This window comes from Gadus morhua, chromosome 10 (genome assembly GCF_902167405.1).
Source record: "Gadus morhua chromosome 10, gadMor3.0, whole genome shotgun sequence".
NCBI classification, from domain to species: Eukaryota; Metazoa; Chordata; class Actinopteri; order Gadiformes; family Gadidae; genus Gadus; species Gadus morhua.
In genome coordinates this window covers 11102368-11155332 of record NC_044057.1, presented here as the reverse complement: position 1 = coordinate 11155332, position 52965 = coordinate 11102368, and the positions used below count along the sequence as shown (strand labels likewise).

Genomic DNA, 52965 nt, shown 5'->3' with positions numbered 1-52965 from the left:
TTTCAGTCCACATATTGTGTGTTGGAGGGTCAGGCTTCAACCACCTTACTGTAATACATTTAATTGCTGTTGCTAGTAGTATCTGTAAGAGATATTTTTTGGCTCTTCCTTCCATGCCTCTTGGTAATAGACCTAGTAGGGCCACCATTGGGTCCATTGTAATATTTCCATCAAATATTTTATTAAGTGTTTCAAACACTTCCTTCCAGAATGCTTCCAGTTTTGGGCATAGCCAGAGTATATGGGTCTGATTACCAATGTGTGGCCCACAGTTTCTCCAGCATTTATTTGAGTGTGTTGTGCTAAATTTAGCTGTAATTTCAGGTGTCCGAAAGAATCTCATGACTACCTTCCATTTAAATTCTCTCCATACATTTGAATTAGTTACCATATGTACTTCAGTACAAATTTCTTCCCACATATCATGTGATATGTTGGAATTAATTTCAATTTCCCATCTCTCCTTAACCTGTGCAGTATTATTCAAATTCATGCTCAGGAATATTTGGTAACAATAGCTTATTATTTTCTTATCCCATTTTTTTGTTTGTACTTTAATCAATAACTCTTCAATTAGCGTTGGTTTAGTAACTTTGTCCCAGTCTTTGTGTTTTAATAAGAAATCCCTTAACTGTAAGTATCTGAAGAAATCTGTTCTTGGTATCTTAAATTCCTCCGACAGCTGTGTAAATGATTTAAAATTGCCAGCATTGTGGAGTTCATGTAAATTGGTGAGTCCATACTCAGACCATTTCCTGAAGCCTGTATCCAATTTAGAGGGCACAAAATCATTCATATATCCAATATTTGTAAGTGCTGAAATTGTTTTAGGTAGCCCGAATGTAGATATTATTGTCTTCCATATTTTTAATGTAATTTTGGTCCAGACACCCATACTTATTTTACTTGGATGGACATCTAAGAATGGCAAGGCCTGTATAGGTCTTTCACATAAACTCTTTTCAATATTGAGCCAGCGTGTGTATGATAAGTCCTGAAGCCATATTATTAGCGGTTTTAGTTGCGCAGCCCAAAAGTAGTATCTCAAATTAGGTAGTTTGAGCCCTCCCTTTGCTTTAGATAACTGTAACACTTTTAGTCTAATTCTTGGTCGCTTTCTCTGCCAGATAAATATTGAAATAAGTTTGTCCAATTTGTCAAATGTAGTTTTGGGGATGTCAATAGGTAACATTTGAAACAGATATAGTAATTTAGGCAGCACATTCATACGGACACTCTCAATGCGGCCCAGCAGAGATAGGGGCAATATTGACCATCGGTCTAAGTCCTTACTAATGTTATGAATTAAACTTTTGTAATTGAAATCGTATAGTCTTTCTAATGACAGTGGTATATGAATTCCTAAATATTTGATGCCATTTATTGGCCAATTGAACCCACTCTGCAATTTAGTTGTATCTGAGATGTTGCCGCCTATATCCATGGCCATTGTTTTGTCCACGTTTAATTTGTAGCCCGAGAAGTATCCATAAGTTAAAATGATGTCCTTTAAACATGGTATTGTTGTTACAGGTTTTGTAAGGTACAGCAATACATCGTCAGCATACATTGAGATTTTATGCTGTTCTCCGTTTATCGTAACTCCCCTAATATTATCATTATCCCTAATCAGCTGTGCTAATGGTTCAATACTGATATCAAATAACAGAGGAGATAGTGAACAACCTTGTCTACATCCACGTTCCAGAGTGAAACGGTCTGAGAGAAATCCATTCACCTTAACTGCGGATTGTGGATCCGAATACAAGGTTTGTATCCATTTGATGAAGTTCGGGCCAAATTGGAATCGTTTCAGAGTTTGAATAAGGTATTGCCAGGATACTCGGTCAAATGCTTTCATGGCATCTAGGGATAATATCATTGACTCCTCTTCTTTAACTTTTGGGTGTGTCATTAAATTGAATAACCTTCTGATGTTGTCTCCATAGTATCTCCCCTTTATAAACCCTGTCTGATCGGGATGGATAATTTCTGTAGTCATTTTATTGACACGTCTTGCCAGAATAGCAGTTAGGATTCGTAGATCTGTATTCAATAATGAGATAGGTCTGTATGATTGGCATTTGGTGGGATCTTTGCCATCTTTATGTATCACTACTATAGTAGCCTCTCTCCAAGAGGGGGCCATGGTTCCAGATTTTAATGCATGATGGTAAGCGTCTAGCAATAAAGGTGATATACTCTCTATGAAAACTTTATAAAATTCGTTAATATACCCATCCGGGCCAGGGCTTTTATTACTTTTCAGTGTGGAGATTATCTGACGTATTTCCAGGTCCTTAATTGGCTCATCCAGTTCTCTTGCCATAGATTCAGGTAACTCTTTCAATTTGATGTCTTTTAAAAATTGTGCCAATTCCTCATCATTTGTGCAGGTGTCTGTATTTTTGTATAGATTCTTGTAAAATTCTGCGAAGGACTTGGATATTTCATCCGGCTTTGTGAGAGTTGAATTATTTTCCTTTAATTTCTGTACTATGTTTGATGATTGTTGTTTTTTAAGTCTAAATGCTAATAGCCTACTTGCCCTATTGCCATTTTCGTAGTATTTTTGGTTAGTGAATCTTAAATTGCCCTCTATTTTTTCATTAATTAAGCTGTTTAGGTCTCTGCGTGCTTCTTTCAAATTATTTAATAAGCTTGAGGTTGAGTTTCTTTTGTGTTGCTGTTCAAGCTGCCTTATTTTGTCTTCTAGCTCTCGCTGTTTTTCTTCCCTTTTTCTTTTTCTGGCACTTGTAAAAGAAATGATTCGGCCTCTAATATATGCCTTTGCACAGTCCCATAGAGTAAGAGGTGATATTTCAGGTGAAGTATTAGTGTCAAGATAATTTTTTAGTTCAGTTTTTATAAATGCAATGAATTCTTTATCATTGAGGAGCGACGCATTTAATCGCCATTGTTTAGTTGCTGGCCTGTTACCAATGTTCCACGACAATACGAGAGGAGCGTGATCGGATAATGTAATTGGGAGGATCTTTATGTCAACTACTCTATAAGATTCTGCCTTGGGAGTAAAAAAGAGGTCTATTCTGGAGTATGAGGAGTGCCTATGCGAAAAAAAGGTAAAGTCTTTGCCTTTAGGGTGTTTGTTTCTCCAAATGTCCACCAGGCCAGATTCTGTCGATAAATGCCTAAGCATATTGCTCATCCTAGAAGTAGAAGTGCTAGACATAGGTTGTCTATCTAAATGTTGGGACATGACGCAATTAAAATCTCCTCCTAACAATAAAATACCAGAGCTATGCTGTAATATTATGGAGAAGATTGTACGAATAAAGCTAGGATCATCCTCGTTTGGAGCATATATATTCATAAGACAAACTTCCACTCCATCAATCAATCCATTTATCATTATAAATCTCCCTGTCGAGTCTTTATGAATTTTGGTTGATGTAAAATTGACCTGTCTGTGTATCAAAATAGCTACACCTCTTTTCCGACCAGATGGGTGTGATGAGTAAAATACCTTATCTGCCCAGGACTTCTTTAATTTTTCGTGTTCCTTATCTGAAAGGTGAGTTTCTTGCAGGAATGCAATCTGGCAACTATTTCTCTTTAACTGATTAATAATTTTCTTTCTCTTGATTGGGCTGTGGAGACCTTTAACATTGTAACTTATTACCTTAAGAGATCCCATATCTCAAAAGCAGGGTCAAATGTAATTGAAATAAAAGAAAGAGTAAAATAATATAAAATACACTGATAAAAAAGTTGTAGAAAATAAAATCAAGCAAATAATAAAGCGGGTGTACAAGTAAAGACTGGAGACTACATGAAAGATATCTAAGAATTACTAAGATAACAGCATTATATGTTTTGTAGCATTTCAACTTTGACAAATTATTCTTATCCTGAAAGAGTATGTGGATGGAAAAGTTCACTGTTGCTCTTCTTAGATCCCTGGGGAACATGGGAATCAACACAAACAGAGCTGAACATAGAACTACAATAGCCGAGAACACGGCTGACATAAGTGTCCGGTTGGTCCTGTGGGGCACAGTTTCAGGCTGCATCTCGAACTTGCAGCTGTGCGAACAGTCAGAGTTCGCTTTGGTTTGGGCAGAAGCCAAACTATAGGCTATTCAGTCAGTAGATGTGCACATCGAGCTGCCCCAGAACCTCATATAAAATAAAGACATCTTGAACTCAATAACTTAAATTTCAAATGTAACTGTAGTAATTACTTTAGCCAAAACGGCAGGCAGCCATGTACTTTTGAGTATGCTGATAATCTCTCACTTATTCGTTACTTACACAATGTGCAGGTGACAATCCCTCATTCAAACAGCTGGCGTAATAGATCGCATATTCATAATCAAATTGCCATAAAGGTCGCGGATTTAGCGTATCAGACTTTTTTTTTTTTTTTTCTCTTTTTCTCAAACCTGATGACAGTAAGGGATACTGTCGCTTAGTGCTCCGGTCCATCAGCTGGAAGGATGTGTTTCTTTATATAGTCCATTGCCTTAGTAGCATCCGCGAACTCCCGCTCATCGTTGTTGTTGGTGATGCGGAGCCTGGCCGGATACAGCAGGCCGTAGCGGACCCCAGGTTTCGACATTCGCGGTGTAGTCCGGGAATATAGCGATCGGGTTTCCCTTGTAGTTGAGTTGGCCGCCTCGGTCTCTGGCTTTCCTTAGAATATCCAAGGCATCTCCCTCGTTGTGTAGCTTCGCAATAATTACACGGGGCTTGTCTCCGGGTCTCCTTTGTGTCAGGCTGCGGTGTGAGCGTTGGATTAGTACCTCTCTGTCCAGGTGTAACACCTCTTTGAGAAGTTTGGAGACCGCGGTGGGAGAGCTCGACCCCGGTTCTTCAGTCACTCCCGTGATGCGAATGTTTCCCCTCCTCATCCTGCCCTCCATGTCCTCACATTTTTCTTTTAAATCTTCGACTTGCTTCTTGAGGTCCGATACCGTAGTTTGCACCGATACAACTTCATCCGACCACGCTGACAATCCATCCTCGACGGCCTTCACATTAGCTTGCGCCTGCTCAACCTCTGTGCGGATAGCTGCTGTGTTTTTAGCTATCTCAGTTTTCACATCAATCATTTCTTTCTTCAGCGATTCAAAATCATTCGCCAGCGCATTCTTCAATTCTTCTCTGATAACTGACGATATTTCTTTTCTCAATGAGGAAAGGATGTCGGCTTTGATTGTTGCGGTATTCATGCTTGTATTTACTCCAGGTACAGGTGGGGTCAAGGCGGATTTATCTGGACTTTTAGCCGAGGAGGTTTGGGGCCTTGTGTTGGCCCGTGCTTCGTAGTTGTATTTCCGGAGATTTGCTGCCATTGGCGTCGGTTCTTCTTCACTGATTTTGCCGGGTAGTGTTGATTATACAGTTACCACATTTAATTTGTATTTTCGAGCATAGATGTCAAATAATATATCTTTGTAATTGAGATTCTGGAGGAGCTCACAAAAGTGCGACTTACTCCATTGCGGCTCGCTAGCGCCCCCCCTGCATCCCTGGTTTTGACAAATGTTTAACACTGCCCTCATCTTCAACCTTCCCCTTTTGACTTTTTGTTTATAACGGAGTCTTGGCTCAGCAGTAATGGCGTCATTCCCCTTGGTGAACTCGGCCCTCCTCACTGCAGCTTCATAAATTCCCCTAGGGCTACTGGTTGTGTAGGTGGTCTGGTCACTGTTTACAATGACAACTTTAAATGTAGAATTGTACAAATTGATATGTTCTCCACTTTTGAAGTACAGCTTGTAAAGATAAATGCCACCCTCCTCTGTGCATTCGTTTACTGACCAGCGAATATTAATTGTAATTTCATTCAAGAATTTGCTGATCTATCTGTTATGGCCACTCGCTCTGACAATTTAGTGATTTTAGGGGATTTTAACATTCACATCTGTTGCCCATCAAAACCTTTGGTTAAGGAGTTTTTATGCCTTGTGGACTCTTTCAATCTTGTGCAATCTGTTATGGCCCCGACAAATCAGGAAGGCCACACATTAGACCTAGTATTGTCTTATGGCAACCTGGTCTCACAGGAATCCGTGAAATTACTACGGACGAATAACTCGAAATCCGTGGACACATCACGGAAACACGCCGATTTCCGTGATGTGGCCACGGAATTCGCTCGAATGCAAGTTAATGACGCTGATCCGTGGCTCACACACGGATCCCCGTTTCAACGAGCGAGTCGACCACGGGGGCTTAACTCAAAACCCGGGGTGGTCTCACTGAAACACTTAAATTGTCCTTGTTGTGTCCACGGAAGTTGCTCCAATGCAAGTAAATGACAATGATATTCCGTGGCACACACACCGATTCCCGTTTCAATCTGTGCTCCCGTTTCAATCTGTGTGTGTGCCACATTTGACCACAGTGGGGGCTTAACTCAAAATCCGTGGTGGTCTGACGGAATCACTTCAATTGTCCGTGATGTGGACACGGAATTTGCTCAAATGCAAGTAAATGACACTGTTATTCCGTGGCTCACACACGGATATCGGCGTGTTTCCGTGATGTGGCCACGGATTTCGAGTTAAGCGTCCGACCGTAGTAATTTCACGGATTCCTGTGAGACCATGTTGCTTATGGTTTCAGTGTTTCCAACATAGAAATTATGGATGTTGGTCTCTGATCATTTTTAGATTTTATTTGAATCTATTATGTTTTGTTCCCCTGTATCTCCCCCTAAGTCCTATTCCTCTGCCCGATCTCTTAATTCCACCACAGCCACAACATTCTCTAATACTTTCATACTCTCTCACTCACCTACTATCTCTGTTGCTATTTTCACCTGCTCTGACATTGAAGAATTAGTCACTCTTCAATGCATCCTGTCCTGAGACCTTAGACTGTTGCCCCACTAAAACAAAAGCGGGTCAAAACTATCACCACTCCATGGTTAAATGCCTGTTGAACTAAATGGATGTGGTAGGCTACACCACGGGATGCATCTGCAGATCACTGCCACATAAATAAAGGTAAGACGCGATATTTATTGCTTAAGATTTGCTGGTGCTGTGGCGAGGTCTTTTGTGTTTTTTGCACTCAAGTGGTCGGCTGTTTTATCTTGCAATTGATAGTCGGTGGAGTCAGTCTCTTGTTGACACAAAGTGACTTTTGGTCATTCTTGCTTTGCTTGAATTCTGGAATAATTGGGGGGAGTTCATGAGTTTTGGTCAGAATGCCTGATGTAGGCTAGTTTTGATGGAATGCGTGTTGTGAATTGAGAACAGCTAGCTCATGATGTGATACAGCGTTCAGCTGTGCAACAAATATTTTTTTCTTTTTCAATCTTGACGACTTTTGTAGTGCTGTGTGTAGCCACACCTTTGCCCCTTCTGAACTTAAAAATGCAGTTAAATTCCTTTCCTAGCTCCTCTTGTTTATGTTGTTAGCTTAGCCATATCATGTCACGTTGTCCGTCGACAAACTCAGACAGTCACAACATGTAAAAAACATATAAATACATGAAACATGTATATACAAGGCCATAGACTCACATCACAAACTCAGACAGTCACAACATGTAAAAAAACATATAAATACATGAAACATGTATATACAAGACCATGGACTCACATATATATTTTTTTATTTAACCTTTATTTAACCAGGAGAAAAAAGTATTGAGATTATCGGGGGGTATACAACGTCAATACATAGCATTGTCAACTGTCATACATAGCTAACCATAACTACGGAAGAGGATTAGGGCCACACACAGAATTCTGACTTTTTTCTCAGAATTCTGAGATTAAAGTCAGAATTCTGAGATTAATGTCAGAATTCTGACTTTTTTCTCAAAATCCTGAGATTAATGTCAGAATTCTGACTTTAATCTCAGAATTCTGAGAAAAAAGTCAGAATTCTGAGATTAAAGTCAGAATTCTGACTTTTTTTCTCTGAATTCTGAGATTAATGTCAGAATTCTGACTTTATTCTCAGAATTCTGAGATTAAAGTCAGAATTCTGACTTTTTTCTCGAATTCTGAGAATAAAGTCAGAACTTAATTTTTTTTTACATGTGTGGCCCTAATCCTCTTCCGTACATAACCCTGTCATACATAGCTAAACAAGCAAATGAAAATGAAATACCTACCAACGCAACTGAAATGTTAATATCAGACAATTTACAATATTATGAAAATTACGTAGGTCTCCCATAATCATTCAGGTCTAAAAAGCATTAAAATGTGCCTTTATTGCTGAAACTATGTTTTACATAATGTATAGCCTCACTGTGATAATTTAGTCTAGATTTGAAGAGTCTAGGTGTAGTGGTTTTCAATCAGGACCCGTTCTAATGCGGTCTGGACCCCTAAAAAGCATTAAAATGAGCCTGTATTGCATTTTCACAAATAGAAAAAATGTTTCACAAATCTGTAACTATGTTTATTATAATGTATAGCCTCACTGTGATAAGGACCGATTTAAAGTGGACCAGATGCTGAATCGGATGCTGCGAATCGGATGCCAACTTCAGCGTCGTTAATCAATACGTGCGTGCCTGTTCCAGCTATTTCAATGATATGTGTGTTATATATCCGTGTTCAACGCCATTCATGTCAAGTAAAGGACAAATCTCAGACTTTGGAAGTTAATGGAGTTAATGGAGGTTAATTCGGAATTTAATTTAATTCGGAAGTTAATGGAACCGTGCACTTCAAAATATGTCCATAGCATGTAGCCGTTTGTTTCAGTACGGCTCCTTTCAGCTGCGTACCCAACGTAAACTGCTAATAAAACGCTTGAGGAGGCGTTTTGAAAAGAAAACGGCTGATGGGCCTGATGCAACTGTGTTCGAAACCGCGTACTTGCTTACTACTCCTACTAACTATGACGTCAAATTGAGTATGCAGAACGTAGTAAGCGAGTTTTAGGTAAGCGAGTAGTATCCGAATGTCTTCTACTTCCGGAAAGATTTTGAGTAAGCATCGCCAGCTTACTAGACGTACTCAACTGCCCCAGAATGCACTGCGTCTATTCAAAAGAACAGTGGAAGCAATGGCGCTAAACAGGGAGCCGCAGCAGCAGTGCTTTTAATAATTGTTTAATAATTGTTTTTAACATATCACCGCAAATCCTTAGGTTGAAGATGTACTGTGACGTTAAATGTGATGTTTATATATTTATTTATAATATTTATTAACGGCGCCCGGCCGGTAGGTTATTGGCACGTCATTTGATTCACGTCATCTGAGGTGGTTAAGTAAGGACGGTCTTCTGAACGTCGATTACTCAAATGGATTACTCAATCACTATTTAAGGATTCGAGAAGTAAGCCAAATATTTAGTAGGTAGTAAGCAGTAAGCAAGTACGCGGTTTCGAACACACCGACTGACCAATCTCAGCGTGATGACGTAATACGTAGGATTGTGATTCCTCTCAGCGTGATGACGTACTACGTAGGATTGTGATTTCCTACTGAGATCGGGGAGTAATTTTCAAACGTAGCACAGAGACGGGAGCAGTTGTCTTGTTGAGCAACAACATCGTTAACTCTTCTGTTACGAAGCTGTTCCGTTTTTGTCAAAACCTACATTTATCTTTGCCATACAGCTACGCAGCCTGCCACACCATAGGTACACAAAATGGGGTTTCAATATTTCAGTTAACTTCTGTAAGTCCAGATATTGCCTGGTGTTTGTAGGCTACGGGAGGGAGTCAATTTACTGTAACAGTGGAGTTAAAAAGTTAGTGTAATATTTTGCTCATGGGCGGTGTCATTTACATGGTTCCCGCGGGTCCTTAAAAAGTCTTAAAAAGTCTTAATTTTTTTTGTGTAAAATTAAGGCCATAAATTGTCTTAAATTTACTGTAAATTTGCTCTAGGTATTAAATTTTGCAGAGGGTTTTTTAAGACTAGGGGAAATTGTCGCGCACAACAAATAACCTAGTGCGTCTTTTAATTACGGCATTTTCAGGAGTTTTACGTTACGTTAACGTTGACATCACTCATCGGGGGGCCGGTTGCATCTGCAGCCTGCAGCTGCGTCTGTAGGCTAACTTGCTGGCGCTACTTTTAGCTATTGACGGTTGACATCATTAGGCCAACTTGCGCTACTTTCAGGATGGGACAGTGCAAATTCAATGAGAAATGGTTTGAGGAGGATACGTTTCGGGGGTGGTTGGAGAAGGCAGGTGACTACGAGGCAAGGTGTCGTTTATCCCGAAAGGCATTCATACTAGGGACCAGGGTCCAGTTGCACCAGCAGAACGTAAGGTCCCACTTAGGCTACGTTGAACGTAAATCACCCAAACGTTCGACTTTACACTCTACTAAAAAAATAGCAGTTGCACCAAGCAGATAGTTTTAACGTAACATTAAGTTATAACTTATCTTTTACACCTCCCCTCTAGCTGGTGTAAGTTCCATACTAACGATAAAGAACCGTTAAAAGAAAAAAACGTAAAAAGATTTCAACACTAACGCAGGGTAAAGATGGCTATTCGTTTTGAGCAATGGGAAGAGGAGTTTCAATGCGATATGCGCCGGGAACGGATTGTCCGTGACCGTATCGATCCATTTCTTTATTATGATGATGTTGAATTATATGCGCGATTTCGGTTTTGCCGGGCGGAATATTATATTTATTTATTTATTTATTATAAAATCCGCCATCAAATAGCTTAACCTCACGCCTATACCGTCCAAGCAAATTTTAGAGAATAAATGACTGAAACTGTTTTGTTTGCCCTCTCATTTGGGTGCTAACGCGTCTTCACTCCGGTAAGGTGGAAACTTGCCGGTATTTCCTGTTTACATTGTTATCTGTCAATGATTGGCTTGAAATGATCTAAACGTCATTAAAAGCGACACTAGTACACTTTATGCACTACTAGTAACGTTACAACTTAAGTTATGGTGGTGCAACCAAAATTTAGAACACCTTTAGTTTGACACTAGCTACGTCGAGCGTAGGGTTAAGGCAGACTTTACACCCGAACTTATGATCGGCTTTACGTTCTGCTGGTGCAACCGACTGCATGGGAGCAAAAGCTCTTGAGTCCCACATGAGGTCGCAGAAATATATCCGATACTCCGTGGCAGCTAGCGGGACTACACCGATGCCCGTATTATTTGAAAGAAGTGGACTGAAAAGTTCAGCATCCGTGGCTAGTACTTCACATCAGACGGCGTTAACCGGCTTTGTGTCGCCACCAGAAACCCAGAAGGCGGAAGTATTGTGGGCAGACATAACTCATTAGTAACTTCTTGGCTGCTATGTTCCCAGATTCTGAGTTTGCGAAGTCGTTCACCTGCGGTGAAAACAAAACGGCCTATCTTGCCAAATACGGGATCGCATCTTTCATAAAAAGAGAGCTGGATTGGGCTTCGCGGGGTTTGTTTACCGGCGTTTCTATGGTTACCGGTCCTGCGTGTTCCGACGGTTTATTAGGTATCTAATAAATCGCTGTCTAATCAATACTTCATTCAATGCCTCTTCCGTGGTCATTACAATATTATGAGTAGACTGCGTCGGGTTCTCCGACGCTCTCCCTCTTGGCCTGCCTTAACAGGTTTGAATATTAAGGGCTGCCTAATATTCGTTTGAATTTTGATTTTTTTTTTGATATTCGCATTATATTTGAATAAGGAAGTTCGGCTTCAAAGCGTGTGTGTGTGTGTGTGTGTGTGTGTGTGTGTGTGTGTGTGTGTGTGTGTGTGTGTGTGTGTGTGTGTGTGTGTGTGTGTGTGATCACTGTCAGCCGTGTTTACATGGACACATCTGATCCGCATAGATGTGGAAGAACAGCTCAATCGGATTAGAAAAGGATCATATAATACGCCTCAATCGGAATACAATTATCTGTTCGTAATATAATTCTATTCGGCTACAGAAGAGGTGGTGTAGCCTGCTATAATCGACATGCATACACTTATTCCGATTAGTCTGGGGTTTAACTTAGGAAAGCTGCAGTAGTTTGCATTTGGTCCACTCCGCACACCAAACTTGACCGCTGTCAAGGACGGTGGATTTATTGCCTGATTCATGTCTTTGTTATCACTCCGTAGTAGTTACAGTAGTCCGGTAACATATCAACCCCAGCGTGTCCGGTTGTTAAGCGACGGGTCATGGGTGACTATCGCTTCCGAGATAACTTTGCAAGAGTACTACTACTGCTAGTACTACGGCTACGGTTGATGTGTATAAGTGACTCAATTGTACACACCTTTTCTATCAAATAATTTTTCAGACATTTTTTGGGTCTTAATTTATGTATGTGTTGGTCTTAAAAAGTCTTAAAAAGTCTTAAATTTGACTTTAAAAACGGTGCAAGAACCATGATTTAAATTCTGGCTCTTAATAACGGGCCTAGTAACGGGGACGCTGGCGAGTCTAACGCCGCTCTGTATGGCTTGTTTTTATTCAGTATTTCCAATATTTCTCACGATTGCATTGAACATTTTGTCGTTTTTTTTGGTCTTTAGTAGTTTAGCTAAGTTTACTAGTTATATATAGTCACTTTTCGCTATTGTCAGTGCGCCAGTTTTCTTTATTTTTACGTGTTTTATACGTGAGGTCGTACAGTTGGTGGACGCTGTTGCCTTTTGAACGCTGTTGCTGCTGCTGCTCACCGGAACGTCATTCTGAACATTATTTTTTCGCGATTTTCTTTTTCTTTCTAGTCTTTTAACTTTTTATCAGTTTTCTTTTGCTTACTTTCAACACCTTCTGTCTGAAACCCTTCTGGACCTCGGGTCGGACTACAAAGTTAAGTTAAGTAACTGCGTCAGTTTTCTTGATTTATTTATTTATTTCTGAACGTTAAACGTCTGCGTGTTTTGTTTTGTGTTTTGTGCGTGGAGTCGTGCAGCTGTTGGTGGATGACACCTGCTGGCCGGCTAGACTGCTGTTAACCCCCGGCACCGTCCAACTGGCTTCCCCGTCTCCAGCGTAGCTACAACCGGCTTGCTCCACTCCTCTGCCTCCGCTGTGCTGGCTCTGTGGCTTCACCATAATCGCCTGGATCTACCGCTGGCTTCTTCCGACTTCACAACCTGTGGATTTTAACCTGTTCCTCTGGATTGCGCTATGTTTGACTCTCACGTAACGAGCGCATCTCTGCCGCTCCGTTACTCGGTAACGGAGATGTTACGTCTACGGATCTTCTCAAGGACCCAACCACCTCAGCTTGCATCCCACCAGGACATTCTCAAACGACCAAAATACATCCACCGAGGCTCTGGACGGAATTTTCAGTACACTCACACCAGCAACAAAAACATCCGCTCCTTCTGGTCCACTGGGCCCCGCCCCCCTCCTCGCACAGCCCGTACGGTCAGTCCCGTCAATCACAGTGTCAGGCATGCAAACTAGTCACCTTTCGGCGAAATTCGCCGTTTTGAAGACAAAATTGACCACTTGTGTGATTCGTGGAGATCCGTTGAGAAAACTTTTGGGGGGGGGGGGGGGTCTGATGGCCAGCCATGGAGTCCTTGTAGCGCCTGCTAATACATTCTCAATGGAGAGGCGAGCGGACAGAGAGAATGCGCAGTATTCTGTCAGGCGGCACGACAAGTGGGCGCACTCCCGTGGAACTGTCGCTTCCGTGCTCGTCGAACGCATGCGCGCGCTCGTGAAGCCGCGCGGCCAACCGACAGCGCGAGCGGAAAGTCGCCTACCATCTGAAACGGCCAAGCGTGAGCCCAGCGGAGCCTTTAAATGCCTCGTTTCCACCGAGCGTTTCCACCGCCAACAGTACCCTCATGGTAGGCCGGATGTCGATCGCCGCGGCAGCTACGTAAACATCCCGAAGGTGAACGACGAGAACTGATTCCCAAAACAAAAATGGTCACGTAAATAAAATATACAAACGAACAAAGCTTCGTCTCCCCGCGACCTTATATTATCTAAAACGTTCTCATCGATTCAGCCAATGAGAGTGCAATCAGGCACCACCACACAAGTTAAGTAACGATCGCTGTAGGCTTCAATATCATGCAAGCACTTTATTTTTATTTTGTTCTACATCACAATTGCATGCTTTAATAAAGTATTGCCTTCTTTAATAGGTCCATGCTCCACCTCCTTGTTCGCCCAAGCTAACGTTTTACGCGACACGTCCGTTGTCCAGAATAATGCCTCGCGGTTTGTTTTTATCCCCATGTCACGCCCACCTTTGGCGGTGGAAACGCGAACCGTGCCGCAACTTTGCGAACCGAACCGAACGCACCCTCCGGTGGAAACGCGCCAAAAGAGAATTTTTCAGCGGGTCACCAGTTGTGTTGATACATACTAGTCGATATAGCCGAGAAGTCCCTGTTTTGCATGCTGCAAAACAGCGAAAGCGGGCCCTTGAGACACTGGTCCAGGCCAAGAAGAAAAATAAATAATGGCATACTCCTATTGCCCTGTCCTCCCACCTCTTTTTATTCTTCTCAATATTCTTTCTTAATTTTGTAATAAGTTATGTACCTATTGGGGCTGCCCTTGCACATAATCAATTAATGCTTTGTTCGTAATTGTGGGCAGTCCTGTAATTTTTTTTAGCTTGTGACTAACCCTAATACATTAAAAAATGTAAAAGAAAACTCCCCGGAGTATAAACCTGGAGGCTGGAACCCGATAGTGGGTCTGTGTTTTTCTCAGCTCACGCATCATTCTCACCTTTTTCACCCCGAGCCAGTTTGCATGCCTGAGTGTACTGTCCCCTCTGCTCAAAGCAACCTGCTACACTCCACTCACCTGTCTGAAACTCTGTCTGCTGAACACCAGATCCCTCAGTAATAAGGCCCTTTTGATAAATGACTTTATTGTTGACCAGAGCCTAGATATTCTCTGCCTCACTGAGACCTGGCAACAACCAAATGACTTCTCCCATCTAAATGAAGCTGTCCCACCAGGTTTTTCGTTTATTAGTAAACCCCGGGTTAATGGGAGGGGGGGGTGGCCTTGCTCTCCTCCATCGTGATAACATCAAAGTCACCACTGTCACAGTCCCCCTTCATTCCTCCTTTGAATGTCTAGCTGTAAAACTCTCAGGCCCCAAACCCACTATCATTGTCACCATTTATAGACCACCAAAACCCTCCGTCGTTTTCCTCAATGAATTCTCATCACTACTTACATCTGTATGTGCAATGTCCCCCACTGTTATCCTCCTTGGTGATTTCAACATCCACATTGACAACCCATCCTGTACTTTTGCTAATGACTTCACATCACTTCTGGACTGTATTGGCATCACACAACATGTCAACCTCCCAACCCATAACAAAGGTCACATTCTGGATTTAATCTGCTGCACTGACATCACTCCCACTAACCTTGATGTCATTGATTTCCCCATCTCCGACCACAAAGCTGTACTTTTTGACGTTCATACCCAACTACACAAAACCAAGGAACAACGGACCATCTCCTTCAGAAACATCAAACTTATCAACACCACAGACCTCTCCACCATGATCAGCTCCTACCCCAACCCTCCCCCCAGCTTCCTCCCTGACTGACCTGGTGACTCACTACAATAACTGCCTCTCCTCCTCCCTCACCACCCTGGCCCCCCTGAAAACCCGCTCAGTCTCATTCACCCACACTGCTCCCTGGTTCACTCCTCATCTGCGCCAGCTCAAAGCCACTGGTCGTCGACTGGAGCGACTCTACAGTAAGACTCAAATCACTGTACACCGCCAAATGTATTCGGACCACCTCCATCACTACAAGAATGCCCTCACCACTGCCAAAACCTCATACTACTCCAACCTCATCAACACTGGTACAGGCAACAGCAGAGTCCTCTTCTCAACAGTCAGCCACTTACTTCAGCCTCCTAAATCTCTCCCTCCAGACATTTCCACCACCCAATGCACTGCGTTCCTTGACTTCTTCAGCTCTAAAATCAACACCATTCACCAACAACTGGCCTCATCTCGCACCCCCTCTGATGACCCACCCTGGATGATCACCTCTGGCCAACCTCTCATCAGCTCCCTCTCTGACTTCACCCTAGTAACAGAACAGACCGTTTCAGAACTCATCCGCAAAGCCAAAACCACCACCTGTCAGCTCGATCCTCTTCCCACCTCCCTTGTCAAAGCATGTCTTCCGTCCATCTCCCCCATGATCACCAACATAATTAACTCCTCCCTCACTACTGGTACTGTACCCCCCACTCTCAAGCTGGCTGCCATCACTCCTATCCTAAAAAAACCTGGTGCTGACCCAACTGACCTTAACCATTACCGGCCCATCTCCAATCTCCCTTTCATCTCCAAAACACTTGAAAGGGTGGTTGCCGCACAACTACAGTCCCACCTCGACACTAACAATCTCCACGAACCGTTCCAATCTGGCTTCTGTCCAAAACACAGCACTGAAACAGCCCTAGTCAAAATCACCAACGACCTCCTCCTTGCAGCCGACTCTGGATTACTCACCATTCTCATCCTCCTCGATCTCAGCGCAGCATTCGACACCATCTCCCACCCTCTGCTCCTGGACCGCCTAGCTGGTATTGGGATCACTGGTGCTGCACTCTCCTGGTTTACATCCTACCTCACCGGCCGTCAACAATTTGTTCAACTAAGCAACCACAAGTCTGGGTGTTCAGGTGTCTCACTGGGCGTCCCCCAGGGGTCAGTCTTGGGTCCACTCCTCTTCACCACTTACCTCCTCCCGCTCCGTCACCATGGGGTCCATTTTCATTGCTACGCTGACGACACACAGGTCTACATCTCCACCAAACCCACCGCTGCCATCCCCCCCACCTCCCTCATCACGTGCCTGGAAGAGATCCGGAGCTGGTTGAGCAGGAACTTCCTGAAACTCAATGGAAACAAGACCGAGGCCCTGCTCATCGGATCCAAATCCACCCTCACTAAATCACAACACACCCCAGCTCCACTCATAATTATCGATGGATTCCCAGTACCCTTCTCCTCCAAAGTCAAGAGCCTCGGCGTCATCCTGGACAACACCCTCTCATTCGCACCCCATATTCACAACATCACCCGGACTGCATTCTTCCACCTCCGCTTCATCGCCAGACTCCGCCCATCACTGACCCAATCCAGCGCTGAAATCCTAGTTCACTCATTTGTCACATCACGCATAGACTACTGCAACGCCCTCCTCACCGGACTCCCCACCAAACTTATCAACAGACTGCAGATCATTCAGAACTCAGCCGCCCGGATCATCACCCGCACCAAATCATCTGACCACATCACCCCTGTCCTCATTCAACTTCACTGGCTCCCAGTACACTACCGCATCCAATACAAAACCCTACTCCTCACCTACAAAGCTCTCCACAACCTAGCCCCCAGTTATCTCTGCGACCTCCTCCAAGAATACACTCCCTCCCGCTCCCTCCGCTCAACCTCTGCTGGACTTCTATGTATCCCCACATCACGACTCACTTCAATGGGTGCCCGGTCATTCAGCTGTTCAGCACCCAGGCTCTGGAACTCCCTCCCCCCACACATAAAACAGTCAGACACCATTTCAACCTTCAAGACACAACTCAAAACTCACTTGTTCAAACTCGCACACAACGTCTAACTGATCACTGTTTTGATTGTTTTTTTATTTATTTCTTATTGCTTATGTTTATTTATTTATTTATTTATTTATTTTTTCCACAATGTCTTGCTTTTTAAAAAATGTATGATGACTATATGCTCTGTAAGGTGACCTTGGGTGTCTTGAAAGGCGCCTCTAAATTAAATGTATTATTTATTATTTAATATTCACAAAAATATTGATTGGAATTTACTCTGAAAATGTCAGGCTGACCAAAGAGTAATGAAGAGAAACCGAATTTGCATCAAATAGAATAGATTATGGCTCTGCACGAGGCTATGTGTGATGCCAGACGCCGTCGTGAATCAGACCAATCAGGGCCGACTAAATACACGCCATCCTTACAAGACACGCCTCCTCAAAATACACGCCCCTGTCTTGCAGGACGCAGTCGGACCCTACTCCCTTGGCGTGATGCCGGGTTGTGTCAGGATACAACGCCCCCCCCACCTGCCAAATGTCCCCTGCTATGACTACACGTCTGAAATTTCTACAGTCACATCCAGTGGCCTAACGATGTAACCCCAATAAATTTGAAGTGTCTCAGCCTTTGCAAACAAGAAATAGGAGGGGGGTGATGAATATAGCAGGCTAAATTGGCTGGATATTGAATATATCCAATATCCTTCACTCTCTCGAAGGCGAGGCTGTGCTCACTGAGTCTGTAGCCTGCATAGTAAAGGATTTCCTTAGTTTTGGATCAGTCACAGTTAAATGTGCTTTCCAGAGTAGGCTACCAAGAGGTTGTCAAAATTAATATGAGTAAATAACATAATGCATAAATGTATTACTTTTAACTATTACGTATTTAAGTGCTCTCGTAGTTCATTATCGTGAATGTTGTAGCGTACATGGGTCGTCGGAGGTTCCATTGCGATGTGTTCGTCTTCAAACTTACAATCTAAAATATGCCATCGCTTTCTGTGATAAGTTGCTCAACTTGTGATGTTGTGATAGAATATAAACACTAATTTAGACTAATATTGTCAGAAGGAAGAGCGCCTCGAACTAAATGAAAGTATGGGGCGTTGACAATAAGCGAATGCGCGTTCACGCGAAGGGGGGTCGTAATATGCGGGGGGTCGAAATTCGGCACAACACCGGCGCTGTCTCCCGTCTTGGTGAACGTGTGTTCGCCTTCTAAGGCCCCGTCCACACAAAGCCGATTTTTTGGTGAAACCGCATAAGTCTTGCCCGTTCGGCCGACCATCCAGATGGAGCCGGCGAATCACACACTTTCTGAAACCACCCTCGGAGGTGGTTTCAAATCTATCCGGACCTATGCGGTTCGTGTTATGATTCGTGTGGACGTCTGAAACTCTTGATGGCAATAGCCCCCCACCAGCTGGGGTCAGAGTTGCGTTGAATTTTTTATTTATTATTTTATTTGTATTCTTTTTGCAGCTTTAAATAAAGCCCCTTGATAAATATAATTACTAACTGTACATTAAAAAGTATTTCTGCTCAATTTAAAAGGTTGAATCTCCTCGTGACTGAATGTTTGGATACAGCGCGCAGGCTTGATGCGCTCCACTTTTTTCTGTGGAGAACCAGCGCCTTGAAAATTTACTACAGCGTTTCTACAGCTCGATGCGGTTTCGAAATGACTCCGTCTTTACGGAGATATCCCTGAACCGCATAAAACGAAATCAGATCGTTTTCACCAACTAATACTCTTCACTAGAAATATTGTGTGAAATGATTTTCAAGCAGTCTTGCGGTATCAGCTTGGTAGATGGAAAAGCGAGGTGTCCGATAGGCGGAGATCTAGATCAGCGGGAGTGGCCAGCAAAGCTGTGCATCGTGGTGCATGGTGGGAGTTGTTGTCTTCAATCCACAAGCGCCAAAAATTCACTTTCTGCCTTTTCTCGGTCAAGACGGCACCAAATTAGAGTTTTATTTCATTATTCGACTACATATAGGACCCAATTTCAAATCATATTCATGCCTCTGTCACGTTAAAATTGTACCGGGGGCGAAAATTGTACCGGCCTACGTCATCGTTTGTTTACATCCTGACAACCTGCCCGGCAACAGATGACGCGATGCAGAAAACATGTTTCCAAACGACGAAATAACATAATACAGATAGCGGATCGCTATCTGTATTATGATAGATAGCGATAACACTTGTTTTTACTTTATATTTGTACTGTATTTAATTGTTTAATCGAAACAATAAAAAAATTTGCCCGCGATACAGGCGATCGCGTCAAATGACAAATGTTTTGCCCGCAAAACGGGCGATCGCGTCAAATGACGTAGGAGGGTTCTTGAAACATAATACAGATAACGGATCGCTAGATAACACTTGTTTTTACTTTATATTTGTATTGTATTGAATTGTTTAATCGAATTTAGCTAGTAAACTGAGTGTTTTAAGCAGGTTTCATAGTCTAGAATGTTCAAGAACCTTCCTACGTGATTTGACGCGTCATTTGACGCGATCGCCCGTTTTGCGGGCAATTTTTTTTATTGTTTCGATTAAACAATTAAATACAATACAAATATAAAGTAAAAACAAGTGTTATCGCTATCTATCATAATACAGATAGCGATCCGCTATCTGTATTATGTTATTTCGTCGTTTGGAAACATGTTTTCTGCATCGCGTCGTCTGTTTTACGGGCAGGTTGTCAGGTTGTCAGGATGTAAACAAACGATGACGTAGGCCGGTACAATTTTCGCCCCCGGTACAATTTTAACGTGACACCTCCACCGGTGAAATGCTCCTTTAAGATGGGCACTGTGAGTCCAGTCCAGTCCTTAAAAAGATTTCCGTAGACACAACGTAGGTATGTGGAAATCCCCCCGCTTACCACTAGTACATCATTCACCAACTGACATAAAGTTACAATAAAATGTTTGCACTATTATATAAATAGGGTTAGGGGGGCTAACCCTTTCATATATAATATTACCAAAGAATACAGAATCCATACAAAGGTAAATTCATTGCGATTGCCTTCTATCCTACAGCTTTATGTCATTAGAGACGTTTTTTGGAGTTTTCTACTAAAATAAAGATCCACCTGTAGAAGTATTCTACTACCTTCCAGATGCTTCTAGGGTTAACTCAGTGTTTCTACGATGAATCACCAAAAAAATTAGTCATAGTCAGCCGGTTGAGAGGGAGGAGACATGTTTAATAACATAGCCAAGACGAGCTATGCTAGTGTAGTCTATCCTGTTTTTGCAAACAATAATAACACTCACGTTATAACCACCTCCCATCATGTGACATGTGATGACATGACTTCATGTGGAGGAAATTCCCCTTCTGAAAGTGCTTTGTCATTCTTCCTGCTCCGATTGGTCCAGCACTATTGGCCACGCCCATTTGTTTACATATCAGCGCTTGCGAGAACTCCCGCCCCCTAAAGTTTCTGCACTATAAATATTTCCCATCGCAAGGAAGGGATCATTGTGTGCCAACAGTAAAAGGGTATTTTTCATAGTGCGAAGTACAACAACAGCCGAGGCCCTTGTAATATTTCTACTGCGCAACAAGCGAGCAGAGACCGAGGTATCGCCATCATGTCAGTGACAATAAAAGCCTATCTACTGGGCAAAGACGACGTCCATAAAGAGATCCGTCGCTTTGCTGTTGATAAAGAGGATTCTACCAGTTTTAATTATCTGAGTAAGAAGGTCGTAGACGTCTTCTCCAATCTCCGCAACATCGGCTTCCAGATGTACTATCGAGGTGAGTTTCAAATGGGTCATTTAGGAAATATATATATATGTAAACATGCTGTAGGACATAGCCCAGCTAACGTTATAAAATATCAAATCGTGTTCATAAACTTGCCATGTAGCCAATATGGTGTTTGTCTATTTATTCTAAGCAGCTTAAAAGCTATTATGTGTCTTCTTTTTATTTTTTGGTCTCAGGATCCTTCGCTGCCTTATGTCGTCCAATAACATACGATTCAGTATTTCCTTGTTTTACAACCACGCATGTTGACCAGGCCGTCCTGCGTCCATTTAGTTTATTAATGAGGGTTGACGCTACTTCCTTGTTATACCAAACTCATTACTCCGTATAGAAGATCAAATAAGACTAACAGGCTGAATCACTGTGAATAGAAATTAAAACTTCAGAAATTATGTTATCACCCCCAAACCGTCTAATCCACATCTAGTCTCAAAACAGAGCTTTTGATGGGTTTCATGGGTGATGAGCTATGTGTTATGGCCTTTTAATGACATCTGATTGTTTGGATGTAGATGAAGACAGCGACATGATCGCCTTCTCCTCAGACGATGAGCTGAGAATGGCGCTCACCGTCCTGCAGGACAACACCTTCCGCCTGTTCATTAAAGGTCACACACACACACACACACACGCACACACACACACTTAACGCTGCTACTTCCTATTTTAATTTGTTAAATCATATATTCGTCTGCTCATGAAATTTTCTTTGATTCGTATTCCAGAGAAGAAGGAGCACAGGCGTGACTTCCCGCTCCACGCCTTCCCCGGTGGAATCCCAACCTTCACCTTTCCCCCTCCTCCCGGCCCAGGCATGCCTCATGCCCCGCCCCCTCCTCACCCTTGCACGCCCCCTCCTCACCCTGGCCCGCCCCCCGTGCATCCCAACGTCACATGCGACGGCTGCGAGGGCCCTGTGGCCGGCACACGCTTCAAGTGCACGGTGTGTCCTGACTACGACCTGTGCTCCACCTGCCAGGCCAAGGGGCTGCACCGCGAACACCCCCTCCTGCCCATCTGGCACCCCCTTGCCAACCTGATGGAGGTCAGCACCGCCCACCTGCAGCTGGCTTCTTTAGATGACTCCTTTCAATGGCTAGCTTCTTTAGATACCCTGTTTGTCTGGTTAGCTTTTTGCATAATCCAGTTGGAGAGTTAGCTTCTTTGATTACCTTTTATGTTAGTTAATTAAGCTGTTTAGAGCTTGTTTAGATCATCGGTTTAGCTCACTTATTTTGCTTCCAAGTACTCTGTGAAAATAACTGTCATTCGGATGTATTTCTGTCATGGCTCCAGTGGTTTCCTAGGGGCAAGTGGATGAGGAAGATGAGACATTGCATGTGGAACGGAGCTCAGCCCCCGACCAAGCCGGGGCCCACTGGGTTCACCTGTGGGACCCAGTCCACCGCCGCCCCTGGTACTTCGACCAGCCCGCCATCCTCCGACACCTCCAGCTCATCTGGTAAGTCTTAGGGAACATTAATTCAGGTCCAGCCCCCCAAAAAGAACTATACAACTTCAGCCTTAGTTGACTCCTTGGATAGGATAGGTTTAGTGCAGCCCTTGAAAAAAAAAAAATATTATTATTATTATTATTATTATTATTGTAAGCATTATTAACTGATGTTGTGGTTGATTACAAGGTCGATCAACAAGAATGGATAAACTGTTGGTTCTAATTGTAATTTGTGGCTTTACAGAAGGGGATACAGCCAGGGTTGTTCATCATCATAACTCAACTGAGAACATAACCCAATAATATTTCCCTCAGGAACAACCTAACATGAACTTTTATATGATTATAAAAGGGCTAAAGATACGAATAGAATGATTGTGGAGTAGACTAAGAGAGTTACTGTTAACCTGATAAAGTACTGATGTATGATTTCCGTCCTTTTTGTCGCCACCCGGAAGGATATTCTCAAGCCAACGCTGAATTCCTGAAGAACATTGGCGAGGGAGTGGCGGCCATGTTGAGCCCACTAGGTAAATAGACATGCCCTCTGGCTCTTTAAAGCACCTTCTCACAATTCTTAAAATACAAATATGTAAAGCTGTACTACGCGCACGCACGCACGCACGCACGCACGCACGCACGCACGCACGCACGCACGCACGCACGCACGCACGCACGCACACACACACACCTATCTAGTACCTGACGCTCCACAATATCATTTAAAACACTCCTGCTTTTCAAACCTGCAGTACTTTCTGGCTGTGCCCATGTCGGGAATCTCTAGATAAGCATTAGCTGTCATTCTAATTAAGACATCAACGGTTGCCCTTGTGTAGACGCTAAGGATAGGCATCTCTACCAGACACGTCATCATTAGCCTCTTGTTCTCTGGTCCAGGCATCGACGTGGACATCGACGTGGAGCACGACGGCCTCAGGACCAAGGTGACCTCCCCAGAAACCCCAGCCCAGTCGGGGGCCCCTGCACCTCCCATGGCCCAAGCTGATGGAGCCACAATGGGTCCAGAGGGAGCAGGGTCCGGGAGTGCTGAGGTGGATATCGACAAGCCAAACAGTCTCGGAGGCATTCACTCTGACCAAGTACTTTATTTTAAACAGACATATGTGCGCTTCATGTCATTTGTTGAATGTTTTTGACGAGCGATTTTTAATGCTTTATGGTTGATTAATGGCTCGATGCTTTTTCTCAGGGCACCAAGGAGACCGAAGAGGAAGAGTGGACCCACTTGACTCCAAAGGAAGTGGATCCATCCACTGGTGAGCTGCAGTCCCTGATAGGCACCCCCTCTGAGGGCCAGGAGGGCCCATCAGGGCTGCGTGAGGCTGCCCTCTACCCACACCTCCCAGAAGGTACCTGCAGCTTTTACACATCCAGCCTAGTTGAGCCTGGCTTAGGGCAGATTCACACTGAATCATGCATTGCGGAGAAAACTCCAGTTCAACCATTCATTTGATGGGGGAAAAGTATGTTTAGGCTGATCAGTGGCGCTGGCCCCACGAAGAAGAACCTTGTTTACCATCATGGTAAACAAGGTTCAACAGAATGGTACAATGCTTACGTTACATGGTAATGTAAGCATTGTACCATTCTTCTGTTTACCAAACCACTTTGAAGATGGAACAGACATTGGTCGCCGCTGTGTTGTCCTTTCCAACCCTGCCATTAAGGAGTTGTTTAAGTTAAAAACAAATACTTCCCATTCTGTTTCTCTAACTGCCATTTGTTAATTATGCCTTTTCGCTGACTCTTGGGGTCTTCAAGGGTCCAAGTGTCCAACTGAGAAGTCACCACTATTAGACACATTATAATTGTCAATGATCAAATCAAATAATGTTTACTTAAAGGACAGTTTCCTGTATTCTCATCAAGTAGAATAATGCATAAGGGGATTTCTGCTCCCTCGTGACTGGTTAACCCCAGGCACAAAGGTTCAGAGCTTACATTATGAACGGGAAACGACATATGGATTTTTCCATCACATCATGTGTGGAGCAGAGCTGTTCTCAGCATTCCTGAGACCTGTGCCAGTGTATAAGAAATCCTTGCTCTTGCCAATGCATTGGACTTCTCCTTGCGGAGAGACGCAGGGCGATCTCCCATCTGAGGCCTCGGATTATTGTGAGGCCGGACCGGATTTCAAGACGGATGCCATATGAGCCGTTTTATAATTTGCAAACAATACATTGCTTAAGTATACATACATTAGCTGTTCAACTTACTGTGTCAGACTAATCGTTGCTTGTTATTGTCAAAATAGTGTTGCGCTCAGCTCATCATGCCCTCATTTTCTTTGAGTGTCCTCAACTAGGCCGCTTAAGTTGAGTCCTGGGAGGAGGGGGTCGGGAAGCAGTATTAAACACTGTCAATGTTACATATTGTACCTTGAAGCCTGGTTTATACTCCACAGCCTGGTTAAGTATTTTGTGGTACAAAATATGGCTCAAGCTAAACTCAATTAGACATATACGTCCTATCCACATGCTTGCTTCCATGATTCACAGTATTGGATACATGGGCTATAGGAAGTTAATCGCTAATGTTTTGCAGAGGCAGACCCCAGACTGGTGGAGTCCCTGTCCCAGATGCTATCCATGGGCTTCAGCGACGAGGGAGGCTGGCTGACCCACCTCCTGCAGACCAAGGCCTGTGACATCGGAGCCGCGCTGGACACCATCCACTACTCCAAGCCCCCCAAGAAGTAGTCATGGCAACCACCTTCAAGAATTTAGCAAGAGCATCCCTTTAACTGTTTATTTTCTTTCTGTGTCGACTACTCCAGGCTGATGTCCATTTGGCCGACAAATTTTTCATATTGGACATGTTTATAAAATGAGCTCACTGTTGTTCATCAAAATGTGATGGACTAATATGGTTTTCAAATATTTGGTGTTGATTAATTCGAAATGAATGACATTTATTGATAATATTAACAAGACACTTAGTCGTTAATAAAAAGGTTCAATTAGGACTAGGATATGAACTCCTTGATTAATATTCACCTGTGAATTAAAAGTTGAATAGACATTTACTACGTACGCTATTGGAATAAGTGCACTTCTATTTGAAAGATATCTATTCTCATGCTATACTTTGTTAACCAGTATATAAACAATAAAACTCTTGCAAATGAATTCAAAAGATATATATTTTCTTTCATTTTCATTGCTCGACATTTCTTTACTTCCAAAACAATGAATTGATAGCTTTTCTTTTTAAAACATGTCAAAGTCGTCGCCGGTATTGAACAGGGAGTTGAAGGGGAGGGAGGGGCGTGGTTTGAGATGAGGGGTCAGGGTCTGTGAAGATACTGCCTTGGGGAGCTCTGATGGGTGGCCTGATTCTATCATGCTACCAACACAGGGAGTGGCTGAAGATTCCAACATATCAAGAGGCTTTCTCTCCATGTTGTTTGCCAGATGGCTGTCTTCTTCATCTTCCTCCTCTTTCTCCTGCTGATGAGGAACTGGGAGAAACTGGGCCCATTTTGAGATAGGGGCAGCTGCAGAAGACATGAATGAACAGGGTTGGTTGCTCACACGAAATCTGTCAGAGCCAGAGTTGCTGACATCAGGCTTGGTTTGGTTCACTTCTGGGTTGATGGTTCCTCTGGTAAAACCTGGATTAGCCTGGTTGTTTCGTTTGCTGGTATTTCTGGTAAAATCCTGCCTGGTTTGGTTGGAGCAGGTACTGATGGAGATGTGTGTATGCTGTACAGTGGAGGGCTTGCTGATGGGCATTGCTGGTAGCTGATGGAGCTGAAAAATATGTATATTGTGAGAGATTATAGATAACAATTTGTTGGCATAATAACAGAACAATCTCTCAATGACAGAAATAACCACCTTAATGATTTTGATAAAATCTCTCAATGACATAACCATCTTAATGACAGAACCAACTTTTAATGACAAAAGTTACCATTTTAACAATAACTACCTCTAAACGACAGAACTTAAGATAGAACTAATCTAAGGCAGCGGTTCTCAAACTTTTTATACCACATACCACCACAGACTTATTTGTCTCCCGAAGTACCACCATTATGACAGATGTTATAAAATATAACATACAGTAGCGTAGGCCTGCGTCCCTATTCAGCTACGCACATCTCATGCAGGAGGCACCTTTATTTTTAAAAATAATATTATTTATTGTTAGTTGTTGTCAGCTGTACAAAGTGGTAGCACTAGAACAGAGACACGGAGACACATACTGTGGCAACCCGGCCCGGGCCAATTAAGGACATGGAGAACACCTGTGGAACTCATTCGGGGCTCTCCCAGCCATGTGGCTCCTTACGGAGAGACTGGTCCTCGTGGGTGACGGGATTCCACGACGGATGGGACCGTTGATTCCTCCCAGGTTTTTACGTTATTTTGTGTTTTGAGAGACTTTGTATTATGTTTTGGATTAAACATGCCTTTTCTGTCTTTTCCCCTCAAAGTTGTGTCCTGTTTGGGAGGAGGTGGTTCGCTCACCGTAGCGGGTTGCCACATATGGTGGAGAATGCAGGCAACTTGACCGAGCTACCGGCCATTTTGGGATTGAACACCAACCTCAAGCAACCCCCAAACCAGACCATGACATAGCCGGAGACGAGAACGCGGGAGACGAGAACGCGGGAGACGAGGCCGCGGGAGACGAGGCCGCGGGAGGCGAGGCCGCGGGAGGCGAGGCCGCGGGAGACGACCCTCAAAACTTTGTATTATGTTTTGGATTAAACATGCCTTTTTTGGCTTTTCCCCACAAAGTTGTGTTCTGTTTGGGAGGAGGTGGTTCGCTCACCGTAGCGGGTTGCCACAATACACATACACACACAGTAAGTGAGAACATGATCTCATGGTAAATGTATTTCCCTTCGTACAGTGGCGGCTGGTTATTAAAGTGAGGGAGGAAGGACTGCGTGCTTGGTTGCCATTGGCCTGCCTGCATTGTTAGTGGCACGTATGATGGCCTAATTATGCGAGTTTCAGGGTGTTTTGGAGAACCACAAAATAGCAGGAAGGGATAATGTGAATTGATACAAATCCACCAGTGGCAGCATTGTACTTTGAAAGCTGGTGGGCAGCATGTCTTGGACTACAAGGGCAGAGAGGGAAAGGTTGCAAAGCCAATTAGTCAAATCATGCCTACTCTTGATTTGTAAAATTAAATAAAAAAAATCTGGGCCTATTTTTGCCCTCAATGACTGAAGCTATTGGTTGTAATTTGGCTATGTTTAGTTTCAGCTACAATTGTTAAAAGAAAAATGAAGACACAAGACCAAAAGTGAAAATGCATCATTTAAAATGCATCATGCTCTGAATTATTCACCAACATCCTTTCCACAATATCAAACAGAACGGTCAGAGTAACAAACAATTAAAAGAACAAGAACATTATTTCACAACTATTTGCATGGGCTGTAAGCCTAACATTGTTTGAGGCAAATGTGGATGTTAATGGATGTTTCAGAATGTTGTTCATGGTGTTAAGCCAATTAAGACTGAGGGACTTCATTTATAGATCAAGTCAATGCTCCGCAGCCCGGCCGCAGGCTCCGCAGCGGGCTTCAGAAACGCTAATATAAGCGAACAAAGCCGCACTGTACCGCGTGGCATACGACTGAGGGGGTTCGTTGGTTCTCGTAGCATAGACTTGAGGGGATAACCCCTCCCTCCAGGCTGCTCCACAGCAAGGGCTCCTGCTTATTGGTTCATAGCGCAGCCATGCGCTATGAACAGATGTAGGCGGGATCCAGATCCCTTAGCTAGTCACACCCACTCAGAGGAGGACTTTCCTACTCTCCCATTGAACCCCATGTTATTCACCGGCAGCCAACACTTTCGGTGAAATTAATGGGGGTCAATGGAGGCTGAGGGAGGAACGTCCTTCCTGAAGTAATTGTCAATAGACGATAGGAGGTGCTAATGTCCCTTTATTGAGGGAAACAAACATTACATATACAAAGGCATTAAAGTATAGTCATATTAATTCATTAGTAGTCTGGGCAATCTACATTTTTTATTCTCAACAATGTTAAGGAGGATCTTCCTCCCCCTCCTCACTGGAGAAGCCTCCACTGCATTCATACTAATTTTGATAGTATTGTTTTTAATCTAATGATTTTGCAGTATGTGTACCATAGTTTGAGAACCACTGATCTAAAGGACAGATCAAAGATAGGAAGATGTTGGCCTAACGACCAAACCATCTCTTGGCTTAATGAAAGAACTTAAATTATATAGCTCATGGTTCTTGCACCATTTTTAAAGTCAAATTTAAGACTTTTTAAGACTTTTTAAGACCAACACATACATAAATTAAGACCCAAAAAATGTCTGAAAAATTATTTGATAGAAAAGGTGTGTACAATTGAGTCACTTATACACATCAACCGTAGCCGTAGTACTAGCAGTAGTAGTACTCTTGCAAAGTTATCTCGGAAGCGCGCGGACACGACGATACGCGAACACATTAACCCACCCGTGTCACCCATAGTCACCCATGACCCGTCGCTTAACAACCGGACACGCTGGGGTTGATATGTTACCGGACTACTGTAACTACTATGGAGTGATAACAAAGACATGAATCAGGCAATAAATCCACCGTCCTTGACAGCGGTCAAGTTTGGTGTGCGGAGTGGACCAAATGCGAACTACTGCAGCTTTCCTAAGTTAAACCCCAGACTAATCGGAATAAGTGTATGCATGCCGATTATAGCAGACTACACCACCTCTTCTGTAGCCGAATAGAATTATATTACGAACAGATAATTGTATTCCGATTGAGGCGTATTATATGATCCTTTTCTATTCCGATTGAGCTGTTCTTCCACATCTATGCGGATCAGATGTGTCCATGTAAACACGGCTGACAGTGATCACACACACACACACACACACACACACACACACACACACACGCTTTGAAGCCGAACTTCCTTATTCAAATATAATGCGAATATCAAAAAAAAAATCAAAATTCAAACGAATATTAGGCAGCCCTTAATATTCAAACCTGTTAAGGCAGGCCAAGAGGGAGAGCGTCGGAAAACCCGACGCAGTCTACTCATAATATTGTAATGACCACGGAAGAGGCATTGAATGAAGTATTGATTAGACAGCGATTTATTAGATACCTAATAAACCGTCGGAACACGCAGGACCGGTAACCATAGCAACGCCGGTAAACAAACCCCGCAAAGCCCAATCCAGCTCTCTTTTTATGAAAGATGCGATCCCGTATTTGGCAAGATAGGCCGTTTTGTTTTCACCGCAGGTGAACGACTTCGCAAACTCAGAATCTGGGAACATAGCAGCCAAGAAGTTACTAATGACCTCGTTCGATTTGAAGGAATTATGTCTGCCCACAATACCTCCGCCTTCTGGGTTTCTGGTGGCGACACAAAGCCGGTTAACGCCGTCTGATGTGAAGTACTAGCCACGGATGCTGAACTTTTCAGTCCACTTCTTTCAAATAATACGGGCATCGGTGTAGTCCCGCTAGCTGCCACGGAGTATCGGATATATTTCTGCGACCTCATGTGGGACTCAAGAGCTTTTGCTCCCATGCAGTCGGTTGCACCAGCAGAACGTAAAGCCGATCATAAGTTCGGGTGTAAAGTCTGCCTTAACCCTACGCTCGACGTAGCTAGTGTCAAACTAAAGGTGTTCTAAATTTTGGTTGCACCACCATAACTTAAGTTGTAACGTTACTAGTAGTGCATAAAGTGTACTAGTGTCGCTTTTAATGACGTTTAGATCATTTCAAGCCAATCATTGACAGATAACAATGTAAACAGGAAATACCGGCAAGTTTCCACCTTACCGGAGTGAAGACGCGTTAGCACCCAAATGAGAGGGCAAACAAAACAGTTTCAGTCATTTATTCTCTAAAATTTGCTTGGACGGTATAGGCGTGAGGTTAAGCTATTTGATGGCGGATTTTATAATAAATAAATAAATATAATATTCCGCCCGGCAAAACCGAAATCGCGCATATAATTCAACATCATCATAATAAAGAAATGGATCGATACGGTCACGGACAATCCGTTCCCGGCGCATATCGCATTGAAACTCCTCTTCCCATTGCTCAAAACGAATAGCCATCTTTACCCTGCGTTAGTGTTGAAATCTTTTTACGTTTTTTTCTTTTAACGGTTCTTTATCGTTAGTATGGAACTTACACCAGCTAGAGGGGAGGTGTAAAAGATAAGTTATAACTTAATGTTACGTTAAAACTATCTGCTTGGTGCAACTGCTATTTTTTTAGTAGAGTGTAAAGTCGAACGTTTGGGTGATTTACGTTCAACGTAGCCTAAGTGGGACCTTACGTTCTGCTGGTGCAACTGGACCCTGGTCCCTAGTATGAATGCCTTTCGGGATAAACGACACCTTGCCTCGTAGTCACCTGCCTTCTCCAACCACCCCCGAAACGTATCCTCCTCAAACCATTTCTCATTGAATTTGCACTGTCCCATCCTGAAAGTAGCGCAAGTTGGCCTAATGATGTCAACCGTCAATAGCTAAAAGTAGCGCCAGCAAGTTAGCCTACAGACGCAGCTGCAGGCTGCAGATGCAACCGGCCCCCCGATGAGTGATGTCAACGTTAACGTAACGTAAAACTCCTGAAAATGCCGTAATTAAAAGACGCACTAGGTTATTTGTTGTGCGCGACAATTTCCCCTAGTCTTAAAAAACCCTCTGCAAAATTTAATACCTAGAGCAAATTTACAGTAAATTTAAGACAATTTATGGCCTTAATTTTACACAAAAAAAATTAAGACTTTTTAAGGACCCGCGGGAACCATGTAACTATTCGAAATTATATATATAACGTAAGGACAGCACTTTTACCTTTCCCCCTCTGCAGTGGTGGTGTATCTCTTCGTTTAACGAGCCTTCGTCCGCTCTGCCTACAGCTCTTTTCCTCTTCCTGTCGGTACAAAACGGAAACAAGGCTCAAGAACACAGCGTGTATGGGAGAGATTTACCATTGGTTTAAAATGACGTATAATCATTATCTTGCCAATACAAATGAAACATGCGTCTCAAAAAGCACCAAGTCAACAAAGGACTACATTCTCAGTGACATCCACGCCTGTTGTTACTTATTCAAACTTTCTGATGCCACTGAGATGAACCTTGTTTACTTAGCTGACTTCAAGGGGATCCCTAAAACTGTAAACCAACTTCGATCTGGTTCAACCCATCCTGACCCCCTGCATTATTTCCCTCACTTTACTTCTACCAACTTATATGTTAAGGTTAACTGGTTGATGTTAAAGTCAAATATTGTCTGCTTTATGAATGGATTCCACATACACATACGGTGGTATTGTCAATTGGTTAAAGGTATGCTTTATTGTCTGAGTAGAAGTGATTTTAGATTTTTCACTGTGCTCATTCATATCTCATCTCTAGTTTTAACTAATATATGTGGTATAGACATTTGTTTTCTTTGATTCGACTTTGTGTGGGCGACAATTGGATTACAATCAAATAGTACCTCACTGCTTTACATCTGATATAACTGATGTTTAAGATGTCAGTTCCAAGTATCCGTAGGAGGATAAACGTATGTTGTTCAGTTTATGGGGAACAATTTATAGAACCAATGCATAGGGTGTTGTGATTGGTCATTGCATGTAGGAGGAATCCAAACATTTTGGCAACATAACATAACACAGAGACATAAGATGTCTCTGTGTCCTCCTTCCTTTTGTTCCTACTCTTGTCTTGTTCTTTCTGGTGTGTTCTTTGCAGTATTTGATGCAATATCACGAGAGGGTTTGAGTAGGAAGGGAAAGATATTTAATGTATGACAAGAAAAACGAAGGCGTGTTTTATCATAAGCAAACACATTATTTAGGCACAGGTATTTACTATTTTGAAGCCTTATCCAAAACAGGAGTTCTTTGCAAACCCACTCAGGTTTGTTATTACTTTTTATAATAAAGGCTTTATCTTTCAAACTTTGGCTTTATCGACATGTGTTGTATTTATCCACGACACGTGATACATGCTTCATGGACCACTGCCAGCAGCACGTTAGTGTTAACCCAAAATCCAACATTAGACAATGCTTCAATAAAACACAAGGCCATCTTAAAAAGGTTGCCTGAAATTAGATTGACAGTTTCTGTAGATAAACATATCCATTAAATGCAATGGTTATGATTAGTATATGTTGAACATTAATGTTCAAGTGCTTTTCAGCTGGTTTCAGGTAGAGCTTGATTCTCTCTGGTGGAATGAGGCAAAAAAAGACCTGGCATTCCTGTAGTCATGGAGAGGGCTTGTGCTCAGGTAAACGGTGTCCTCAGGCTCCTCCCTTTCCTGTTGCCCGTTCAGCAGGTATTTGTCCCAAAGGCTCTCCTCTGCCTACAATACACAATAGCCAATCAGTGAACATCAACAATCTAACACAACCCCTAACCCTCCCTCCTTGTGTAACTGACGTATTGACAGATTCAAGACCCCCCCCCCCAACCCCCATTAAACTGACATAGCTCTGTGATACTAACCACCTCAGTGTTGCTCGGTCTCAAATCGTGGCCACTGACCGCCCAAGCTCCATCTCCAAACGATTGTCCAGCCTCCTCGTCCTTTTCCCTGTCATAACGAACCATCAGATCCAGGTTAACAGTCCCTGTGTACCAACAGGGACACGTCACCATGACAACCACTCAAAAGTGTGACAAGTAAAACTGATTGTTTTATGAGTTAAATGAGTTAATGAGTTAAAGTTAAGAGTTTTTCCTGTTGAGCGTGAGGTCAAGTTGTGGTTACCTTAGCGACCAGGTCACATGCTCCTGCTCCAGCTCTCCTCGCTTGGCGTTCAGCTTCTGAACGTGGCGTCGGCAGTCGGCCCCAGTGCCACGCCCAAACTCCTTGGAGAGAGACCGATCCACACAAGGGTCACAGATTCGACATAATTATGCCTAAAATGTAGGAATGATGAGAAAGGAAGAATAGGAAAAGTAGTCTTGCTACTTTATACTTAAAAATGTGCTGTAGGAAAGCTTGAGCAATTTGAGCGTAATATGTTGAAATGGCATAGTCAACCTCCGTCAGCTATTAGTGTAGTGGAGGTATTTTTCAGCATGTGAACCCATTTCTGTCTCTGAAAATATATGCGACCCAAATAACTTTTGTGCACTTGCTACCACGGCTTCCATTGCTATGATTCATTAGACAGTCAGTTCGTATACAGGACGTTTATAAGACCTAAAATGCTTTATCAGGTGGGAACCACTGTTTAAGTGCAATCCTGTGTGAGAAGATCTGTTTCCAGTTGATAGTGCCTGCCTCTTTAGAGTCAATTTAGATGTTAGGCTGCTCGGATAATCATTCCCCTGATTGGTTTGGGCAATCCATGTTGCCTGTCAATCAAGTGTGTTAATCCCTGCGATTAAACGCCTGGATTGTAGCCTACGGTGTCATTTTCTCAGTGGCGAAATGTTGTTCTCTTCGGCTCTCTCTCTCTCTTTCAGGGACGCAGGAAGTGGGGTGCTCCGGGTGCTGCCGCACCCCCTCTAGTGGACAACAGACGCAACAACAACACTTGAACTCAGGCAATGCCGCGGTTTTTTTTTTTTTTTTTCTTCGAATTATTCTAAAATAAAAACACAAAATATGAATGTTGGCTACTGTTTTTTCATACTTATAGGTAGTTTTAAATGTCATTTAAAATGTTGGTTTGAAATGAGTGGTACACTTTTAGACATCAACCAGACCGGAAAGAACAGTGGCGTAGAACAACGTTCTATTGACAGGGTTTGTTTAGCTTGTGTTAGCAAAGTAGCAGCCAGCAATATGAGCCAGAAAATAATTTCAGATTTTTTTAAAGATGGAGGGGGGCAAAAGGCCAAAGAAAAAAAGTCATCTAATGATGGAGGGCACGAAGAGGAAGAGGACGAGATGCCTTCATCATCAGGGCAGCTTTCTCCACAGCTAATGCTAACTGGCTGTGAGAGCATCAGTGAGGCTACCTCCCCAGTCACGGCCGAGGCAACAAGTGTACCCGACGATGGACCAGTTCAGCCATCAGCACACTCGTTCCCAGCCAGACGTTTCGGTAAGGAAACCTTCTCAAGGTCCTTTAACTCTGGCTGGTTTCAGCGATGGATGTGGATCCACTACGTTAAGGAGCATGACATCGCCCTGTGTTTTCATTGCTGCTCCGCGATCAAGAAGGGCCTAATCCATTCAGATGCAGCAATAAGTGGTGGCAGTTTTGTGAAGGGGGGCTTCCGAAACTGGAGAAAGGCAACCGAAAAGTGTAATAGTCACGAGAAGTCGCGCTGTCACATTGAAGCTGTACACAAACTAGCGGCATTAAAGAGTACCCCAATCAACGCATTGCTGTCAAACGCAATAGCAAAAAATCAGTTGACTGCCCAGACAGTGTTGGAGCTGGCCTTCAGATCCCTTAAATTCCTGGGACGCGAGGGGCTACCAATCAGAGGACAAGATCACCGTGATGGAGTGTTTTGGCAGCTGATGCTGGAGAGGACATACGCCGATCCAGCAGCACGCGACTGGCTCCTCAGGCGAGACAATTGGATGGGGTGCGAGTGCCAAAACGAGATTCTGGAGCTTCTGGCTCATGCTGTGCAGAGGAAGATAATGGCAGAGGCGCAAAGCTCCCCATACTATGGCTTGATTGCAGACGGAACAACAGACATCACATCGTGCGAACAGTTTTCCTGCCATTTGTTCTACACTGACCAACAGTTCACCCAGAAGTGCCAGTTTTTGGGATTTTACAACGCAGCTGACACTACATCTGAGACTTTGTTCCGGTGTATCAAGGATTTGTTTTTGCGCTTGAACCTACCTCTAAATAAGCTGCAGGGGTATTGTTTCGATGGGGCCAGCAACATGTCTGGGAAATTTTCGGGGGTTCAGGCGAGACTCGGGAAGGAATGTCCAGGATCATTGTTTGTGCATTGTGTCAACCACTCCCTTGACCTGGTGCTACAAGAGGTTGCACGAGAGGTACCGCTGATATCGGAAACACTCCAGTTTGTGCAGAGCGTATCAGTTGTCATTAGAGAATCCGCCAAGCGAAAGAGCCTGTTCGAGTTGTCGTTCGGTGAGGAAGAAGAAAGATGCAGCCTCCTTGGTTTGTGTCCCACAAGATGGAGCGTCAGAGCCACTGCCATATCCAGAGTGAAACGCTCGTTTGGCGCAGTTCTCCAAACACTCCAAACACTCCAGCAAGACCGCAACATTCGAGGGGACACTAGATCTAAGATCGGTGGAATTCTCAAACAAGCTCAAAAGGGGAAAACCATGTTCGGGCTGATCTGCTCAGAGTCGCTGTTCACTCCCTGTGAAGTTGTGGCCAAAGTGCTCCAAGCAGAACATTCCACCGTCGCTGGAGTGCTAGAGTGTGTACGGACCCTGGGGGAGCGCGTGCGAGCCTTGCGCACCGAAGACGCAGTGGATGAAATGCTGAGAAAAACAACCGCATCAGCAGCTGCACATGGCCTCAAGATGCCGGACCCAAATGTCCGCCTTGTAAAAACGCCATCAAGGTTCCGCGACACAGCCCAGGCTGAGGACATCGTCCCTTCAAAAGGAGTACCAGCTTGGAAGAGAGTTTTTTGAAGCGGTAGACCTTGTGAGCTGTGAACTGGACCGGCGGTTTGATCAGAGTGGGATGGCAACAGCTGCTCTGAGGGAGTCCGTGCTGCTCAATGCAGCCAAAGGATCGGTTGACACAGAGGCCCTGAAGACCCTGAAGTTGCCAGAAAACATCAAGGTGCCTGCTCTTGAGCTGCAGTTACAGATGCTGGGAGGGCTAACCAAACAGGAACGCTTTCAAAATCTCAACCACCTTGCAACGTACATGTCCAGCCTACACGTCCAAACCCGATCACTCTTCAAAGATGTGGAAGCACTCCTCCATCTCTGCCTGTTTCTTTGGCCTCATCCGAGAGGTCATTCTCGGCACTTCGCAGGCTGAAGACCTGGCTTCGCAACACCGTCACTCAGCGGAGATTGACCCACCTAGCCTTACTCCACTTGCACCAAGATATCTTGGATACAGTGGACATCCACGCCCTTATGAGGGAGTTCATCAGCGCCGCACCAGAGCGCAAGGCAACCTTTGGAGTTATTCCATCTGGTAAGCAATGCTTTTAATTAAGTTGGCGTTGGTTAAATTGTTCTCAGCTGTGTGGTTTTGCTGCATAATTAATTATTTTTCTAGTTTTCTTAATGTTATCAGGCTACTGTTTCAGAATAGCAGACTAGGCCTAATTGGTCCTGTGTATTTCTTTTTTTCATTACTTTGCTGTAGTTTATGTTACATGTTCGTAAATGTTGGAATGGTTATGGTTATCTTGTTTTTATTTACCAACTAAAAATGCACGACCTAATAGTTTATATGTGTGGTACCATGGACAGCTACGCGATCTGTTGCAGTGTCGCGTTCTGGCTGAGAATGCACTTCCTGTTTTTTTTTTTTCCCTAGCTTAATCAATAAATAAATACACTTATTATGATTGAATACGCGTGAGTGTCTCATTAAATATAAGCTCATAACATTGGTGATTGGTGATTGGTTATGGTTATCTTGTGTTTTTGCCAACTAAAAATGCACGACCTAGGCCTAACAGTTCAGTTTCGCGCTCTGGCCGAGAACGCACTTTGTATTTTTCCCCTAGCTAGCTTAATAAATTTTTTGTATGAAAAATGAAATGCACTTGGCTATAAGCTTATTGCCTTGTTGATAAATAAGCCTGACAGCTATTTCTCAGTTATTAGTTCAGTCTCATGAGTGTTTGGTGCCGCTACTGTAAGCGCATATCTGGTATGGAAGTGATATGTCGCGCTTGTTGAATAGATTAGGTGTGTTATAATAAACTGTTATGTAATAACACATCAATGATTGATCAATTAAAGATACATAGTCGTAGTAACATCAACCAACTGAGGAAATACTGAGAAAAACTCATTTTGGTCCTTTGGGCTAGATTTGGTGACGTCATCCGATTACATACAGCACCCCCCACTTCATATGACTTCCTGCGTCCCTGCTCTCTTTACAATTTATATCTTACCTACAGCACTCTTAAATTTACATTGAGAGACGCAGCTATATGAACGAGATTATGTATTAGAAAAATGGTTAATCCAATGGAATTACGTATATAATTAATTATAATATTTAAAGGCACCCAGTGCAACTTTATGTAAACATTCAATGAAAAATAAACATTCAATTTCTAATCTTTTTTACACGTAGTAAGTTTCAATAACTCCATACCATTACATATCGACATTCAAGGAGCAAAGATGAGACGTCGCTGTGTGGTGAGAACTGATAGAAAATCGTAAACAACAACAATCGCCGGTGGGGAGAAGCCATTTTTCCATTGACTGGAAGCCTGCTTTATTTATTGTAGGTTACAAAAAATAAAGAAAATGGCGGCATTGTTGTTGTTATCGATTTTCTATCAGTTCTCACCACGCAACGACGTCTCATCTTTGCTGCTTGAATGTCGGTATGGAGTTATTGAAACTTACTACGTGTAAAAAAGACTAGAAATTGAATGTTTATTTTTAAGCCTCGAAAGTTGCACTGGGTGCCTTTAAAGTGACTTCCCCCAAACATGCAAGATAAATAAAAAAGGCCTACCTTAAAAACGGACTGCTTCTCTCCGCACATTTTACAGCTCCATTTCTTTGCCTTTTTCACCTGTGACAAGTGAGTCTCAGATTAACGAGTCTCAGCAAAAGCCCGCTTGTCGCAATTTAAGAGATCTTCAGTAACGTCAGAGATTGAACGCTTCAGATTTATTGAAAGTGTTGCTCATGCTCATACATGACAAACCGATACTTGGCACACCGACACAAATAGGGTGACCCAAGCTGTCCGTAGAGATGCAATATAAAAAATTGTCGTCATTAAATACATATATATCTTTTGAGGGCACTCCATAGTCCTCCACCTAGGACTATGGACACCAGCTATCCAACAAGCACTAACGATAATGCAGTTGATGGCTTAAAAGACTGCTGTCAAGTTACCTGCTGTACTTGGTAGGTTTGGCAAGAATAGCATCTCAAGACATGGAATTGTTGTGCCATTGTTAATATGAGATAGTTAGTTAACCCACTAGAGCTGAGATCTTGGGTTTTTCCCCGGTAAAGTTTGAAGCATGGATGAAGTAAATGTCGCTAGACGCGGTCCAGAAATTGTCCACAGCGCCCTCTTAAGAATCGGCGGGGATCTGTTGCTATGTGAGTGGGAGCCGTTATTAACCGAGCGCCTCACCTGGTGCATAGACCCTGGTCAGTTCTTACTAAAGATATTTAGTCTTTTGTAGTTTGTGATTGGTGTTTTTTTATACAACTTTACTCCTATTATTTTAAATCGTTTTTTATTTACAATTGTCGCTTACATATGAGCTTACTTCTTTTCTTGTGTGTTTATGAAGATCATATGATGCAAACGTGCATCTGTGCTCAACTCCCTTGGATAAACAAGAGTAATAATAATATTTATCAGTAGCCTACAGTCCTACCGCAGGGAAGTGAAACCAGACCTCTGAAACCTCATGCAAATATCAAAAATTTTCAGATCCTGTAGAGTTGATCAGTGTTAGCAGAAGAGGAAATACTTCAAACTGTGTGTAATGAAAATATATAGCCGGATTTAACTGGACATGCATTTATTAAATTAGCAAAGTGTTCATCAATTACGAGATGAAAAGTGTAGTGAGTAGGGGTTAAACTCGCAAGCAAAACGTACTGGATTAGATCCCGAAGGACAGCTCAAGTTTTTGCTATTTCCACCTGGGTAGGCATCAGATTAAACATGCTAGCCAACAAGCACTAATGATTACGGTAATGCAGTAGACCAGGTTTTAACTTTTTACAATATTGAAGATTTAATTGAAGGGCCCTTGTATCATTTTTGGAAATACAGAGCTATTTTAGTATTTATTTGCATTTGCAAAAAAAGTGCACCTGTTCTCACTGCTCAGTTAACTACCCTTGGATAAACAATGGTGAAATAATAACATTGGTATGATCTATCAGTAGCATACAGTCAGTGGTCCTTCCCCAGTGAAGTTAAACCAACACCTCTTCAAACCTCTGAAACCACAGTCACCATTCACGAGGTCCTGTTGAGTTGATCACTGTTAGCAGAAGAGGACATTCTGTGGGAAAACTGTGAGTATAACAATCGAAATCAACTTCCATAATTTTAGTACTTTCATCATTTTCCAGGCGAAGAGTGTAGGGACTAGGAGTTCAACCCCTAAGGAAAACTACTGGGTTCAATCCCCAAGGTCGACAGCTGTAGGCAGCCTAGAGAAAAATGCTGATAAGTGAATAAAGTATCTGAATTCATTGCAATTCACAAGTGCAATGAATGGATAGTTAACAAATAAAAAGCAATAATAATAATGAATATTATTATAATTATAATAATGTTAACAATATTGATTAAGCTTTTTATTCATTAATCATTTATGTGTTTGTAGTGTGTATTGGACTTGTTACCATCCACTCTGCTCCACATCTACTACCAAACGGACCTGGCAGTGATCACTTTGAAGAAGACCATGTCGCTAGTGGGATGTTGCATTCTACAAAATGTAGCTGTCTTTCTTTTTTCCATGCTTTATCTTAATCCTTCAATTTCTTACTTGCTAAAAAACTGCACCATACCTTTCTCTGAGAATATGTCTAACTCAGCTTGTATTAACATTGACTGTTCTCAAAGAAAACTGTTAGTGGTACCAGATGGCATTCCCAGAGGTGTGACACGGTTATCCATTTATCTTAATCAAATCCAAGCAATTCACAAGAATGACTTCCGGTATTTGTCAAACCTTACAGTGTTAAACCTAGCCATGAATCAAATTGCTCATATTGAAGATGGATCTTTTATTGATTTGCTAGAGCTAAGGGAACTTAACATAGCTATGAACAAACTGACCAAACTCTCAAACAACCCCTTTGAAGGACTGTGGAAGCTCACAGTGCTGGACCTTAGTAGGAACAGAATCAGAGTCATTCCCCCCTCTGCATTTGGGTCAATGTCCAGCTTGCATTGGGTGAATTTGGATCAAAACCTGCTAACAGAAATGACTGACATTCAGTACATACTACCACTACCACACATTGATTATATCAGTATTAGTGATAACCCCTTCAGCTCTTTTGAGACTAAACATTTGCCCAGTAACATGTCCTCGAGTCTCAGAGGTTTCGAATTGTCTTCAACAGTGTTAACAATCTTCAGCATCACAACACCTGTCTTTCCCCATCTTGAGAAGTTAAGCTTTAATGGCCTTTGCCCAAATCCTGTTATGGAGGTGGACATACCCGAGCCTCGTTTCTTCAGGACTGTAACTCATCTTCAATCTTCAACTCATTGCATCTCTTTCAAAGACATGAGGAAGCTCCTAGAGAGTCTGGTCTCACTGACGCATCTTGAGCTTTTACACACTGAGAAATGGATCAACAGAGGTCTCTTAAAGACAGCCTGCAGCATCCCCTCTCTGAGGTCACTGGACCTCCATTATAACTCTGTTGTCAACATTGACCCGAAGCTGGCCAACTGTTCACAGATAACCAAGTTGGACCTATTCTCCAATCGCATCTCCAATCTCTCCAGTCATTCAATACAATCAATGAAGCAATTGAGATACTTGGATTTGGCAGGTAACTCTCTCTCCAGCGTGCCTCATGACCTTATCAGTCTCTCGTCTCTTGAAATCCTATATCTGTCAGCCAACCACATTGCTGAGGTAGGCTGCTTAGATTTCTTCAATTTAACAAGACTCAAAGAACTATATCTCGCATACAACTACATTGATAAACTAGATGGTTGTGTGTTTCAATATCAAAAGGATCTAAAGGTTTTGGATTTAAGCAATAACTTGTTGTTGGAATTGGACGATACTTTTAAGATCGGTCTAAAGAATCTAGAGTTCTTAGATTTGAGTACAAACCGAATTAAGCATTTTGGAACGGGAGATTTTATAAGTTTGGAATCGCTCAGTTGTTTAAAATTAAATATAATTGAAGATGTACACAGTAAGGATTTTGAACGATTGTACACTCCTAGTCTGTCTTTTTTACTACAGATGGACAATATTTTTAGCGGACTGCAGTTGTTAAGAAATCTCACTGTATATCTGAATATCCCAGAAGGCTACAAAGGGGTTGATCTAAACTCTTACCAAAACTTGATAAATTTACCTTCTTTGAGGTATCTGGACATAATATGTAGAGGTATGCATTGTTCAAAGCCTTTTCATGTTCCTATACATTTTCTTAAAACAATGAAGAATCTAGAGCACCTCACAGCTGAGAATTTCCAACTTGTAGAGCCAGATAAAGACACGTTTATATACACACCAAAGCTTAAGAGTCTCGCCATAACAGAAAGCAGCCTTTCAGACCTAAATCCTGAGCTATTTCAGCCAATCTCAAATCTAGAGGCTCTGGATCTTTCACGGAATACCCTCAAGAATTTAGATTTCCTGGCCCAAGCGAACCTGACTAGCCTCCGGTGTTTGAAACTCTGTGAGAACGACTTAACTGTTATTGATCACAATATCTTCCAGTTCCTCCCAGCCCTAACATATCTAGATCTTTCTGTTAACCCTCTGACCTGTGACTGCTCTAACTCTGGCTTCCTGCTGTGGGCGCTGAGCAGCGATCAAACGCAGATCGTTAATGTCGACCAGTACGTGTGCACGTACCCCCTTAGCGAAAGGGGAACTATGTTCGTGGACATTGACGTGCAATCCTGCTGGATGGACGCCAGCTTCCTCTGCTACATTTCCGCCACCAGCCTGGTTCTGCTCACTCTGCTCACTGCCTTCGGCTACCACTTCCTGCACTGGCGTCTGGTCTATGCCTACTACCGCCTCATGGCCTTGCTCTATGACATGAGAGAGAGGAAGAGAAACAATCCGTATTGCTACGACGCTTTCATATCATACAACATCCAGGATGAGGCCTGGGTCCACAGGGAAATGCTTCCTGCTCTGGAGGACGAGCGAGGCTGGAGACTCTGCCTGCACCACCGAGACTTCCAGCCAGGTAGGGCTGGCTGCCTGAATTGACCAGATCTTTACATGTGCTGTCTGCCTTCTGTTATTTGCCAGGCACATGCAAGTCATGACATGCATCAGGTCATGTGACGAATACCAACTTCAAGAAATTGAGTTAAGAAATATAAGCATAGTATAAATATATAATAACCTCCTTTAATTGTTAACTAATTATAAAGTGATTTTAATTAGTTCAAATACGAAAATACTTTGGCCAAATGTATCTGGATACAAATGACATCCATTTTCTTTCAATCTGATCAAATACAACGGACGGAGTAGCCCATGGTAATTGAAACACTTAATTCAAATGCATGTCATTGAAATAATGCCTTCTGTTGTGACCTCCATAGGTACGTCCATCATGGAGAACATTACGGAGGCTATCTATGGCAGTAGGAAGACCATCTGTGTGATCAGCAGACACTACCTGGAGAGCGAGTGGTGCTCCAGGGAGATCCAGATGGCCAGGTGAGACCAGCAACTGTACCGTCTTACTTTGGATTGGTTCAGATGTTCTCAATCTCTTCCACGTTCCATATGCATAGTGGCAGCTTCTCTCCCTTCACGTAATGACTCTCTGTCCTGTCCGAGTGGCCGCTTGGATGCTGTTTAAAGACCTTGTGGTGATGTGTCCCGTCTCCAGCTACCGTCTGCTGGATGAGAAGAAAGATGTGTTGATCCTGCTCTTCCTGGAAGAGCTGCCAGAGAAGCAGCTGTCTCCTTACTACCGCATGAGGAAGCTGGTGAGGAGGAGCACCTACCTGAGCTGGCCCCAGGCCGCCCGCCACCCTGGACTCTTCTGGCAGAACGTCCACAGAGCTCTGGAGAGCGGAGACAGCCATGATGACAACACACACTTCCTGTCTGGGCCGGCCCTATAGCCTGTTGGAGTAACAGTCTGCTCTCACTTGCTGCCTTGGAGTGGGACTTACCTTTAGTTTTTCTTGTCATAGAGTAAAGTAAGATAGGAGTTTAGTTGACCTTTAAATATTTTTGCCCTGTATTGTGTGAGTAACTTTCGTACCTGTTTTCATTAAAGCTATAATCAAATGATGCTACCAGGTTGAAGCTGAAGCCAAATAAAACAGTGACAGGATCAGTCACTTGATATGTATGCAGATGTTTGTTTGGTGTTCTCTTTGTCTAGCTTGATCAAACAGGCATAACAATTCCACAACTTTCTTTTAAAATTAGTCAAATTGGACCAATATAGTAGTTTTTTTAATTGTTCAAGCCTTGGTTCAAGCCTTGGTTACTACATTAGTATATTATTTGTAGGGCTGTCAGTTAAACGCGTTATTAACGGCGTTCACGCAATCCAATTTAACGGCATTAATTTTTTTATCGCGCGATTAACGCAAATTCATATATATATATATTTTTTTTTTTCTTTGGCTCAAAACAAAGAAGGAGTAGCCTGACTGCTATGTTCAAGGCAGTATGTTTGTATGTTCATCGTTGAATTGCACTATAGGCTTTTTTTTGTATCTTCCTGTTTTGATCATTATATGCCAATGTTGTTATCAATAAAAAAACATTTGCACAAGGCAAGCCGATGGACTCCATGTTGATAAGAGCATTAAAATGAGAACAATTAATGGGGCAAAGAAATCAAGGGATATTTAGCATAGAAAAAAGATTTGCGATTAATCGCGATCAATCGTGAGTTAACTATGACAATAATGCGATTAAATATTTTAATCGCTTGACAGCCCTAATTATTTGTAAAGTAGTTAATTACAACGAACAATACATCACTAAAATGGGGAGGCCCAGAAGGGTCAGCACGCCCCCTTCTGGCAGCTATATGTATGTTCAGTGAGAAGGAAGAAAAACAGGATGTTTTCTTTTACATGGTGGTAAAGGCGCTCCACTACCTTCATTATTTCCCGCCTGTTCCATTGAACCAAGAAAGCCGACTCCTTCACGAAGGGGGAATAAACCCCCTCGGTTTTACGCAGGCAAGACAGTGAAATTGTAACATCTGCCAAGCAGCGACCGTACCTGCTTGGCAGTGTAAAAATGCCTTCTGTTTCATCATGTGGGTTAGGGGTTAGGTTCTTTCACAAATTAATCCTGTTTCCCTACAGAAGGATCACAGCAACCAGAGCCCGTACCGTCTGTCAGGGATGGTCTCTCCCCTCGGGGAGAGCATCGACACCTGTAACTAAGCTTTTATAGTAAATAAGGTAAATCTGTACCTGACACATGCGTTAAACACCAGACCCGTCCCACGCTGGGGGACTGTAAGGTAATGGACGTCTTGTGTCCCCCAGGTCACTACGTCAGGTCAGAGACATTGCTGGAGAGGACGGCGCCGGATGGTTCACTCTCAACGACGCCCAAGTTACGTCCTCAGGTGATACTTTAAACGTTACTCTTTACAACAGCCACTGCATCTTTTTAAACTCGAAGTCTGTTTTACTAGCTGCACTTACTGAAAGATTGACTCCTGCTTGTCTTAGTCCATCAGTGGAGCAGGCGAGGGAGACCATGTCCCACTGGCTCAGAACCAGGAGCCATCGGGAGCTGAGAGACTGAGACCTGTGAGGACCAGGAGAGCATCTTATTGGTGGAGCCTCTACAGCCCGCTCTAAGGGCCATGCCCTGACGCCCCCCTCTACAGCCCCCTCTAGGAGCCCTGCAGCCCCCCTCTACAGCCCCTCTAGGGGCCCTCAGCCACCCTCTAGGGGCCACACCCTGCGGCCCCCCTCTACAGCCCCTCTAGGGGCCCTCAGCCCCCCTCTACAGCACCTCTAGGGGCCACAACCTGCGGCCCCCCTCTACAGCCCCTCTAGGGGGCCTGAGCCCCCCTCTGTCGACGCTAAGGCTGATCATAATGAGGATCACATTATTATTGTTTGGTATAATAATAATAATAATAATAATAATAATAATAATAGCTGCATGCAGCAATGTGGGTGTCAAGCATAATGGGACTCGATAAGCTAATTCTGCCGGACGGACGTAGCGGCTGGGTGGCTACATGACGACCGTCTCGTAATCGTAACCTAATTCTGCCGGACGGACGTAATCGGCTGGGTGGCTACACGACGACCGTCTCGGTAATCGTAACCTAATTCTGCCGGACGGACGTAATCGGCTGGGTGGCTACATGACGACCGTCTCGGTAATCGGTAACCTAATTCTGACGGACGGACGCAATCGGCTGGTTGGCTACATGATGACCTTCTCGGTAATCTGTAAACTAATTCTGCCGGATGGAGGTAATCGGCTAGGTGGCTACATTATGACCGGCTCGGTAATCGGTAATAATGACGGCAGGTGGTATGTAGTACAGCATTATGCGAGTATGCCTAAATGTAGACAAAATGGGAAAATTACCCTACCTAGTGGTAAGGGCGCATGACGAACGTCTCGGTAATCGGTAAACTAATTCTGCCGGACGGACGTAATCGGCTGGGTGGCTACATGACGACCGTCTCGGTAATCGGTAAAGTAATTCTGCCGGACAGACGTAATCGGCTGGGTGGCTACATGATGACCGTATCGGTAATCGGACTGACATAATCTGCTAGGTGGCTACATGACGACCGTATCGGTAATCGGACGGACGTAATCGGATAGGTGGCTACATGGCGACCGTATCGGTGATCGGACGGACGTAATCAGCTAGGTGGCTTCATGACGACCGTCTCGGTATTTGGTAATAACGACGGCTGGTGGAATGGGTGGCTACATGATGACCGTCTCGGTAATCGGAAATAACGACGGCTGGTGGAATGAACCACAGTATTATGCGAGAACACGGCAATGTTTACCAAGTGGAAAAATGACCCTACCTAGAGGTAAGGGCGCATTATCGTCTGCCCGACAGAACAAATGACACAAATACATAGGGGTATTCAGAACAATATCCAGATCTTTACTTATCCAGTAAGAATTGCAGTTTATATTGTAAGTGGGCGGAATGGTAAACAAAGTCATTGTTGTTTGACGTCCCCCTGAGGTCAAAGGTCACCAAATTGTTTGGCTGTCCCCAGAATGATGTCATGAGTCCATGTAGCAAGTTTGGCTATGATATGTTAAAGAGTTGCTGAGAACAGGCTTACTTCCCGTTAGGCGGCTTTGCGTCAAGTTTGATTGGCTGTTGAATTAGAAATGCTGTTAGGCAGATTTGTTCAGCTTGGTCTGAAGATCATACTGGGCAAGTTTCATGATGATTGGACATAATTTGTGGCCTGTGGATATGTAATGTTGATATTGACAACTTTCAACATGGCAGCCAGGCTTTGCCGTAAAGTTTGATTGGCTGTCACGGCCAAACGGTTTCGAATTTGAGAAAGCTTTTTACGCTATAATGCAAAAATCTCTACAAATAATGACCCGTAGTAAATAAAAGCCCACCGTTGGCAAGTACTACAGCAATCAGAATGAGAAAATGTACTTTTATTGATTTTTGGTGAATATTTTAGCTATTAATTTCATCCTGTTTCACTATTATGCAAAATGTCAACAAATAATGACCCGTAGTAAGTAAAAGCCCACCATTAGCAAGTACTTCAGCAATCAGAATGAGAAAATGTAGTTTTATCGATTTTTGATGAATATTTTAAGCTATTAATTTCATCCTGTTTCACTATTATGCAAAATGTCAACAAATAATGACCCGTAGTGAATAAAAGCCCACCATTGGCAAGTACTACAGCAATCAGAATGAGAAAATACTTTTATTAATTTTTGGTGAATATTTCAAACTAGTAATTGCATCCTCATTTGCTATAATGCAAAATGTCAACAAATAATGACCCATTTGTAGGTAAAAGCCCACCATTAGCAAGTACTACAGCAATCAGAATGAGAAAATGTAGTTTTATTGATTTTTGGTGAATATTTTAAGCTATTAATTTCATCCTCATTCGCTATAATGCAAAATGTCAACAAAAAATGACCCGTAGTAGGTGAAAGCCCACCATTGGCAAGTACTACAGCAATCAGAATGAAAAAATGTATTTCTATTGATTTTTGGTGAATATTTCAAACTATTAATTGCATTCTCAATCGCTATAATGCAAAATGTCAACAAATAATGACCCGTAGTGAATAAAAGCCCACCATTGGCAAGTACTACAGCAATCAGAATGAGAAAATACTTTTATTGATTTTTGGTGAATATTTCAAACTAGTAATTGCATCCTCATTTGCTATAATGCAAAATGTCAACAAATAATGACCCATTTGTAGGTAAAAGCCCACCATTAGCAAGTACTACAGCAATCAGAATGAAAAAATGTAGTTTTATTGATTTTTGGTGAAAATTGTAGCTATTAATTTCATCCTGTTTCACTATTATGCAAAATGTCAACAAATAATGACCTGTAGTAGGTAAAAGCCCACCATTGGCAATTACTACAGCAATCAGAATGAAAAGATGTAGTTTTATTGATTTTTGGTGAATATTTTAGCTATTAATTTCATCCTGTTTCACTATTATGCAAAATGTCAACAAATAATGACCCGTAGGTAAAAGCCCACCATTAGCGATCAGAATGAGAAAATGTAGTTTTATTGATTTTTAGTGAATAATTTAGCTATTAATTTCATTCTGTTTCACTATTATGCAAAATGTCAACAAATAATGACCCGTATAGGTAAAAGCCCACCATTGGCAAGTACTACAGCAATCAGAATGAGAAAATGTACTTTTATTGATTTTTTGTTAATATTTTAGCTATTAATTTCATCCTGTTTCACTATTATGCAAAATGTCAACAAATAATGACCCGTAGTAAGTAAAAGCCCACCATTAGCAAGTACTACAGCAATCAGAATGAGAAAATGTAGTTTTATCGATTTTTGATGAATATTTTAAGCTATTAATTTCATCCTGTTTCACTATTATGCAAAATGTCAACAAATAATGACCTGTAGTAGGTAAAAGCCCACCATTGGCAACAGCAATCAGAATGAAAAAATGTATTTCTATTGATTTTTGGTGAATATTTCAAACTATTAATTGCATTCTCATTCGCTATAATGCAAAATGTCAACAAATAAGGACCCGTAGTAAATAAAAGCCCACCATTGGCAATACTACAGCAATCAGAATGAGAAAATATGTTTCAAGTTATTTGTGGTGATTTCTTTCCTGAAACAATTCCATGGTAACGTTTATGCCACCAGTCTGTGGGGTGTAATTTGTAGACGGTCCCTAAAACAGATAGCAGCCAGGACGTTGATTTAAGAGCTTTTCTCGCACAGATATCGATAGGGGCAACATGTCATTGTGATTTTTGTTGATACGGTGTCCTATGCTGTCCTCAACAAACTACAGCCGTAATGAAGTGCATTTATGTTGATTAAGCCGATTGCGGGGTAAATGAAAACTGAATATCCAGCGAATATCGAACCTGCAGCTGATTTTACCCACTGTTCCTTCCCCTCAATTCATTCTCAACCTTGGCTGAGATAACCCCCAATACGAGTCTCGTTGTAGAAATACCAGAGACGAGAGTCCGACGTGTTATGCGCCATAACACCAAAACCAGAACGGTTATCCAAATAACAAGGAAGTGTACATCACTGGCGTTACAGTCCTGGACCTCTATATCTAAATAATATCATATAATGCATATATATCTATATCATATAATACATATTATCACGGCCAAAAGCTGTGTGCGCCTCCAGACGATATTATGAATCACAAACGACTTTGTCGGGTTCTGCGACGTCTCTGGTTCTTCCACTTTCACATCAACCTGAAGTCGACTGAACCGTGCGCTGCCGGCTGCCCGCTGCCGGGCGATGGTGCCTCGCGGGCGACCGGCGGCATGTCGCAGTTCATGTACTTCAGCGAGTCAAAGCCAAAGTTCATTTCCCCAAATTCCTTCTCAACCATGGCTCAGATAACCCCCACAACAGTCTCGTTGTGGAAATACAAGACACGTCAAAGAACCACTTGCGTTACAGTGTGTGTATTCACACATGTGGCGCTCGCACGGTCGAGTCTCATTGGCGGGCCAACGTCTCTGGGCGGGCCAGGCAGAGTAAAGGGAGGAGCTTATATGCTTGATGACGTCCTAAACACAGACATTCCAAATCAGCGCACTTGAGCCTCCGTGTGTTGGTCATGGGTCTGTGTAAATTTGGTTATGGTATGTCAAAGGGCTGCTGAGAAATTGGCCAAACTTCCTGTAAATTGGCCAAACTTCCTGTTTGGCGGCTTTGCCGCCAAATTTGATTGGCTGTAGCGGCCAAACGGTTTTGAATTTGAAACATCTTTGATATTTTTTTATCAAGCATGGCCTGAAGATCATGTGCGCCAAGTTTCGAGATGAATGGACAAAATGTGTGATAGGAGTAGCATTTTTAAGGGTTTTGGACATAAACCAAGATGGCGGAAAATCCATCATGGCGCAAAATGACGTCATAGGGTGCGTTGAACTCGGCTTGGTTCAAGGAAACTAATGATACCTCTGTGAATATTGGATGAATGGGTCGAAAGTTATAAACATGAATGCATGTGCAACTTTGACCTGTTGATGGCGCCAGAGCTGTTGGGCTAGCGACCTGAAATTGGCTTGTTGCGCTAATGGGGCTGTCCTGAACAAGTGTGCAAAATTTCGCAACTTTTCGCCAAGCGGTTCCATGGGCTGCCATAGACTCCCATGGCAGGTAAATAATAATAGGAATTCATACAAAAACAATAGGTTGTCTCGCAACTTCGTTGCTTGACACCCAATAGTCCAGGTCTTATGTCGGCCAGAGAAGAAAGACTTGTCGTCATTAGCGTCATACAGCAGGTAGTGGTCAGATGCTTCAGCCCATTGCGAGACTGTCTCTCCATTAGCATTGCAATCCGGGTAGCCCCATAGGGTGTTTCTGCTGTTGAAATCGCCGCAGGCGATAGTTGTGGAGGTAACGGAAGGGAGGTGATGGATGGATACTATTTCCGGCGGAGGCTTGTATATATTGACTACAGATACATCTCCGATAGTGAAACAGATCCATTCTGTGTGGTTGTCCTCTGGTGATCTTTGGATAGATGTTACATGGGTGCCCTCGCGTGCATAGGTTGCTAGTCCATGGCGTTTGCTTGGTATAAAGGCTAAGGTAATGTAGCCTTCGATTTTAAAGGCCCACTATGCAACTTCGGGAATATCTTCGCTGTTTTCTTGGTTTTGGCACGCACATTTCTCTACACAGCGCCCCCTACAGCTTCGTAGTAGATATTTCACAACACTGTCGTAACAAATCGTTGACGTCCCTTCCCCATGCACTTCTACGCGAGCCATGTGCATTTGTTTTCAAAGAAGCCGGCGAATGCGTGGAGCCATGTCCGAAGTAGATGTTCATAAAGTGTAGGCAAGGTTATACATTTTTAAAAGGGTGTATTTGCATTGCAATAAACATAAATCCATCCTTTTTTATAGTTCACCGGGAGAATTTATACCCTAGATTATAATTGTTTTATCTTAGGTTGAACAGAACAATCAGTGTAAGAGGTTTGGCCAACATAATAATCGAAATAAACAAGAACCTGGATTCGGGGATTCAGTCTGTATCTGGGGGACAGACGAACAGCAAAACACCCATGGAAACAAAGGTGTTTATATGGTTGCAAGCAAGCTAGAAACATACAGGGCTCACAACAAAACGGTCGAGAAAACAATTTTTACAGGGCTCACAACTAAATGGTTGAGCAAACACATTTGTACAGAGACTATCAGAATCAAGAATACCACGAAGACAAAGTTCACCCAAGGGTACTTTCAATTTCAAAAGCAACACGGCCGAGTCGGCGTCTGATTTGCAGTCTTCTTTTTCTTTCAGTTCACGCTATTCCTGAAAAGCTTGCCCAACGTTTACTCGTGTCTGGCCTCTCTGTCGGTCAGTCTCCCTTTTCTCTTCTTCTGTTCCTCCGACATTGGGTTTCTCTGTCTCTTTTTAGTCGGCTGATCTATGATGAATATAACAATCCCTTAGTTACTTGTGTTTACATCGAGCCGGTTCCGTGTTTGGGGGTCTGTGCCGTAAAGCAATTCGTTACTGTAGTGACCCTTGCACAGAAGCATACGGCCGACATCTTTCTTTATTCTGGGTGGAAATAGTAACATAGTTACGCCATTAAATGCGTTTATGGAAACATTTTTAGCGAGAAATGTGCATTTTACTTTCATAATGTTCGCTCGGTGAATGTGAAGGATGTTCGGTTTGATAGTTATGATGAAGAGTGAACGCTCCGTTCACTTGCATGGACAGAGTCTCTGGTTGCTAAGCAACCTCAACGTCTTGGCGAACTATTTCTCTCCTGATCAACACTACGAATGCTGGAAACACACCAGACACACCATGTGAAGTTATTTAACCCGATTATCGTTATTTATGAGTCCTTAGCCCAAGTGAAGGAGTTCAAGTACCTCGGGGTCTTGTTCGCGAGTGAGGGTACTATGGAGCGTGAGATTGGCCGGAGAATCAGAGCAGCGGGGGCGGTATTGCGTTCGCTTTACCGCACCGTTGTTACGAAAAGAGAGCTGAGCCGCAAGGCAAAGCTCTCGATCTACCGGTCGATCTTCGTTCCTATCCTCACCTATGGTCATGAGGGTTGGGTGATGACCGAAAGGACGAGATCGCGGGTAAAAGCGGCCGAGATGAGTTTTCTCAGAAGGGTGGCTGGCGTCGCGGGATAGGGTGAGAAGCTCAGTCATCCGTGAGGAACTCGGATTAGAGCCGCTGCTCCTTTACTTAGAAAGGAGTCAGCTGAGGTGGTTCGGGCATCTGGCAAGGATGCCCACTGGGCGCCTCCCTTTGGAGGTGTTTCAGGCACGTCCATTGGGGAGGAGACCTCGGGGAAGACCCAGGACTAGGTGGAGAGATTATATCTCAACACTGGCCTGGGAACGCCCCGGGATCCCCCCGTCAGAGCTGGTCAATGTGGCCCGGGAAAGGGAAGTCTGGAGCCCCCTGCTTGAGCTGCTCCCCCCGCGACCCGACCCCGGATAAACGGATGACGATGAGATGAGATGAGATCGTTATTTATATCCGAGATTATTTAATCTAACCCGATCTAAACTCTATCATGCACCCAAACACGGCGGCGTTTGGGTTTCCTACCTCGGACTCTAGCGCAGCCACAGGCGCGTTGAACCATTTTTGTGACACACAATGATCAAGCGTCAGGTTAGGCGC

The 52965-nt window shown here is 43.1% G+C and overlaps 3 protein-coding genes across 9 annotated transcripts; 2 read left to right on the top strand and 1 right to left on the bottom strand.

Moving 5' to 3' along the window:
• The first annotated feature begins 20933 nt into the window (after positions 1 to 20933).
• Positions 20934 to 25868, top strand: sqstm1 (sequestosome 1). Its single transcript, XM_030367830.1, has 8 exons — positions 20934 to 21238; positions 21763 to 21858; positions 21976 to 22295; positions 22547 to 22712; positions 23165 to 23236; positions 23607 to 23809; positions 23920 to 24079; positions 25278 to 25868. The coding sequence occupies exons 1-8, from the start codon at positions 21070 to 21072 to the stop codon at positions 25430 to 25432; spliced, it is 1341 nt and encodes a 446-aa protein (XP_030223690.1). The 5' UTR covers positions 20934 to 21069; the 3' UTR covers positions 25433 to 25868.
• mrnip (MRN complex interacting protein) lies at positions 25858 to 38936 on the bottom strand. Of its 5 annotated transcripts, none has more exons than XM_030367832.1 (7): positions 38762 to 38936; positions 38370 to 38429; positions 33509 to 33609; positions 33244 to 33331; positions 32988 to 33100; positions 31574 to 31652; positions 25858 to 26485 (listed from the first exon to the last, which is right to left on the bottom strand). In XM_030367832.1, exons 1-7 carry the CDS (start codon positions 38819 to 38821, stop codon positions 25943 to 25945), a joined length of 1044 nt encoding a protein of 347 aa, XP_030223692.1. In that variant the 5' UTR covers positions 38822 to 38936; the 3' UTR covers positions 25858 to 25942. The 5 variants fall into 5 exon arrangements, with proteins under 5 accessions (XP_030223692.1, XP_030223693.1, XP_030223697.1 ...); XM_030367833.1 differs by having other exon boundaries at positions 33283 to 33331; XM_030367837.1 differs by having other exon boundaries at positions 33244 to 33368; positions 33509 to 33660; positions 38762 to 38876.
• A 378-nt stretch (positions 38937 to 39314) lies between these two features.
• On the top strand, positions 39315 to 43931 carry LOC115552074 (toll-like receptor 13). Of its 3 annotated transcripts, none has more exons than XM_030367824.1 (5): positions 39315 to 39533; positions 39845 to 39910; positions 40225 to 42799; positions 43164 to 43281; positions 43457 to 43931. In XM_030367824.1, exons 3-5 carry the CDS (start codon positions 40306 to 40308, stop codon positions 43692 to 43694), a joined length of 2850 nt encoding a protein of 949 aa, XP_030223684.1. In that variant the 5' UTR covers positions 39315 to 39533; positions 39845 to 39910; positions 40225 to 40305; the 3' UTR covers positions 43695 to 43931. The 3 variants fall into 3 exon arrangements, with proteins under 3 accessions (XP_030223684.1, XP_030223683.1, XP_030223681.1); XM_030367823.1 differs by having other exon boundaries at positions 39779 to 39910; XM_030367821.1 differs by having other exon boundaries at positions 39776 to 39910.
• Positions 43932 to 52965: the final 9034 nt, after the last annotated feature.

Bases quoted from the DNA above. Each gene is read 5' to 3' on its own strand.
- sqstm1 (XM_030367830.1), top strand. From the start codon at position 21,070: ATGTCAGTGACAATAAAAGCCTATCTACTGGGCAAAGACGACGTCCAT. The intron at 21,859-21,975 runs GTCACACACACA...TTCGTATTCCAG, and splicing joins CTTCCGCCTGTTCATTAAAG to AGAAGAAGGAGCACAGGCGT. The intron at 23,810-23,919 runs GTACTTTATTTT...GCTTTTTCTCAG, and splicing joins GAGGCATTCACTCTGACCAA to GGCACCAAGGAGACCGAAGA.
- mrnip (XM_030367832.1), bottom strand. From the start codon at position 38,821: ATGGCACAACAATTCCATGTCTTGAGATGCTATTCTTGCCAAACCTAC. The intron at 38,430-38,761 runs GTAACTTGACAG...CACTTGTCACAG, and splicing joins AAACCTACCAAGTACAGCAG to GTGAAAAAGGCAAAGAAATG. The intron at 33,610-38,369 runs GTAGGCCTTTTT...TCTCTCTCCAAG, and splicing joins AGAAGCAGTCCGTTTTTAAG to GAGTTTGGGCGTGGCACTGG.
- LOC115552074 (XM_030367824.1), top strand. From the start codon at position 40,306: ATGTCGCTAGTGGGATGTTGCATTCTACAAAATGTAGCTGTCTTTCTT. The intron at 42,800-43,163 runs GTAGGGCTGGCT...TGACCTCCATAG, and splicing joins CCACCGAGACTTCCAGCCAG to GTACGTCCATCATGGAGAAC. The intron at 43,282-43,456 runs GTGAGACCAGCA...TCCCGTCTCCAG, and splicing joins AGGGAGATCCAGATGGCCAG to CTACCGTCTGCTGGATGAGA.